We start from the raw sequence: 72,089 nt of genomic DNA on the forward strand, positions 1-72,089 counted from the left end.
GCCAATCAATAATTTAGTGCACAAAGTATGAAAAAATAATTAGAGATTATTACATGTAATCTGTGATGCAATAATTTCTCAGTAATGTGACTGATAGTCAAAACAAACTAAACATCTTAGACGCTGTGAAAAACAAAGTGTCAACACTGGAGTAGTTCATTTGATTCTTAAAAGATAATACAAAGCAAAGGATGTACAGGGGCTGTACTACATGGCTAAAAGTATGTGGACGATCCGTTGAACACAGTCATGAACGTTTCAGATTCTCCACCAGACTTTGGAGTCTGGCTGCAGAGATTTGTTCAGCCACCCGAGCATCAGAGTGGTCGGCCACTGATGTCAGGTGATGAAGACCTTTTGCAGGTAGAGTTCCAGCTTCATCCCTGAGGTGCTGGATGGTGGTTGAGGTCAGGACTCCAAAACTGGGAGAGCTGTTTCTTTATGGAAATAGCAATGCTTTACATCTAGCGCACATCCACACACCACTTAACATTAAAATAGTGCAGTTAGTTTACCAGACAGGAAATAGAAAAAAACATTAGTGGCCCTGTCTGTACAGTCTGCACAGAGGATTTGGAAATACACAAACAGAGCAGAGCAGCAATAAGAAAGTTCCCACAGACCGAACTACATCTGCAGATTAAAGATGTCATTACATGACGAGGTGCTGGGTTCAGGTTAATGACCATAATTGCAAAATATCTCCAAGTTGTACTCGTTGGTGTAATTTGGACATTTGAGATAAAGACGGCACAGAATTGTGCTTCAGATGCAGTATAATACTTCACCTTTTCATGTAATGATTTAATGATTTAAGTGTAATGAGAGCAGTGGAAAACATTGGCATGTACGTCAGCAAATTCCACTGCACCCGCCAGCAAACAAAAAGTGTCCTCTGAGAGACTGGGTAGGTGTGTCATTAGTGACACATGTTGATGTGCCACGATAAGTGGAAGGCTGCTACTAATTGAGCAGAGGATGTGAAGCTGAGGTCGATGTTATTTTTTCATCGTGGTCAGTCACTGTAGAAACAAACCTTTGAGCTGTGTTTGCCGTTCAACCTTCTCAACATTATTCTACATAGAGTCACAGCAAGTCCTGTAGGTAGCAGACAGAGACTTTTGCTCCAGTCCTGACATACTTGTACTTTGCGTAAATATTTTCATTTTATTCTACTTTATACCTCCAGAAAGTTTTTACTCCAGTTCATTTATTCAACTTTTGAAGATTGTTTTTCCAACCACATTTACAAAGTAGTTCAAATTAGCTCCTCTACACTTTGCTGAAATGCCTCCAACTTTTAATTACAGCTGCGTTAATTGATTTTTGGCCACCTGGGGGAAGCAGAGTGATGTTTGTGTCACCTGATGAATCAAAATTCAGTCAAAGATCCTCTCTAACAAAAGATAACGCATTACAAGAAGCGCCAATGGTAAGAAATGGTAAACACTTCCTGTCTCCTTAGTGGGCGTGGTCGTGATTGCTCGTTCATGTCAAAACATAACAATACAGCTCAACACTAGATACAGTTTGATTTTACGTCTGATTTTGCTGCTCGTTTTTATATGCTAGTTTAATATCTGATCAACCCAGAACAAGATAATTTCAGTCTAATACTCTCTGTTTTCCCTCCAAAATCAGTTAAGTAATAATTGCAATAATATTATCATTAAGCAAAGAAATACAAGTTTTATTTCAGTGTTAACTTTTAATGCATGGTTACATGTACAGGTCCCTCTAAACTTGTGAGGTTGGAAAGCGATGTTGGCAGCACTACTGCAACTGTAAAACCAGAACCAGAACCAACAGAGAGAAGAGATCTGTGTTGTGAGATCTCGCAAGAGTGTGTTGCTGAGACAGAGACAGGACTTGAATAAACTTAATTTTCTCCTGATTTCTCTGAAAAATACCATTTTAATGTCAGAATGTTTGGAAGATCTGTCACTTGTGAAATATGGACCCATTATTGATTTTGGTGACAATGGGGTGAAAGAGTCATAATCTGTGATCATGTTCACTTCTCCAACCAGAGTGAACAGACTCAGACCTGCTGCTGGAGGTGGAGAAACCCATGTGACACAGTTACAAGAAATGGTTGTAAGTGCGCCATCTCCTTTCTCAACTGTCTCTGGTCCTCTCTCTTTTAGCTCTGTGTTTGATCTCCACCAGCTGCTGGGCAGCAGCTGCCCAGGTTGAAACCGAGCTCGTTGGTGCTTGTCATCCCCTTTCTCTCCCTGTTTCTGTCTCTACCTAATAAAACAGAAACAAACAAACAGTAGTGATGTTAATATGCAGATCTGTCCACCAGAAGTTTTGCAAAATCATCCTTGTGCTGCTGCTTACTGTGCATGGCAGAGATAATAACATAAAGATTCATCATCAATATAATAAGTTGCTACCAACCTAAGTTCACTGTGTAATGTTATAATCCTGTACAATGTATTTACACTCTTTATTGAACTTCAGTAACCTATATATCCATGAGACCGTTTCGGTAACTCTGTCTGTTGGTTGTATATCTGACAGTTGTGTTTGTGTTGGTTGTGTATCTGTCGGTAGTGTATCTTTTGGGTTTTTTTTTGTGATCAAATTTTTATTATTATTTTGCTCCCAGTTTTGAGGGTTGAAAAAGGAAAAAAAAAAACAGCAGCAAAAAAGGAACATGAGTTCTAGCATACATCTATAATGTTAGACATGGATTCTTTTAACATAACTTACAAACATGCTGCTCTCATTTATTCATTTACATTATGGCAATTATCAGCCGCCTGACAAAGGGTTTTTTATTTCCCCTCCAATACTCAGACTAGGTTATGTACTTTAATTCAACTTCTTCCACTGCTTTGGACAGCACAATTCTATTTCTTTTTGCACCATTGCATCAGGCTACAGAAAGCTGCAGAGAAATAATGTTTAAAAATGAGATTGGGAGTTCTGAAGTTTATGGGGATACCAGCATCTTAATACCAGCATCTTTTTTGATGATGCCATCAGACCCAGAAGTAGAAATCTCCTCTGTGGTTTTGTAATGTTAATTGCTGAGTCATCATTTAGAAGTAGAACATTAGGTGAACTACGAATACAAATTGCGGTTACATCTGATAACACATGTGCCACTCTAGACCAGAAATGCTTCACATCAGGGCAGTCCCACATCGTATGTCAATAAGTTCCCACTTCATTTTTATTATATAGTGTACAAATGGGTGAGGGACAAAGCTGGGATTGGAAGCGTTTCCTGGGAGTCAAATAAAATCTATGGACAAATTTGTATTTGATCATTTGATAATTCAAATTTCAGGATGAAAGGGCAACATTTTCCCAAAGTTCCTTCCAATTAATTGCCAATACTTTAAATCAACATTCCAAACCTTGGTCACACTCATTGACAGACATGTAGACTCCTGGAGCTCCTTATACATTTTAGAAACAAAGCCCTCACTGTTGGGTTTAGTAATCATACAATTAAGGAGTGGATGTGTGGGGAGTGCATTTTTCAATGGAACTCCTTGGGCCTGAATGACTGACTTTAGCTGTAGATAAAAAAAAGGAAGTTGATGGTAAATTGAACTTATTTTTCCTGAGATCTTCAAAAGACCTTAAACCTTCATTATTAGTGATGTGGGAAAGAATATGAATAGCACCTTTAGACCATGTGTGATCGAGGGTTTACTTCCTGAACAAAGTAACTTGTTTAGGAAAATTGGGTATGTCATTTCACATCCCAGCCCCCCAGTTTTTCAGCCCGCTGCCATGTTTGCATGGTGTAATAGGTCCGAATTTTTTCCTGGCAATGCTTGCGTGATAAACCACACAACAGAATTTCATCCAATTTGAAAGGAGTTACCATGCTGCGCTCATTCTGGAGCCATGGTGTGTCTTGTTCCTGGGAGAACCACCTCTAAAGGGGGTAGATCATAAAATGTATATAATATAACTCAAAATTAAGTAAACCAAATCCTCCTCCTTGTTGTTTGTTCTGTTTGAATTGAGCTTTTCAACCTAGGTCGCACCACTCTCCAGATAAATTTAGACACAAGGCTCTGTAACCTATTACAAAGATCGGGGAGGTGTAGATAAAGGGAGCATGCTGGATATAAAATTAATCTTTGATATACGACTGCATAATAACAATTTTTGGTTGGACCATCTACTAATAGAATTACATAACATTTTATAATTGGCACAGCAGTCATAGCAGTCATTATTACGTAATTTGCTAGCCAGTAAAAAGCTTGGTTTACTCCCATCGAGGTAATGGGTTCGCCTTGCTCTGTGAATTAAGAACTCTAACGTTTTTCCTAGGATACTATTTTAATTAGTTTAACCATAGCTATTTCTTTTTCTCGTTGTTTCAAGTTTGTGTTGTTGGCGGATAAGTGATGCCAGAACATATTCCATATTGGTGATTTCTTTTAATCGTGCTCTATTTTGACCAAACACAAATGAATTGGAATTATTTCTTATAAATCCTTTAATGGCATTAATAGTTGTGGATAAGGAGGAGAAAAATAATATGTATTGGGAGCATACACTGAAATAAGTGCCATTTTAACATCGCTAATGACTGTTTTCACATATACCCTTCCCTCTTTGTCCTTTCCTCTTTTTATAATACTAAACTTAAGATTTGAACGAAACGAACACATTATCAACTGAAGAATGTGCTACTACCTTATAGTTCACATTGTCTAGTTTACATATGTCTTGCTGTAATAAGTGAGTTTCTTGTAACAATGCAATATCTACATTTTTCTTCTTTAAAATTTCCAGGCAGCTAAAGAATTTACTTCATTGATGCGTTGTACATGCCATGAAAATACCGACAATTTCACCATGGGTCAATCATATTTGCAGTAAATATATAGTAAATGATGTTGGGTGTGTATGTGTTTGTTGTGTATCTGTTAGTTTTTTATGTGGTGGTTGTGTATGTGGTGGTTGTGTATGTGTCGGTTGTGTATGTGTTAGTTTTTTATGTGGTGGTTGTGTATGTGTCGGTTGTGTATGTGTTGGTAGCGTATCTGTTGGGTTTTTAATTGTGGTTTATAATAAAATGGTTGATCATCTGACAGTTGTGTATCTTTTCATTGTGTGTCTGTCGGTTGTGCGTCTGTCTTTTGTGTATCTGGTAGTTGCTTATCTGCTGGTTGATTATCCGCTGGTTGTCTGTCAGTAGGTTGTGTGTCTATAGGTTGTGTATTTATCTGTCTGTTGTCTATCTATATGTTGTGGGTCTGAAGATTGTTTATCTGTTGGTGGTGTGTCTGTTGGCTCTGTATTGGTTGGTTGTGTATCTGTCGGTCGTGTATCTTTTCATTGTGTGTCTGTCTTGTGTATTTGGTAGTTGATTATCTGCTGGTTGTGTGTCAGTAGGTCGTGTGTCTGTAGGTTGTGTATTTGTCGAGCATGCATCTGTCTGTTGTCTATCTGTCGGTTTTGTGTCTATTGGTTGTATATCTGTTGGTTGTGTATGTGTTGGCTGTGTATTTGTCTGTTGTGTGTCTGTTTGTGTATGTATTAGTTGTGTATGTGTTGGTTGTGTATTTGTTGGTTGTGTATCTGTCAGTTGTGTATGTGTAGGTTGTGTATCTGTCAGTTGTGTATCTGTCAGTTGTGTGTTGTTGGATGTGTATCTGTCATTTGTGTATCTGTTGGTTGTGTATGTGTAGGTTGTGTATCTGTCACTTGTGTATCTGTTGGTTGTGTATCTGTTGGTTATGTATCTGTTGGTTGTGTATCTGTTAGTTGTGTATCTGTCAGTTGTGTATTGTTGGTTGTGTATCTGTCAGTTGTGTATCTGTTGGTTGTGTATCTGTCAGTTGTGCATCTGTCAGTTGTGTGTTGTTGGATGTGTATCTATCGGTTGTGTATCTGTCAGTTGTGTGTTGTTGGTTGTGCATGTGTAGGTTGTGTATCTGTTGGTTGTGTATGTGTAGGTTGTGTATCTGTCAGTTGTGTATCTGTTGGTTGTGTACGTGTAGGTTGTGTATCTGTCAGTTGTGTATCTGTTGGTTGTGTATGTGTAGGTTGTGTATCTGTCAGTTGTGTATCTGTTGGTTGTGTACGTGTAGGTTGTGTATCTGTCGGTTGTGTATCTGTTGGGTGTGTATCTGTNGTCACTTGTGTATCTGTTGGTTGTGTATCTGTCAGTTGTGCATCTGTCAGTTGTGTGTTGTTGGATGTGTATCTATCGGTTGTGTATCTGTCAGTTGTGTGTTGTTGGTTGTGTATGTGTAGGTTGTGTATCTGTCAGTTGTGTATCTGCTGGTTGTGTAACTACTGGTTGTGCATGTGTAGGTTGTGTATCTGTCAGTTGTGTATCTGTTGGTTGTGTATGTGTAGGTTGTGTATCTGTCATTTGTGTATCTGTTGGTTGTGTACGTGTAGGTTGTGAATCTGTCGGTTGTGTATCTGTCAGTTGTGTGTTGTTGGTTGTGTATTTGTCAGTTGTGTGTTGTTGGTTGTGTATTTGTCAGTTGTGTATCTGTTGGTTGTGTAACTACTGGTTGTGCATGTGTAGGTTGTGTATCTGTTGGTTGTGTATCTGTTGCTAGTGTATGTGTAGGTTGTGTGTCTGTTGGTTGTGTATCTGTTGGTTGTGTAACTACTGGTTGTGCATGTGTAGGTTGTGTATCTGTCAGTTGTGTATCTGTTGGTTGTGTACGTGTAGGTTGTGTATCTGTCAGTTGTGTGTTGTTGGTTGTGAATCTGTTGGTTGTGTATCTGTTGGTTGTGTAACTACTGGTTGTGCACGTGTAGGTTGTGTATCTGTCGGTTGTGTATCTGTCAGTTGTGTGTTGTTGGTTGTGTATCTGTCATTTGTGTATCTGTTGGTTGTGCATGTGTAGGTTGTGTATCTGTCAGTTGTGTATCTGTTGGTTGTGTATTGTTGGTTGTGTATCTGTCAGTTGTGTATCTGTTGGTTGTGTATCTGTTGGTAGTGTATGTGTAGGTTGTGTGTCTGTTGGTTGTGTAACTACTGGTTGTGCATGTGTAGGTTGTGTGTCTGTTGGTTGTGTATCTGTTGCTAGTGTATGTGTAGGTTGTGTGTCTGTTGGTTGTGTATCTTTAGGTTGTCTCAGACTCACAGAACCATAACTCCCTCTGCCTACACGGACTCGGGCTGTGTTGAAGCGGCTCATTGTGAGCTCTGCGGCGGTGTCGCTTTAAGAAGGAGGTGGGCAGCGCTCCGATGACGCAGGAGTGATCCTGAGAAGATGCTTCAAAACTCCAGGCCAGAGCCAGCGTGTGTGGTGGCTGCTGGCGGAGCTAGAAGGACCTCCGAGCCTGGCAGGAACGGCAGAGTGAGAATCCAGAGCAGGTTCAGGAGCCGTCGAGGGAACTCTGAGTGCAGAACAACACACGCACATTCAGGCAGAGTCGCTGCTTTAACAACAGACAAATACAGTTAGTGAGCAGTAAGTCGTTGACTCGGCGGCGGGCTTTCTGTGTGCGGTTGTATGAACGCTGCCAAGTGGAGCGAACTTGGGGAAAGAAACACTGAAGAACATCTCTCCAACACTGTCTCTGGTTTATCTGAGGGGGGCGCTCGGGAAGTCGCAACATGCCACATCTCAGCTCACTGTCCGTGTACTTTTTGATGCTCCTGAGCCCAGGTATGACAAACACCATCACCGAGGACGTAGAGGTGTTGGTGCTGCTGCCACAGAATAACTCCTACCTTTTTTCACACGCCAGAGTCGCGCCGGCGATCCTTTACGCACAGCAGAGGTTGCGGACAGACGGGGGGAAGTTCTCCGGGTTCCACTTCAACATCCACTTTGAGAACTCGGACTGTGTCAATGATGCTCTGTTTCTGTTAGTGGACAGGTCGTGCGGGCAGAAGCCGGATCTGATTCTGGGTCCGGTGTGCGAGTACGAGGCGGCGGCGGTAGTGAGGCTGGCGTCGCACTGGAACATCCCGGTGATCTCAGCAGGTGCCCTGGCCGCCGGCTTCGGCAACAAGAACACCGAATACTCCCAGCTGACCCGCATCGCCCCGTCCTACGTGAAGATGGCAGAGACCTTCACGGCGATGTTCGAGCACTTCACCTGGAAGAGCGCGCTGCTCGTCTATGAGGACGACAAGCAGGAGCGGAACTGTTACTTCACTCTGGAGGGGGTCTTTCACCTGATGGCGGACTTTAACATTAAAGTATACCCGTTCTTCCCAGAGGACCGACTGGACACTGACGACATCCTCCAGAGCATCTATGACACTGAAGGTAACACAGCTTTTTAATAAACCCTCCTGTAGCAGAAATTAATTAGGTGGTTTATATATAAACTACTTCAATAAAAAAAGTCATGTGTAACTCAAACTGTAATTTGATGTGACATGGCAGTGTTGGTTCACTACAGCAGAATAGTGACCAGCTCAGTAAATGAGACAGTATGTGCGTTTGGTGTCTCAAACTCAAAGACTCGTGCTTCTGGTTGAGCTCATGTCTTTAGTAATTTAATTCAGGCTGCGACTAACAATTATTTTCATTATCAGTTAATATACCAATTATTTAATCAGTGTTTATCTACAAAAAAAAAAAAATTGTCCATCACAACTGTCTCCAACCAACTCTCCAAACCTGAGAGAAATGATCCCATGAGACAAACTGATCCTCAGGTAAGGCTTCATCTCACAGGTCCTGGAGAGAACTATGTGGTTTGGTCCTTTAATCAGAGGAAATATAGAGACAACATTCAGAATCTGTTGATTGATTATTGATATCCAGATGAATAACCATGATATAAGGAGCTCCACGTTTCATATTCTGCATTTGTAGCTCAGCCTCTGCAACAGTTTGTCTGAGCTTAGCATTTAGAAATATCAGTGTTCATCTGTCTGTATTTTACCAAGATAATATGGATCTTTCCAGGAAAACTTCCTGTTATTCAGGATTAAATTGAAATTCACAAAAGGGTAAAATAAAACGTTTAATTCTGTAGTTAATCACTATTATGCTTCAGCAGTAACAGTAAGAACCTCTGTGTCTCTGTGTGTTCCCGTTCCTCATCATGTAATCACAGAGGAAATTCTGCATTAAACGCATTAACACAGACTGCTGAAGCCTCAGATTAGCTTCAGTTGAATGCATTTTGATGTCCATTACTTACATTGATCAAGATGGACCAGTATGGACAGGAGTGACTACACAGGTTCACAGAGATGAGTCTGTTACGGACAAAATAAGCAAATGGCAAGACGTCAGTTTGGGTAATAATGATAATTGGACATTTGTCACAGCTTTAGGTGATTATTTTGGCAGATATTGTGATATGAGTCATGATTTCAGTGTGAATGGTCATTTTTCATTTTCACTGAAAAAAATCTAAAAATGATGATGTGATTTTAATTAATTTATTTATTTATTTTTTGGGTCTTGTAACAAACAGTCATGTTCCTTTACATCTGGAGAATATGATCTGTGGGTCGGGGCGTCGCTGTAGCAACACAATGATTCATTTATTCGTCTGTTGTTGCGACACATTTTACCTTCATCAAAATGAAATTGCAGCTCATGTGAATTGGGAATTGCACTTGGCCATATTGTGATTTCCATTTTTGATTTCTTGCTCAGACCTACTTTAGACTACATTTATAATTAATAGGTTAATAATGATTATTAGTTGGAGCCCAACTGCAGAGCCCCAGTAAGTCATGTTCTGAATATGCGAAACTGATAGCTGTGCTTTTATTCGTCCTCACTCCACCTGCACCGCTCCTCACTGATCACGTCTCCAGACTTCAGAGTTGCGCCACATGCTTCAGTTGCTTGAAATTGTTTAGAGGACTGAAAGCAAGTGAGCAAAACAGGACGTCTCTCTCAAGACACGCTCACTGTCTTATTACGCTCCATTCTCAGGAGCGATTGCAGTCTCTGGCTGCGGTCTGAAGTCTTTTTTGATTAGGAAGGTTCCTAACTCAGAGAAATGACCCAGAAGTATTTCAGTAGCAGCCATGATAAGAGCTGGTCAAATTCTCTAAATAAGAAGGAGAGGAGCGTCAGTGCTTCCTATCTTATCTCCTTTAGCAGAGGAAACACTGGACCTTCCTTTACAAATGGAAAGGAGCAAATGCCGTCCCACAATTCCTTTGCCACCACAACATTGAGAGAGATGCATCACTGTAGTTTCACCTCGGCAGACACACGTACATGTAGAAACAGCAGAGCAGCTGTTTAATGTTTGTGACAAGATCCAGAACTGATGAAAATCCTTGTCTGATCGACTGAAGCCCAAATCCATTGATTAATTTCTTCTCTTTCAGATCTGTTCAGTCAGGAGTCATCATGAAAAACAAATATATTGAAATTGTAGGTAACAATATCATCATCATAACAAAATACTATAGCCTATACATAAATGTTGTTTCACTAAATCCCCTCCCATTGTGGAATTTGCTAAAAATGAATTTTCTCTACTTAACAAATGTATAGAAATGTCAGAAGCGTCTATGACAGGAAACTATAAACTTATATCTGAATATAATTTATTGTGATCTCTTGCTCAGTTCCTGATTTCTATTTAATTATTATTCACCGGCTCAACTTTTTCTATTTGTATATTCCTTTCATATCATTTTATTTCAACATTTCATTCCTGTTTGATTGTTTTTGTGGTTAGGAACGGAGGATTTATCCTCCATGTAAAGTTAGTTAAAAAAAAAAAAGCTTAGTGTAAGTGCAGCCGGATTCCCTCCACACCTCCGCGATTGTCTTTTCCCAAGTCCTTATGAATTCTCTTTCCTTGACCTCATGATGTTCTTAGGAAAGGAGATTATTTTGACTTTTTCGACCACAGCCTCTCTCTCTCTCTCTCTCTCTCTCTCTCTCTCTCTCTCTCTCTCTCTCTCTCTAAATTACTAAATCTGTTCTTCTTGGGTGGAAATTCAGCCCATTTAAAATGTCTCATGAGTTTTCCTGTGAGAATCCCTGACTTAAAAGTGTGATGTGTTGTTATGACCCTCAGAATAAACAAACAAAATAAAGTGAGACCCAGGATGTGAACATAGAAACTCATTTTAAATATTGAACTTTTTACCTGACATTAGGCAACATGAGTTAGCAGCAGCAGTGTGACTGTTGTTCTTTTCTACATGAGGGATAAAGTATAAACACTACGCTACTCTACCAGTGTGGTTTAATATAAATGTGCACATTTATGTGTTGTATTAGAGCTGAATGTCTGCACATTGATTTATTTTCCCATTTTAAAGTCAAATGAAATGAAAGTAAATCTGTGTTCAGGCTCTCACTAAGCAGCTTGGCTGAAATCCTTTAACAGTTCGTGGTTACATCACTTCATATCACAGGAGTGGCTGGTGTATAAATTAGCATATATTATACATGCTAAATGCTGAAGAGCCACAAAGAGCACCTGATGGTGAGGAATTAGTATTCCCGGCATGTCAGGTGCTTAACTGCTTTTCAGCTCCACTGAGCAGAGAGGAGAGGCAGCCATCATCATTATCCTCTTCATCAGCAGCAGCAGCACTTCGTACAGATACAGATATGTATCATAATCCAATGTGAATGTCTTTAATTCTCCAGCTCCACATCTGGGAAGATTAAATGACAGATTCATACTCCACCGTGCTGCTGCAGAACTAATCATGCAGACAGCCTTCAGCTCCCCAGCCCTCCGATTAGATGTGACTGTGCAGCACACCCCCGTCAACAGTGGCGGTTCTAGCTTGTATGGTGCTCTGGGTGAATACCCACATCAGAATATACATAAATACATACATATATATATATATATATATATATATATACACACACAAATAACATAGACAATCAAATTACTTACTAATCATTTATCTCACAAATACATTAACAAGAGAACCTACTTATTACACTATTACAAACTTCAAACAAGACACACACATTCTAATTTGCGTAACTGTCATCTAAAGCCTGACCATTCTTACATTCCTTCATGCAAAGTCATCAATTAGTACCAAAATTCAATCATAAATACCAAAAGTAGATACCTTAACAAACAAGAATGGAAAGAACACACACACACACACGCACACACACACACACACACACACACACACATGCACACGCACACTTATATAAGACACACACGTGGTGGTGTGCAGACTGGTTTATTATTCTTGACGATTTCACACAACCCAGAAAACTGTGAAACTACAGGTGTGTATTCATAGTGTTCTGAATGAATTGTGGTTTATTTGGCAGCTTTTTAATGGTGTGACTGATTTTACTAATTGCATTAGTAATGTACAGCAATAGAATTGCGCTATTTGATAGATTCCCCCGCTCCAGTGTGGAGACGTCTCAAGCTACCCTCTGCCCCCCTCCCCATCTACCACCACCTCTGAGAGTTAGAGAGGAGACCTTCTCAGCAAGCAGAAGCCTGCACAAACTAGACACGGCGCCCACTCTGACCTCCACGGTGACACGACATCATTGACATGATGTGCAAATGAGAGACAGAAAACCAATGGCACAAACACATACTTTTTTCTTTTTTTTAAAATTTATTTTGGAAAACGCCCGTGCTGCCCCCCAACAAGATGCCACCCTGGGCGACTGCCCATGTCGACCGTATCTAAATCTGCCACTGCGCACCAATCACTGCTCATCACTGCTGTCATATTTCCAGTAGACGATCCACAGAAACACTATGAATGTATACACTATAAAACACTGTATGTATTGTTATTTGTTGCGTCTTGTCATGTGCTTGCGTGCATGAGCGTAATGCAGCTGCCAAAATGATCTTGTACCACAGATAGTGTCCTTCAACAGCACAGTCTTTCTGTTGTACTGTCAGAGCCAGTGAAAATCTGCATTACTTTTTTATTTATTTGATCATTTATTTATTTCTTCTCTCTGGAGGTCTGGTAACAACAGGTCGGTCACGACTGATTTCTGAGTGATCCAATACAAACATAGCAGATTTCAGGAAAACACTCTGCAAGGTTGGATGGTGGGTCCAGGTGGGCAGGGTTTGTGGCATGGCTGACAGCGGTAACTGGTTTGTTGTGACATCACATAGTTACAGAAGTCCCAGCGGCTCATTTTAACGCTCAGTTTCTGAATACAGGCTGTGTGCATTTCTCTATGGGCAGAGCACTTTGATACTTTCACAGTATTTATAGACGACCTCTTATGGCCAGTTTTAGTGTTCATAATTTCATTCTTGGTGTTGACTAAAATAGATTTACTTGCTTTATTGTAATGAAAGGACATTCTTTTTCTTCTTCTGTACATCTTGTACTCTCTTCACCCTCTGTCTGAAACGCTCTGTTAAAGCCCAGGGCTCTTTAAAGCCCTCTCCCCCATCTGAAGCTAACCAATCAGAGCTCACTGGGCTCTGATTGGTCAGCTTGCCGGCAACTACCATGGCAACGACATGTTCTACATGTCTTGTGTAAACAAATGGTTGTGGCTGTTAAGGTTTCAGTTCTGCTTTATCGGTTTGAGCCAGAGTCCTATCCTGAATAAGAAGGTGATAGACCCAATCCACCTTCACAAGCTGGACTGGAGCAGGAAAACAAGCACACCCACTGCCAGGCAGCCAGAAGGGGGAAGCCGCCCACCCCCCGTAAAATTCACATTCTCAACCCCCCCCCATCCCCGCCCACTAAATGCAGGGTGATGTCTTGACACTGCTTTTGATCTCACAACTGACTGATTACGCTGTTCAAAATGTGGCAACAGAATAAGTGGATTTTGCACTCCAAGCTATGGTGTGTGCTCAATTCTGGTGAGGCTATTTTTGTTATTCAAGCCTGCAATCTGTTATTAACTCCCTGTCGACTAATGAGACAGACTAACTTCCAGGCTCAACATTAGTCCCAATCAAGTTGTAACCAAGCTGCCATTAATGGAGAGTGCTGCGAATCAAGACCCTGGACAGTCTGCAAAGACTTGGGATGACAGTATTCATAACTCAGAATACTTTTATAAGAAATCCTTTTGATTTCTGATGTGTGTACACTTCCAGACTAAAGGAATATAAACAGTGGAGGAACAGACAGACAGTCGACAGGTAGAGTCTCCAACAATTCACCATCCTGCTGGTTTACGATGCTGGTAAATCTGAATTAATTAAACTTTAGTGCGCATAGTTATTGTACAACTGAGGTTAAATCATGGATAAAATATCTGAGCTAACAAGGTATAGCATGTCAATATTGACAAACATTTAAGCATTGATATCTTTGCTACGCTGCTGCTTACTAACGTGATCAAGTCGCGTTAACGCAATAAAACATCACAGCTCCACAATTATAATGCAGACTGACAGGCTGTGAGCCTGAGCCCCCCCGTTCGGCCACATTAAAAGTGAACTACAGAAATAACCAATGTGGAAATTAAGCATCTAACGATACGCAGTTTCTGCAGGCCTCCTTAAAGTGCCGAGCTCACACTATAGTGTTTGGAGCAGTTGGAGGGAACTGTGGAAAAAAATAAAATTTCTCCAGGCAATTGAGAACATGGTGTCTTTTGGGCATAGTTACAAAACTAAAGAAAACTCTTCATTATAAAGTAGTTATGTTATGTGCTGTGGCTTGTGTGAGGGCGTGCCAAGCTTGCAGTTGGGCAGCACCAAGCGACATATTGACGTCAATAGGACCAGGAAGTAATGTCTGGACCCCCAATGAAGCGTTTCATACAAAGGAGAAAATTGGGTTTTGCCCTGACAGTTTCTCCCTTTGGTGTAAACTTTGAGCCTTGTGACTCTGGAGACCATTTACATGCAAAAGATATATAACACACTATATAGTATAAGGGAAAACTCAGAAAAGCATAATAGGTCCTCTTTAAAGGAGCTATTTGTAAGTTTTGTAGCTGGTCTGATGAATCTGGATTTCTTCTGCGGCAGAAGTTGGTAGGCTCAGAATTTGGCACCAGCATGAATCCTATTACTCAACATCACCATATTACCAGTGGCGGCTGGTCAATAGGGGGCGCTGGGGCGCCGCCCCCCCCTTCCAATTATCCAGATGAGACAGACTACATAATAATAAACACAAATAAATTAAGCAAAAGTATTTAAGTCAAAATTGTTTACTCATCCTTCTTCACCCTGTAACCATCCAACTATTTTTGACCTGTTTTCAAACTGTATTTAATAAAAATTTTATATATCAATATGTATACTTCTTGTATACCTACATACGAGGCACCGGCCAAATGAGTGTGTATCTAGCTCTTAAAACTTGAAACCAGGTGACCTAATCCCGCGTTTCAATTGGTGGCTTCAAGATGACACTCCTTCTTTTATTAGAAGCCAATTGGAATTGTTTTGACGTTGTTTTGTTTTTTTTTAATCGGGATTGGACAGTTTTGTACGGACTTCCATATTTGAAGCTGTTGCTCACTCCCGCTCGTTAGATTGAAGCTTTCAGAAGATGACAAGTTCAAGTGGACCCGCGGAGAAAGAGAATTTGGTTATTTCTTTACAGAAACATCCTTTTACACGGCTTACACTGGAAGAAAAATAGAGGATAAAAGAGACAAAAAATCAGCATCCTGTCCAAAGTAATCAATGAAATTAAATGATTGATGTGAAATTTAGTGGAGCCTTTGATCTTGCTTTACAAGGCCATGATGAAAGGGAGACCTGCGATAATCCCGGGATATTCTGTGGGCTGGTCGATTTTGTTGCTTCCCTTGATGGAGTATTGAAAGAACACCTTGAGACCTAGGTTCTGGACTGTATGCTGTCGTGAGGGAACACATCCTCAACGAAGCCTAAAACTGATTTTTTTTAATCAATCCAGGCAGATGAGACAATGGATTTTGCCACACAGTCCCAACTTCTGCTTGTGCTGCGCTATATTGATGCCAAAAACAATGTGCAGGAGAGATTTTTTGAGTTAATCCCTCCGCTGTCAGCCACAGCTGAATCCATAGCTACAGCACTTAAAGAGCGTCTGGCTGCCATCCTTCCTGAGGATCAGAAAAGTAAGCTCATCTACCAGGCATATGCTGGAGTCAGTGTGATGAGGGGTGCCACTGCAGGTGTTTAGAGAAAAATACAAGATGTGTACCACTACATCCACTGATATGCACATCAGCTCAACCTGATAATGCAACAGGTCACCTCTAACATATACAAAGTGAGAATTTTTTTTTCTGACCTGGGTGGATTTTCCAGCTTTTCTTCAAGGTCACCAAGGCAGACAGGTGTTCTTGTTAAGTAGTGGCCCATAGACTGCCTACATCCAGCAAAATCAGATGTAACTTTCACAGCCGTGCCATCAACACTGTGTTTGAGCACAGAGAGGACCTCATGCAGTGTTTTGAGAGCATACGAGATTCAGGTGACTTTGAGCCCAGTACTGTCTACGGGAGGAGGGAGCTTTTACTATGTTTCTGGAAAATCAAGATTTTAAGTTTGTTTTGCAAATCAAAAAAGAAAAAAAAATCCAAATCATGCCACATGTGGACCTCCTGTATGCCAAGCTCCAGAAGAAGGACATAGATTCAGTCCACATCAATGGGTGCATCCAGCAGTTCCAGAAGGACATTAAAAAACATCAGGTAGAAGCTGTATTATTATTAATACCATTTAAACTCTTTTATTATCATTCTGCATTTAATTATTTAAACTCAATAATAGTATTAATTATCTTGACAGAGTTTCTGTCTATTCCATGGTTGAGCAAAGCAGTGGCCCCCAGCCAACAAAGAGGCATTGGGGACTCAATCCAGGGGACCATGAAAGGATTGCAGCAGAGGTGAGCTTTGGAAATCAGTCACTCCATATTACACTGAATTGTTATTTTAATTTCTGTTTGCCAATTTACCTATCCTTTGTGTCAGTGAAATATGTTTATTACTACTGGACATTAGAAATCTGAAATTCATCACCCTCAAACCTGAAACGAGAAGTAACGTAGGTTAGGTTAACCTGGTGATACTTTTCCCTGCTCTTTTCTTTTAAGATAAATGTTCCCAGTCAGCATATAGATATGTATTAATATCTCTACATCCGGTGGATTAAGGGCTCTGCCTTTTATTTTCCTGTTGCCATGGTGAATAGTACTATTGGAGTGCCATTGTTGAGGACCTTTTTTTTATTCTGCACCCATCAACTTAGAGTGAACATTTTTAGATTTTATTGAACTAATCCTGATTGGCTTTTCTGGAACCAAAAACTCACTTTTCAAATATTCAGATTTTCACAGAGTTTACCCTCACCGGCCACTTTATTAAGTACACCTTGCTAGTAATGGGTTGGATCACTTTTGCCTTAAGAACTGCCTTAATTCTTCATGGCATAAATTCAACAAGGTGCTGGAAACATTCCTCAGAGGTTTTGGTCAATACTGACATGATAGCATCACGTTGTGAGCTGCACATCCATGATGCGAATCTCCCGTTCCACCACATCCCAAAGGTGCTCTATTGGATTGAGATCCGATGACTGTGGAGGCCATTTGAGTTCAGTGAACTCATTGTCATGTTCAAGAAACCGGTTTGAGATGATTTGAGCTTTGTGAAATGGCGTGTTATCCTGCTGGAAGTAGCCATCAGAAGATGGGTACACTGTGGTCATAAAGGGATGGACATGGTCAGCAACAATACTCAGGTAGGCTGTGGCATTAAAACGATGCTCAGTTGGAACTAAGGGGCCCAAAGTGTGCCAAGAAAATCCCCCGCACCATTACTCCACCACCACCAGCCTGAACTGTTGATACAAGGCAGGATGGATCCATGCTTTCATGTTGTTTAACTCCAAATTCTGACCCTACCATCCATCCGCATGTCGCAGCAGAAATCAAGACTCATCAGACCAGGCAAAGTTTTTCCAAATCTTCTATTGTCCAATTTTGGTGAGCCCATGCTAATTGTAGCCTCAGTTTCTTCTGCTGCTGTAGCCCATCTGCTTCAAGGTTCAATGTGTTGTGTGTTCAGAGATGCTGTTCTGCATACCTCAGTTGTAACGAGTGGTTATTTGAGTTACTGTTGCCTTTTCTATCAGGTCCAACCAGTCTGGCCATTCTCCTCTGACCTCGGGCATCAACAAGGCATTTTGGCCCAGAGAACTGCTGCTCACTGGATATTTTCTCTTTTTTGGAGCATTCTCTGTAAACCCTAGAGATGGTCGTGCCTCAAAATCCCAGTAGATCAGCAGTTTCTGAAATATTCAGACCAGCCCGTCTGACACCAATCACCTTTTTTCCCCTTTCTGACGCTGGGTTTGAACTTCAGCAGACTGTCATGACCATGTCTACATGCCTAAATGCATTAAGTTGCTGCCATGTGATTGGCCTATTAAATATTTGCGTTAATGAGCAGTTGAACAGGTGTACCTAATAAAGTGGCTGGTGAGTGTATATATTTGACTTATGATATTTTCCTAATGTTTTTACAACTTGATTGACTGTAAAAAGTCTAGGATAAATACTTTAGTAGTTCCATATTTAGAAGTGGATCAGTTACCTGTTGGTGACTTTCGGAGAAAGGCATTTTGTAATTTCTACATATTTTTTAAAATTCTTTTCTCTGTAGTTCTGTGATACCAAACTGGGACACACCAAGGAATGCTTCTCCTTCACAAACCACCTTGTCAGTGCCACCTTACTGCGAGGAGACAAGTTTGAACAGTACAAGGTAACATTTCCTGAAGATACACTGAGCAGCACCCTGCAAGCCTACCCAATGCTCAGTGGAAGTCGGCTGAAGACAGGGCTTAGTCTCATCTACAGTAAGGAAGAGTTTAAAGACTGTTGTGGTGCTGTGAACCATTTCCAGTTGTTTATGGACACACCAGACTGTCACTCTCCTAAAGATCCTCATCACCACACCCATGACCACAGCAGAAGCTAAGAGGTGCTTCTCAACCTTGAAAAGAATTAAAACCTTTCTCAGAAACACCATGACCCAGGAGAGGCTGAATGCACTGGCCATGCTATCAATGGAAAAGATACTTGTTACTGAGATGACTGGCTTTAACCAGCAAGTCACTGAGAAATTTTCAGGCCAGAAAGAAAGGAGGGCAGAATTTATGTTCAAGTAGTGCTTGTGGCTAGTGACTGAACATTAGCTGTTGCTCTCCACACTGAAACGCCGTGTTTTTAAACCTAAATATTGGCAGCTATGTACTCGCTCTAATCAGTAATCAGTACTCAAGCAAGAATGCACTTGGACTATGTTGTCATCACTTCACTCTTTATGTTGAATGGTGTAGAATGGGATTCCATACATTCTGTATGCTGCTGTTGCTTCAGGCCAGTGCTTGGGCAACATTAGTGTCTTGTTGTTTTTTGATTGGTTTTAAGTTGTAGAAAATGGCATAGTATGTGATCTTTAATAAACAATGGTTTTGTAGATCATATTTAATATCATGCATTCTTTCATCCTACCTGTTTGGCTTCTTAAAATCAGGGCGTTCTTCATAATGTGAATATCTCTTAGCACAAACTACTACAAGTGAAACTATTTACGCACTCTTAAAAAGAGACTGAAATGAAAAATCAGACCAAAAGACTCAATAAGAAAAACTAATGAAAATTTCAAAACTATAATAACTCTGCCCGCCCCCAATTATGCGTCCCCCAAAAATTTTTTTAGCACCAGCCACCACTGCATATCACACTCATAACCATACTTTAAAGCATACTCCCCCTGAACCAGACAAATGCTGTTAAGTGTCAGAGAACCTCTTTCTGATATGAAAGCCTTAAATTCAGGTATTGCAATTAGTTGTAATTTTACTGTAATATTTCCACTGTGCAACGTACGTCATGTTTGATGTCACTCAATGGCGTAAAAAATGAGGGTTTTGGGAGATGTTGCTAAAGGCATCGACTCCCCAGCTCAGAAGTATAGGAATTGATCTTTCTTAGATTTTCTGTTTGTATATCACTGATACATCAGGACCCTCATTTTGATGCGATGTCAAGTACAATGATTGTAATATAAAGGAGTCATTTCATCCTTTCTGACCTATTCCTGTGTGTTGTTCAGAGTTCAGGATCCCGTGATCAATATGTCTGATAAACTTTGTTCTGGGAGATTTACAGGACATTGATATTTGTTTGAAGTAGTTAATATAATACACAAGCAGGAATATATCATCGTTCCTGTGTAATCATTGTGGGGCTTCATTCAAATTGACAGACTCATTATAACTGTGCAGTTGTCACAGCTCTAATTGCTGAAAGCCAAACTCTGATTAATGGCTGAATTGCAGGTGATTTCTTTTCTGTTTTCTGTCTGTGTTTGATCAGAGTTGATGTCTCATAGATTCACATTATCTGTGCTGTCATCACGGCTCTGTTACTGTGCTGTTTTCTTATCGTGAAACCGATTAAGAAGCTGTGTAACTTCAGTTAAAGCTGGTAGTATTTTGTCTCGCCGTCTTCCAGAACATTACAGACATGGATGCTCAGGCAGCTCACATTTACACTGTGAACAGCTGATTACAGATGATCTGACTTCTGGTTCATGGAAGTGAAGAGAGATAATGGGTTTATTAAGTCCCTGCAGCTGCCTGAAGGCAGAGGGACAGATATGTTGATAAATCTGCAGCCTCTGATTGGAGGCTGAAGCCATCTAACGTGTTTACCTTAATAAAATCACATGCAAATGAAATCAGGCTGCTAAATTTGTAGCATGACAGTTTATGCAGAGATGTCAGATTACCTGAATCGTCCTTTTGAACTTTCTTTTCAGCAAAAGTGTTTTATTCCGGACCGACATCACAGTACAACAATGTTGTGTCACATTAATTGCAGTTTGATGTGACCATTTTCAACATAAGATATATTAAAAGAAAAACTGAAATAATGGAGGATTGCTGCATGAACGTTCTTTATTATTTATTTTTATTGTAATTATACTAATTAACTTACAAACCCGCACCATATCTTAGGATGCACAGTTGTGGTGCTGTATGTTCTTTTCACACTGCCCTGCACAATCCACACAACGAGTCCGTTCATTTGTTGAGCTGCTGTTGTCACGCGTCACTGTGATTGGATCAGAGATTGGCTGACAGTGTGTTTATCAGTCACCTTTAGACTTATTTTCCTCTTCACCCAGCCCTTTTTCACTTTGTGCTGCTGCACAATCCTGAACCAGAACACCAGGTGCACTTGGTGCCACCCACATAGTGTGTGCAACCTAAGACCTACCGCTTTGCACAGGAAGTGAAGCTTGCACGATTAAAACAGGGTCCCCTATATTACCTGTAGTACCTTCTTCCGGGCTTCTGTTCTGGTTCTGGTGTTTGTCCTGATGTGACAGGCTCCCTTGATCTTTCTCCAGCTATCCGATGACCTTCGACCCTTAGCCAGTAGATGCTGTGAGTAATGTTGGTCTTGTGTGCACAGACAGCTGATGTTTATTCCCAGTGTTCTTTCAGTCTTCAGTTCACTGATGTAGCGCTATCACATGTGGTCTCATGCACCAACACAGACCCCAATAATTGCTGTGAGCAGCTATATTTTTTATTCTTATTTTTCTCCGTTTTGTTTTTGATTCATTTCATTTTGTGAAAAAGTTTTCACTTTTAATATGATAAATATCAATTGATGAATAAAACGGAAGGTGCGTGGGAGATGGGGGGCAAATTTAACTCATTTGGGGGAGCATGGCCCGCAAATACCAGAAGGTCGGTCGGTGGTTCGATCCCTGGCTCCTGAAGGCTGAATGTTGAAGTGTCCTTGGGCAAGAGACCGAACCCCACGTTGCCCCTGATGGTGGTTCCACCAGTGTATGCGTATGAGTGTGATGCATGAATGTGTGAGTGAAAGGGTGAATGTGACAAGTATTGTAAACGCTTTGAATGGTCAGTATGACTGGAAAAGCGCTATATAAGTGCAACTATAAAGTTACTGGCTGTGTGTCAGTATGGCTGTTCCTGACATTTTGGGAGGTCTTTGTTGTTGTTGTTTTTTTTTTTTTGTTTTCCAATATTTACAGTTAGTGTAGTTACAAATTTGACCTCTTTGCCCTGCAGAGCCAAACAGGGGCTGTGGATGTTTGCAGATGTTCTACAGATGTTTTTATATGTTAATATATGTTGAAGAGGTTTGGGCTCAGACTGTTTGAAGTTATTGGGTCCATGTACTTGGCTGCCAACAAATTTTTGTTTTGAAATGAGAAAAGCAAAATTGGGCGACCCGTTTCCTAACTCTTGTTTTGATTATAGACAACGGAAAATGACAAAATCATCCGTTGTTAGTTTTTTCTTGATGTTATTATAAATGGAAATCAGCAATTGAAATGCCTGTGTCGAAATCATCATGATTATTTTGGTGCACCCCAGAAGTTGTAAATAGTTTGCCGCTTAGTATGAGTATGAGTATGAGCTGCAGTGATTTTGAGCTATGATTTGGAGACGGACATAAACAAGATGTCTTTGCAGGAATATGTGGGTTTTGTTGAAGAACACAGAATAAATTGGAATGTCTTGTGGCGATATCACAGCTGCGTTATGCACCCAGAGATCAAAAAGTGGCTAATGGTAGCGTGCCGCTAGTGGTGGAGCAGCACATGCCGATCTCTAGTAGTATGCCCCTGGTGTTCCACCGGCGCACGCCGATTCCCAACGGCAGGGTCGTTTTCCATTTTTTCGGATTGGACATATGTGTGATGGTCCGTCATGAATCCAACCTGAACCAACCACTGATGAACTTAACTGTACAGGAGCTGATGATGCTACAGATCACCACACAGTTAGTGACACACACCTCTGTAAGTCTGGGGGTCACATTTGTCACCACCTTTAAATATACTGTAGCTGTAATGAGACCATTATTCCAACTTGGAATTTGTCTGTGCTGTATTTCAGCTAGATTTAGTTTAGTATCAGGTCCAGATGTTTTTTTTGATGGCCAGTTTTGTTTTTCAGCTCGTTTTCAGATCATTTTCTAACCTGTTTTTTTCAGGTTTTGGCATTTTTGTCAAACCAGTGTTTTTTGTCTGTTGATTTTCTTAGTTTCACTTAAGCTTTCTTTGCTGTTCTCTTGAAGACATGCTTTATATTTTGGAAAGCCTAACATATACATTAAATATGTATCCCGTAAACTCTTGTAGTAAAAATTGAATCTCTTCACTGTTGCTTGCCTCATGGTTGTCCATGTTTGTGATTCTATGCGTGCTCTCTCTCTCTGTCTCTCTCTCTCTCTCTCTCTTTTGACACAGTTTGGATGCTCAGTTATGATATGAATCATGATATTATTGACTTTATTTTGTGTAAAATCAATAATGTGGTGAAATAAATATCAGAATAAGGGTAAGAACAACAGTACTTTTATTATTAATAATTACAATAAGCGCTAATATATATACTTACTAATCAGGTCCAGAGGGCAAGGGGTAACTGGCTCAGCCACATCACTGTTCCTGTGAAATGAAAAATTGTTTTTACATTAAACAAATAACATGTTAATGAGGTGAGCATTAGAGCTGCCGTTTCCTCTGGTTTACAGTCTCTGTGCTAAGCTAAGCTAACAGGCTGCTGGACAGGGAAATTTTTCCCGAATTACAAGCTTTTGTTTTAACGATGAGATTCTGATTCTGATTCCTGAAACTGATGCGATGCAGCAGCGTCACATCAGCAGAGATGACTCACTGCTATGTTGGTCTTTTACTACAAAAATGCATCGTCTTGTCTCGACACTACACTGATGTTAGCTTCCTCTGCCTCACAAATGACCTTTGACTGAGCACAGATGCAAAGGTAACATTAACCACATTATAATATACTGCTGGTGATGTCTGTCATGGTCAGTGCTGCTAGAAATGAGACTCCTACTTAACTGAATATTTTACACTCAGGTCGGTGAGGGTTGTTCTAATCTGAGCCTCAGCAACCAGAACACACCCTCATTAGTTAGTTTGGTTTATTATACTTAAATTCTCTTTTTGTGTGTGTGGCAACTGTCAGATAGTTACAACCACAACAGAAAAGACACCACAATTAAAGACAAAGTGCTCCACAGCATCATGTCACCATATCGCCATGTTGGAAATGAGTACAACAAATTCAAGTCTCCTGAAAGCTATAAAGGATCTCAGGGTGCGGGAAGTCCACAGAGACGGTACCCTGTAACTCCGTCCTGATGGTGCCAACTTGTATTCACCACTGAGCAGACAGCCACTGAGAGAGGACGGGTACAGGAAAAATTTTCTGGATTTTTTGCTTTTTCACTGCAATGTCCATGTCAGATATACTCACTTTCAGTGGTTTAGATCAGGATAAGCTGCTGACTACAAAAGTAAGACCCAAGTTGTAATATGTAGAATTATTATTTAAATGCACAGTCTGTAACTTCTGCCTCTAGGCGTCTCTCAATCAAAACAATAAGAAAAGAGGGCATTGGGTGACGTCATGAAATAACATGGGATCATGAGAGTTGTTGTCTTCCCCAACATTACCATAAGCTCCTCCAGGTTTGGATTCCTTCAGAGTAGTGGTTCAGGAAATCAAACAGACTCTGTGATTCCAATTGTTAAAAACACTGGAAAAAAGGTGTAGTGTGTAAGATCTGGCCTGAATTTTAGTCTAAAATGTTCAAAAAATGAACTAACCATCAACAGTATGTGAAGGAGCCACAGTGATAATGTCATGACCAAGACCTCCATCTATTGTATTTCAGAGATATCTACTGAAATTAGCATGCTAACTGACTAGCTGCGTCCCAGGCCGTGTTGTAATACCACTTTTTGACACTAGATGCTGTGTGAGTCAGTGTAGCTAGTCTGCCCTCAGTCCAACGGAGAAGAAGAGCTTCCTCCAGAGCTTGAAGTTACGCTACAGTTCCCGAAAAAAAAAAAAAAAAAAAAGCTCCCGACTAACATCACAGAAACACGGAGATGTCTGAAGCGCCTAGAAAGAGATCTTTATCTCCATCTCGAAGGACAGCTCCAACAAGAAACCACGTTCAACGGCAAAGAAGAGAAGAAAACATGAGTAAATCCTGGTGTTTTTCCTCCCCTGGAGACAGAGATGCGGTTTGATGCCGAGCTGCAACTTTTCTGTTAGACTGGTGAGTAACATCTGATGTTGGTCTGTAGCGAAAAGTATCATTAGTGCAAATGACAAACTGTACCGACAAAAACACTTCAAGTGGCATAAATGTATGATTGATGATGTTGATAGACGTTTAAGTGATTTAGTAGAATTTAGCCTGTTCCTGCAGCTGTTGTCCAGCTAGATGCGTCAGTAACTTTTTTTACAAGTAAAACAAAGAGACTGTTTGATCCAGAACCAGCGGATTCAGGATCCACTGCCTAATACTGTATTTATTTTAGCATATTCATATCTATCCTTACTATTTATTATACACACACAGCAGACCTAACATGTTTGAATATAAAGAACTTGTATGATCTAAACTAATTGTCCTCTCACATGTTTGTCTGTATCAGGACCAGAATTCCAGTCCAGTCCTCCCCAGTGATGGACCAGCACCTGCCTTTTCTTCTGGGTCTGGCCTCATCAACCATCAACAACCACATTACAGTAACACCTCAGAGTATTATCCCTGCACAGAACACATATTGTCTATACTGTGATCTATTGCACATCCTGCTCAGCAGGAGTTTTTTTTTTTCATAGTTTTTTTATAGTTTTATTTTTTTAATATGTGTATCCTGCCCTGTCATTAGCAGCTTATCGACTATCAAACATGGAAAGCGGACAAGATCATGGACCTGTGGATTAAGACTGTGTCACTTAACAGAAAATCAAATGACACCTCTGATACAGTATTACAGCCAAGTGTTTAAGTTTTGAGTTTTAGTTGTAATTTAGCCACCATGACTGAGAGTCTTGGTGTGTTTGGTGACATCCAGCCAGTGTTCTTATGTGTGTGAATATTCTTATGTTACATAAATAGCAACACTTGCTGCCGTGCAGTGTGTGAGCTGCAGAGTTTCCTGATAATCAAAACTCTTTACATGATTGAGGTAACCAGATAGCTGAGTGGTTACTGCGCTTGGGATTGCATACGTTCTGAGAGTCACTAGTTCAATTCCTGACGGGTCAGACTTTTTGCGGCATGTCATTCCCCTACTCTCTGTCCCTACATTTCCTGTCTGCCTTCACTGTCCTATCAAATAAAGCCACAAAAAAAAAAAACTTAGTTGATCTGTGAGTTTAATTTTAGTGGTTAAGTAGTCCTTGGTCTGAAAAAGTTTGAGAAACACTGGTCTAACATTTCCTCGGCTTGTTTCTCTGATAACTTCAGATCCAGACGTCCGACGACTAAAATCCTTCATCTGGTTCAAATACAGAGCTGAAAACCACCAAGGTGTCAAAAGTGTATGTGACTGAAAATTAGATAAAAGTCAATGTTGAGCTTCTGTCAGACAAACACACTGACACATGATCATAGAGGATATGATGTCACTGACAGGCGACCAATGAAATGTTCCCATGATTAAAATCACAGATTTCTCTGGTTTGAGAATTGATGGAAACATTTGTGATGACGTAAGAACTCAACTGAACAACATATAGAACACAGATCTAGTTGTTTTTAGATGTTTGCTTGTGGAAAAGTTACAGAGTGTAACTTTAAGGTTGATACTGACATGATCTCCCTTCTTTACAGTGATAAACATTCAGCCCCATCTGTTCCTCTCCATGTGTCTCTCACTGGAAGGCGACTGTCAGTACACCATCAGGTCTGGCAGAGGTAGAGCCTGAGGCTGTGCATGTGTAACTGCATTACAGGTGTACATGTGGCTGAGATCAGCAGCGTGACGCGATCAGAGCAGAATCAGTTTCAGGTCAACTGTGGTGGGAAAGTTTCTGTGTCCGTGCACAGTGATGTAAATGTTGGCACTGATTTAACCTGTGGAGAATTCCTCAGGTAATTACTTAATGAAAGAAAACTAAATAAAGGCAACATCAAGGCCACATACTGTAAGTAAAACTGCATCATCACCAACTTTAATAAGAAGAGTTCAGACTAGGAGCCACGTATTCATATCAGAACTGCCATATATTCATATGACCACAGCTGTTTCTATACAACTGAACAGCTGGATCAGATTTTCTATTAACACAATGAGGAAATGTTCAATTTTGTATTTGTGAAGTAGAAAACACATAGGTACTGAATGTATCTGTAAAATGTTCACAAACCATGTGTTTGTTTTCCACCTAAATATCTGATCTGGAGATTGTGCTGTCATGGCTCTCAAGTTCACAACCTGTTTAATTACATTTTAACCTAAACATCCATCTTTACTAACCTGAACCAAAGAGCTGTTGTTGTCTGAACCACAGACGGGACTCTGGATGTGAACCTGGTCTCTGGTGGGACAGACCTGCACCTTGTAAACTGCGATCCGCCTCATCCACCTCCCGGTGCCTCCGAACACGACGCCTCCTTGAATCACATTTCATGTGATTGATCATAGTGTATTCCAGCTGCTACCCACAGCCACCTGCATCTGCTCTTATATCAGTAATAAGGTGTTATAATGTACAGAAATACAGACAAGAAGGAGGCAAATAACACGTGTCATCCACAGGTTCATTAGCTTTTAAATCAGGGTGGATCATCACGCTCACAACTTACCACGTGGCCATGGTTACACCCATGCAAGAGTGCAGGGAGTTAATTAATGACAAATGGTATTTTCAGAGACTGATTGTTCCGTGTTGATGGTCTTATAACTCAGACCATGTTGTCAAGCTCATCTGGAATTAACAGTTTTTGAATTCCAGATGTGGCCTCTCCTGCTCAGTCCAGGATCTCTCTGCCTCTGGACTCCCACCCTGATGAGGCAAAGGGATAGATGGAGGAATAGAATAATTTTAATGATAGTCCACTAAACCTTAGGCATACGTATAATAATGTGTACGGATGTATGTGTGAAGTGACACTGGACTTAACTTTTCTCTCTCTCTCTCTCAGTCATTTTCTCGGCACCTCGTGCTTTGCTTGTAAAAAAAAAAATCCCTCATCAGTTTGCTACAGATTTTTGTACCATTAACCACTCAATATTACAACATGTAACAGCCACAGGAGGGAAAATGAAGCACCTCTCTCATGATTGGTCCATTTCTGATGTTAATCCTCCTGAGACATGCACTCCCATCCTGAGTCTGTATGAAGTCTTTGTGTTTGGCGAGAACTCCCCTTGGGCTCCTGCATAGTTGTAAGGCAATGACTTGCTCTTACTGTATGACCACAAATGTCTTCAGGCTCAGACTGAAAGACAGCAACATGTTACCAAGGACAATGCTGTTCATACAAACAGGAACCTCATCAGTCAGCTCATCCAGCAGTCGTTCAGTCACTCAGTAATCAGTCGTATCTGCGTGTGTGCAAGACACATTCATTTTAAACGTACTCCCTCCTCTTTATCCTGTTCACCTCTCTGACAGACGGATCCAACAACCTTTTTTGTAGAGTAATGGCATTACAAATTTTGCACAACAGCCCCCTAGTTGCATGTGCTCTAGCTTTTCAAGTTTATGGCCAACACAGGGCACTTGAAATACACTGTGGGCACTCAGTAAGTGCACCATTTGCTCCTCCATTCCTGAGTTAATTTGTAACTAGCATCAGTGCCCTAGCAAAAAGGAAAATCCAGAAGTTTTAAAATGTTGCTGGCTGCAAGCGCTGCCCCATGGAATGGCTTGCAGAGCATACACAGGGCCAGTAGTGTGTGTAGAGCCCAGTGTAATTAAAGGGTGCTATAGTGCTGGCAGGACTGAGGTGAAGTTTGTCCCACTGACTCGAGGGATATTTCAGGAGGTGTGTTTAAGTGACAGAGTTGTGAGGAATGTTCCAGCAAGACTCTGAATCTTCCTTATTAACAGGGACGCTGGGGTTACTGTGTTTTCAGTTGCAACTCCTGTTTGTGTAGCTGCTTGTTTGTTGGTTTATTTATTTTCAATCACACCGAAGGAAAAATTCTTATCAAGCCAGTGAAAGGAAATTTAAACAGAAAAATGATTACTGATATTTTGTGGCTCACTCACTGTGTGACTCTCAGTGAATGTGTAGTTTATGACAAACAGAGAATAGCTTCAGCCCTGCAGGATTTCCATCACTGTTAACACAGTTAGCTTTGTGTCACTGTGTTGTTCACTCTCCCTGTTTGGAAGCACATGGATAAATAAGGGGGGGGGGATTCTCCCTGTCTGTCACTGATTCATTTCTACAATACCCATGAATAAGATGAGCAGGACACACTTCTCTTGTCTAGTCTTTTTGTTTAAGAGAGATTGCATCAAAGTGAAATGGAGCTGTGTGCGAATTGCAGCAGTGGACAGAGAGCAGTTTTCATGAGTCTGTGATGGATCATATTTATTTTGTTATATTTTATTTTATTATTATTATTATTATTTTAGAGTTTTCTGACCAAGAGCGACTTTATTTCATCCAGTCTTGATATTGCAGTAGCTAATGTGGAAATGCTAAAATCCCCATTGGAGAATATCCAGAGTATTGGAGTGAACTGTGGCTTTCTTTTGTGAACAGTATTAATAATTTGAAGATAATTTGAAGTGAAATCATTATCTAGGCAAAAAGCGTCCAAGACCTCCAGGCGCCCTGGAAGCTCTGGGCTTACTTTGTCAGTGTCAAATGTTGTTAATTGAAATTTTCTTTGGGAATATGCTTCGTTAAAGCACAATATCTAATGACTGTGGTTAATGATTGGATTTACTTTCCTAACAGTAACATACATGGACCTTCAGGTGGGTCCTGCTTTGTTGCTTTATCTTGGGACCCTGTCTTGAAGACAGTCCCTGTGTCAAGATGTAGTTTAATAGCCTTACCTGTATAGCAAATACTACACTCATTTATTTCATTTTATATTTTTGGTAAATATTGCTACACTGATGACACTCAGCTATACCTCCCATTCGAACCTGTAATGATAATGTTATTAATAATTCAGTTAGCTCTCTCCTTCACTGCCTTGACAGGGTGTGAAATATTGGATGGCAAATAACTGTCTTCAGTGAAACGATAGTAACACTGAAGTGGTCTTGTTTGGTCCCCCTGACTCCACCAGGGGTGTAACACATCTCTTAGGCCCCTCACCTCCATGCTCAGGGTAAAAATCTTGGTGTCATCTTCGATTCAGGTCTAAAATTCGACAAACAAATAAACACCATTGTGATAGGTTGCTATTTGCAGCTAAGAAACATCACCAAACTCAAACCATTCCTCTCTTTCAATGATCTGACGGTTGTCATAAACGCCTTCATTTCCTCCCGGCTGGAAGACTGCAATGCCCTCTATTTGGGCGTTACCCAGTCCACCTTGTCTCAACTACAGCACTAACCCATACTTGCATCCCTGCACTGGTTACCAGTCAAATACTGTATTGAGTTTAAGGTTCTTTTATTTGTTTTCAAACGTGTTATGTGTAAGATCGTGCTACTTGCTCCACCTCCATAGGGGGCAGCATTTCACCTCTTCGCCCCTGTTCAGTTAATCATGTTGCTGAAATTGTTGATAGCACTTAAACTAATTATGAATACTTGTAAGTTTTAATTTACCTATAAAAATATGAAGACAAGGGGATACTGCATGACACATGGGTGTCAGGCTACAGCAGCATGAGGAAGGGATGATGACATCATCACAAAGGCAGAATCAGAAAATTAGATTTATTACCAGGTAGGTTTTTACTTACAAGGTATTTGGCTTGGTGTTTCCAATAAACATATTAACATGAAATAACAATAAAAAGGTAAAATACTGAAACATTCAAAAAGATAAATATATGTAGATACACATTAAAAAATTAAAACAATGAAAAAGATACTACACAAAAATACTATAACTATGTATTAAAGTGTTTTAGAAAGACAAAACTCCTGCTGAGCAGGATGTGCAAAAGATCACAGTATAGACAATATGTGTTCTGTGCAGGGATAATACTCTGAGGTGTTACTGTAATGTGGTTGTTGATGGTTGATGAGGCCAGACCCAGAAGAAAAGGCAGGTGCTGGTCCATCACTGGGGAGGACTGGACTGGAATTCTGGTCCTGATACAGACAAACATGTGAGAGGACAATTAGTTTAGATCATACAAGTTCTTTATATTCATGTTAGGTCTGTTGTGTGTGTATGATAAATAGTGAGGATAGATATGAATATGCTAAAATGAATACAGTATGAATATTGACATGAATATGCCGAGATATACACAATGTGAACACTAGTAACAGTATGAATATTATGAAATGTAAATGCAAAGAAACGAAGAGTAAACAACTAGATGTATGATAAGAATTCACTGTTATATAGTGTGTATATAACCAATAAACAATACAGAGTGGTACTGATATGGATATACTGTGAAATACATAACAAATATAGGCAGTTGTATAATATTCATTATTATGAATCAGCAGTATGAACATGTATACACTGTGGCTCTGACATAATCACAGTGGGATAGACAAGTGGTGCAGAGTGGAGCAGGGGGACAGCTGAGGGGAAGAAGCAGAGGATCAGATCAGTCTCTTTGTCTGACTTGTAAAGGTGAATGAGTTTTACCCACCTAGACCCTCCACACTGTGTCTGTTCACTCTCTGCCATTGGTGTTGGTGGAACAGGTGGAGGCGGTGTCTGTACAGGCTCAGGTCCTGATAAAGACTGAGGTATGCTGAAATCTCCTCAGAAATGCTGCCTGATCTCGTAACAGTAATGTAAAGCTGTTAAAACATGGTGAACCAATCGATGTGTATACACTCAGTCTACTGGATCCATACAATCTCAACGTACAGTCATCAGTTATAAAATAAGCCTAAAGTTAGTGACACAACTAGCTGGCCAACAGTCGGCAGAAAAAAGGCCCAATTCTACTGAACCGCTAAAACATCTGTCAACATCATCAATATCATACATTTATGCAACTTGAAAGGTTTGTCAGTACGACTTGTATACTTTTGCTAAAGAGCCAACATTAGATGTTACTCACCAGTCTAAAAGAAAAGTTGCAAGTTCGGCATCAAACCGCATCTCTTTACTCAAGAGCTGTCTCCAGCGATGGGAAGCCAAACCGAGATTTACTCATGTTTTCTTCTTTTCTTTGCCGTTGAACATGGATTCTTGTCGGGAACGGTCCTTTGGGATGGAGATAAAGATCGCTTTCTAGGAGCTTCAATCATCTCTTTGTTTCTGTGATGCTAGTCAGGAGCTGTAACTTCAAGCTAGACGTTATGCTGACTCAAACAGCATCTAGTGTCACAAAGTGGTATTGCAACACGGGACAGGTCGGGGCTAGCTGGTTAGCATGCTAATTTCAGTAGATGTCTCAGAAATTCAATAGATGGAGGTCTCGGTCATGACATCATTACTGTGGCTCCTTCACACACTGTTGATAATGTTAGTTCATTTTTTGAACATTTTAAACTAAAATTCTGGCCAGATCTTACACATGGCCCCTTTGAGGCGTTTCACATTCTAGCACCTGAGTACAGCTCCTCCGCCCCCTTTCCATCCCAGATCCCTCAGATCTTCTGACCATCTGCTCCTGGATGTCCCTTGGGCGAGGCTAGGGGAAAAGGTGATAAGAATTTTGTGGTAGTTCCCACAAAACAGTTCTTTTAATTAAGTGTTCCCCCTCCATGGACATATCTAAGACTAATCTTAAAATCCACGTGTTTTCTTTGGCTTTTGAGTGTCCCGAAGATTTTATCTTTCACTTTTATCGCCTGTGTTTTTATTTCAAACTCTTCCCTGTCAGTCTCAGACTATGGGATAGTTAAGACTTATTATGTTGTGTGGTTTTCGCTGTATATTATTGTATACCATCCGGTCAACTCTGGTTGTTTTAAATGTGCTCTATAAATAAACTTGATTTTTATGGCTTTGAACATGCCCACAAGACAGAATAAAGATTAATGTATAATTAGGCTTGGGTGATATCCAAAATTCAATTTAATATAAAATTTAATATCTTAATACAGTCCAGCCATAATATATAGTATTATCCAGCCCATAATATATAATATTGTCACTATTAATTATCATCAATTACGATATAATTATATTGTTTTGTTGTTGTTGTTTGTTTTTATGTTTCAGACAAAATAAAAATGAATGTATATTTAGGCTTGGGTGATAAACAAAATTTGATTTGATTTCAAAATGTAATATCTTGATACAGTCCAGCCATAATATATAGTATTATCACTAATAATTGTTATCAATCATAGTATAATTATTTTGTTTTAATGTTTGAGTTGTTTAATATGTAATTATATTATTGTATTATATGTTTCAGGTATTTTTTTATAATATATAATTATATTATTGTATTTCTTTATAATATACTGTATATTAAACCCCATTTAAACATAATTAACACTGCAGGTGTGGACTGGAAATGAAATGTTTACTGTGATCTTTGGTAATTTAACTCACCAGTGTTTTAACCACTCAGTCAGACATGAAACATGATATTGTTCAGTGTGACTTACACTACTGATGTCCATTGCAGATAAACATCCATAAATCTGCTTAGAAATTCTATTAAAAAAAAAGAGTGCAGAACATCTTTCAGAATCCTCCTGTTTTACACTTTTCTTCAGTACCACAGTGATACTTGTCTGTACATCCATGGTTACACTGAAAACATGTTACAAAATAAGAACAGAATTTGTTTTTATTAGGTCCCTTCAAGTAATCGACAACATGTCTTATGTTCTGCTAATTTTCTCTTCATGATAAAACCTGTTTGCTGTGGAATTAATGATATCAATAATTACTGTAAGTGTTCAGTGGTCAGATTGTGGTTCTGTTGGATTTATATAAATTTTCCATCATCAATGAGTAGCTTATTGATCATTATCCCACAGTTATTTGAAAGTCTTTTCTCAAAAGTAGCGTAACGTTCTGAAACGTCAGGAATGAACTGATGAACATTATGAAAACTTTCCCTCAATGACCTCATGAACATTGTCTTTATTAAGACTTGTACTCTATGGTATTCATGCACACTCTGACTGTAACATTTATCTCTGTTGTTTGCCTGCAGTGGTGATCATGTGCATGGGAGCAGACAAGATACGAGAGATCATGCTGGCTGCTCACAGACGACGGCTGACCAACGGCAGCTACATGTTCTTTAATGTTGAACTCTTTAACGCCTCTTCTTATGGTAAAGTTAACGTCACATACTAATGATGAAAACAAACATTTTCCGCAGTGTTAATGGATGCATAAGCTTCAAATGATCTACAGTGCAGTCCATAAATATTTGGACACTGACACAGTGACAGTGACAGTACTCTGTGAGAATGTGAAAATGACAAACTGTGACCTGTGCCGTCTGTGACATTAGATTTGAAATGTAATAATGACTGAATCTGAAGTGTTCACTTTCTGATATTGGGTAAAAATATTGGAACTGTAGTCATGTCATTTTGTTTAAGTTAAAAGCTCTTTCTCTCAGGACACAGGTGGAGACAAGACTCCAAGTAAAAATGATAAAAAATAAAGTGAAAATATGGCTCTTCCTCTGCTAGAAGCAGAACTAGGCAAAATGTTCTTGGGCCCACTTACCCCGCAACCTGTGGCTGTGGATACGGCCATCACAGGCCTTGAACATGACACTGAATGTAATTTGTGTGCTAGAGAATCGTAATGAATGTAATTACAAGGTAAACTGGGCAGGAATTTGTCTTCTTTAAACAGCTTCCTCTGGGTTTGTGAAATGTTTTTCTTTTCCTTTGTCATTGTGTTTTATTACATTTTCTTTTCATTTCCTCCCAGAGGCCTCTGTTCTGTGAACACTGCACTACAGCCACTTACTTAGCACAGCACTTTAGTGTCAGTTTGTCTGAAACTGATTCTGATCAAACAATAATCTTTGTCAGTTACATTTACACCCTGCTCTGTCACTCTTCAATTACCCTCCAGGTAACGGCTCCTGGAGGAGAGGAGATAAATATGACAGTGATGCGAGGCAGGCCTATGCTTCTCTGAACACGGTGACGCTGCTCCGGACAGTCAAGCCCGAGTTTGAAAACTTCTCCATGGAAATGAAAAAGTCCACCGAAGAAACCGGACTTCATGACTGCAGAGACTGTGGGAGTGTACGTATGTGTGTGTGTCTGTCTCGCACTGAAACAAACTGATGCTGTTGAGTCAGGTGGTATTGGTCTGTTTTTATAATTGCCAAATCAAAGAGCACATTTATATACGTATACCAGCCACTCTGTGATTTGCCAACGATAAAAAAAAAAAGACTAATAACACTGAAATGTGCAAGCTTCCAAAAGTTGTTATTAATATGATATTTTAATTACAAATAAACAGTTAATCGAAATATTATCAAGATCGCAATACGGCCAACTGCAATATCCAAATCACAGGAGCTTTTTTTGATGAAGGTAAAATGTGTCACAACAACAGACCATAAATAAAGCGTTGTGGTGCTACAGAGACGCCCCGGCCTAAAAATCATATTCTCCAGATGAGAACATGATTGTTTGGTACAAGACCCAACAAAGATCACATCATCATCATTTGTATTTATTTATTTTTTCTGTGAAATTCACACTGAAATCATATCACAGTATCTGTCAAAAATAATCACAGTGTAATTTTTTTTGCACATCAGTCAGCCCTAATTTTAATATATACAGAAAAAAAGTGACAGCTCCACCTCCAATCAGGAATCACAGGATACAAAATAACAGCACTGCCAATTTACTATGTACAGAGGAAACAGTGTTGACTTCCTTGTTTAAACCATGAGGCGACAGCGTTTCATGTGTAAATCCAAAATGTTACAGCACCTCATACACATGTTCCACAGCTGCAGTGTAGGCTTCACTGTAGCTGACCTGCCCCTCCTCAGAGATGTAACTGCATGTTGGAGCTGCAGAGATAAAACATGGGGAGAGCTGTGATTGGTCAGAGTGGGCTGCGTGTGAACATTTGGCCTGATGACAGTGCTGAAGAAAAAGTGTGGTGATTATTAGGATTCATCCTCTGGGGATCATAAATGTCGGATGTAGATGTGTTTCATTTGATAAGTACATTTTCTAATCTGATGAAGGTGCAGGATGAAAGGTCAGTGGATCACCACAATCAGTAGGCCTGATCCTCTGGTTGCCATGAATGTCATGAAGTTGTTGAGATATTTCAGTCTGGCATTGCTATCCATGTAGCCACACTGCTAGCATGGCTAAAAAGGGGGTTAGGGTCATAGAGATGCCATGGGAGGGTGTGAGGGAGGAAATGGTGGGAGGAAATGAATTCCCCAGAGGATACATGTCTGCAGGTCTGGGCAATACACACACCTTTTATATCTCAACAGTGCACTGTGCAGGTCCCTCTTCTAAATCTATGATACCCAGAAAATAAATGCTGTTTTCTGGCTTTAGGGCAAGACAAAGATTCCCTGAACTGTTCCTCTCTCCAAAGCAGCCGGTCCTTTTCCCCAGTAACTACATCAGTGTCTCTGTATTAAAGGTGTCCTTCCTCTGTGACCTCTTTAGGTTTGTGTTGACAATATTCCCTTCGCCGTGGCAGTTGTGAGTCACCTCAGTCAGCTCAGTCGACACTGTTCTGGTTTGGAGGGGCTCAACAAACCTCTGTCAAGAACTGTTAAGAACAGATGATTTCTGGTTGTTTTTTTTTTTTGTTTTTTTTAAATATGACAAACCTTTGTTGCCTCTAGCTTTTAAAAAGTCACTATGGCTGATCTCATAGCAGAGCTGCTGTCATTAAGCTGTGTTTGTGTTCATTTTATCGGATAATGTCATCATCGTTTAAATGTATTAATGAAACCATCAGGTTTGTTCATTTGGCTGCATTAAGACACAGTTTGGGTGATTCACAAAGAGCTTTTCTCCTTCTCCATCCATTCATCCATCCATATGCACTCATGGTCACATGGTGGCTGGAGGCAGCTGACATTGGGCGAGAGGCAGCGTACATCCTGGGCAGGCCACCAATCACAGGCCTGCTGTTCTCCTGCTCTCTCCCTCTCATTAATTACATACAAGAGAAACACGTTCTGCTGCGTCAGAAACAAATAAAATGCATCAACAACTAACAATTCAGTTGCCAATAAAGACCGTCATCGATCAACATTCACAAGTGAACGTTTAAGAGATGTGAGCTTTAATATGAGCTCTAATAATTCAAATAATAACATTGAAATAATCATAGCCTGGCAAAGTCCAAACCTTCCCAGGTGACTGTTCCAGGCAGCTCCGTGCTGATTGCGACACAGGACTCGGACATACTGGATGGTGATGATGCTTTGACATTGAGCCAGTCTTCACATCAAGGTGCACGACTGCCAAACTCTGAAATGTTGTGTGTGTTACCTTCTGTTATCCCACTTGTCCGCTGAGCAAAGAATGACATAACTGAGTCGATAGATTGTTTCCCATGTCTTTTCGGTGGCGTTCATACTCATACTCGTACTTGTCCCACGGTCCTTGAGCATGACATTGATGTTGAAAAGGCCAAGATCGTTTCATAACTGACTTTCACAAAGTAAATGCTGTTACAGTCCCCGATCCCTATCCTCTGCTGCGGTTGGATGACTGCATCGATAACTTGGGTGCAGCCAGATACGTCAGCAAGTTGTACCGCCGCTAACTGACCGCACCTGCAAAATTTCTGCCTTCTTTACAACAGACCAACAGCCCTTTGAGCAGCACACAGGCGTTCTCGAGTCACTGTGAGTGACATGTTTTTAGGAGACGTGTGTCTGAGCTGGTGGAGCGTACTACATCAGTGGCAATTTCCACAGCAACCTCCGCCTTATCATCCACCTCAGCTTCCTCTGCAAAACCTTGCATCAACACAGTATCAGACAAAAAACTAATTTAGTCTTGGAGGGGCCAAGAAAATTAGGTGGGTAAGCCCTGCCCTGTTGACCCCCACCAACAATGCCAGGCCAGGTGTGTGTTCCTGTATTTAAGTCATCACTTTTCCAGAGCAACCTCTGAAGACATTGTTACTGTGCATCAGTGTCAGCTGCAGTACAATCACCTTCTCCTTATAACTTCATTCTCCATTTCAGGTCAACATGTTTGTTGAGGGGTTCCACGATGCCATGATGCTGTACTCCATCGCCTTGCATGAAGCCATGAAGAGCGGGTACAGTAAGAAGAATGGAACGGCGATCACCTCACGCATGTGGAACAGAACATTTGAAGGTAAAAACGATGCAGGCCAAAGCTTATAAGAGTTACTCCTAAGAAGACAGCGGCATGTTTGCTGCATCAAGCTTCCGGTTTTCCTTTAAAGCCGTCTTTAGCCGTTTATTCTGCTGATGTGTATTCGTAGGATAAAACATCGATGCAGCCAGTGTCGTGATTGAAAAGTTTAATACCTACTGAGATATGGATCAGATATGAAGAACCATACTGCTGTCACTCAGTTTAAAATAGAAGTTCCTGTTGCGCATGCGCCTTTAAAACAAGAACTCACTGTTGTGCTGTTCTGCTTCCTGTTGATCGAAATATATAAGACTTTATTTTTAATTAACAAGTTACTGATGAACATGAATATAACATTTCCCTAATTACACTAAAAGCAACGGAGAAGAAACAGACAAGACTGGACTCACTGGAGAAGCTTTCCATGTGTTTGAATGTTCAGTGAAGTTAAATAAAAAGCAGCAAAATAAAAGAAACAGTATAGACTATAAAGCTTTATACTGTAAAAGATAGAGCTCTTGGTTGCACTTTAAGGTTAATAAGTTGACCGTCATTGGAGGGGGGTTAAGTCACCAGCAGCATGAGTCAAACTGAGACAGGCTAGTTTACACTGCTGCACGTTTTCCCTGCAACGTACTAAAATGGTTTCATCTCGTCGTGAATCTTTAGTGTAAACTGGCTTTAACAGCTACAGTCATTCTGAGCAACCACAACGCATTTGGCTAACAGTCCTATAACTGTGGCAGTGTTGAGGCTGCTAACTTTAACCTTCCTCTCCTCTCCTCTGCTTTTGACTAACCCCCTCTCTATGGCAGCTTTTATGCCTTTAGGTTTATAGAAGTGAAATAAATGGCGGAGCTTTCCTGCACTGTGTTTGTTGAACTGTTACAGGCAGAACTGCCCTGTCCAGTAATTGCGGCAATGTGGCCAGTGCCCTGCGTTTATGCGATTAAAACTGACGTCAAAAGCGAAACAAGAATCAAACTATGAAAATGCACATGGACCTACATATTATCATAAATATAAAACTGAAAGGCAACTACTTGCATCACATCCCAGATAATCCAGGCATGGAGCACCTCCGTGAAAATCCCAACCATCGCTCTGACCCCCGACCCCCGACCCAACCGGTCCGATTCTAACTGGATCCTTTTGAAAATAGCGGGTATCGTCCCTTGTCTTAAAAGCGCATGCGCAAATTCAGACACGCTATACTTTAAGATTAAAATTTACTTTGTTATTTTAGGTTTATGTGCAATGACTATAAAACATTTAAATGTAATGAGTAAATCCATAATAAAACGTACTCTTCCCACAGAGTTCATTTATTATATAAATAAAATGTATTAAAATTTTTACTTAATAAATTCTCGTTCTCACTGAATCTTAATATTACGTTGTAAAAACTATGATGGTTAATCTCGTACATTTTACTCGTTTGTCAGTGTCTGAACGAGACATAGCACTGGCGTAAGAGTAAGACCAGGGATTTCATTGTTTGCTGCTAGTGAAGACAACAAGGTCATCAACACTAATTAATTACAATTACAATTCATTATCCGTGTTCCATTCACCACTGGTAGTCAAGTCTGAAAAGGGTCACATGACAGAAGCATGATGAATCAGGGAAGGATCCATCTTAACTGATCATGAGGCAATCAGGAAGTGAACATGGGTGTCTATGTCATCAGCCATTTCTCAATACAGAGTTTGCCAAATTTGGACCCCTGTACTTGGGAGTTTGAACTTCACAGGTTCAACTCAGAAGTCCAGGCTGCCGAGGACAGGGAGACGCAATTGGAACAGCAGTGTTCTTCCTAATATTAGCAGCTTAGCTCGGCACAGGTTACACTTCAACACACCTGTACCTGACTGTACTGTGACACATTAATCTAAACACAAATCACCACAAACAGATGGAAAAACGCAGAGTGTTGTAAAATAGACATTTCATATCCCATCTGTAATGTATATTAAAAATCTAATGAAATTTGATATGAAGCACACTGCATCTGTTCATTTCTTTAATTTATTTTCATTGAGATGTGGTGGTATATTTGTACACAGAAGCTCACAGAGGCAGCGCTGTTGTTAAACTGTTAAAACAAATCACATATTTTCAGCTTCATCTGCATCGAGGGCTGCAGAGATAACGCTTTTTCTACCAGGACGAGATGCCGGTATTGTTTGTTGATCTCACCCGGTAGGACGGTCCTCACATCTCCGAAAACGCCTGAGCAAATTCCCAAACAGGCGTTACTTGGATAAACTGACACATATTTGAAGTTAAAACTTAATGAATGATACAATAACAGACTTAGGGTGAAAACTGTTTCGCCTTTGAGCCTGACTCAGAATCTCTGCCTCTGTCGCTATTTGGTGCGAAATGCATTCTGGGATACTTAGCTGTCCCAAGTCCACACAAGTCCCGTACTGATGCATCCTTGATAAAAATGGGCGGAGGGGGAGAACACGTCCTGATATTTGATCTGTGCTTGGGTAGATGTTGACTTTGAATTGGAGCAGTACTTGGGCTGAGACTGATGACGTTTCACAAGAACACAAATACAGAGAAGAACGCAGATTGAGAAACGGCAAAAGTCTAATCTGTTTCTGTTCATCCAAACTAAAACACAACCCTGGAGTTTTCCAACTAAAACTGGGTCAAGAGTGTTTCCAAAAGTCTCGCTGTATAATAATAAAGACTGTGGCCTTTGTAAAGGTTGGTTTCATGGCTGGACAGATGCATTAGATTTTACAGGCATACTCGGTAAACCACTACTTCTTTATGTGTGAAACTAATTACAACAAAGCTCAATTTTAAACTCAGCCTGTAATCTGACAGTTGTTTCACTTTTGAGACAATAAGTTAGAAGAATAAGGAAGAAAAATCAACGTAATTAAAAAAGAAAAATTTTATTTAAAATGTAAAAAAATAAGATTAGTAACTCCCATATTTATATCAACATAACAAAACGCTCCATTCAGTTAAAAATACAAATATTCTTGCCGCTCTCGGTTTAAAATAAGAGCCTCCACTGAATGAATATAGACATAAAGCACACCTGCAGGGCTATACTGTGTGAAAAGTGTCTCCTTCAGTTCATTAAATCCCTGCAGCACCTGAAGGCAGCAGGACTGATGTAGTTAAATCCACAGCCTCTGTTCACTGTTTACCTTCATTAAATCACCTGACAACGACACCAGGCTGTGGTGCAACCACACACACCTCTGCACCCATGAGACGAGTCAGCAGCAAAGCTCAGGTCAGGGTTTTTGATACCCACACCCAGCTGACCCACAAACCGCTGACTTTTAGCTCTGTCTCTCTTTCTCTCTCCCTCTCTGGTTCGTGGTCAGAATCAGCTGTTACAAAATTTATATAGCACATGATTCACCTTTTATTTATTATTATTCCTATTAATAAAAATATAAATCATAAGAATAAGAAAAAAGAAGAAAAGAAGCTGCTGTGCATCTTTCAGCACCACAGAGCTAGAGAGAGAGAGAGAGAGAAAGAGAGAGAGAGAGAGTAGGAAGAGTGGACTAGTAATAACAGTTTAGCCTATAGAAGGCAAAGTTTCCTTAAATTATTTTGAACTTTGCTTATAACTAATCTAGCTTACCTGAATGTACTGACCCTCAGGTCGACCCATGAATCACTACTGGTTATAGCTGGATATCCTCTACGTTATTGGGAGTGTAGCTGAATGATGTTCTAATTGTTTTCATGATGGCGGACAGGAATCGCAGGCCAGGTGTCCATGGATGATAACGGGGACAGGAACGGAGATTTCTCTTTGATGTCCATGACCAATGTTGAGGAGGGAACCTATGAGGTAAGAGGAATCAAAAGTCCATGTACCGCCCCCGAGGTGCTGACATCCTCATCTGAATGATAACATGTTACATTAATCCACAGGTGGTGGCCAACTACTTTGGAGTAAATGGAACTTTCCAGCTGCTGCCAGCCTTTAACACCGACCACTTCACTCTCAAAGGAAGACATAAAGCACACGCTGAGACGCCAGACAAATCATGTAAGTGTTCACTACTGTTCAGCTATCTACACCTACAGTACGTTAAGTGGGATGACTCCATGTTTTAACCAGTAACTGTTCTAAACAGGTGGGCTGGGAGTGTCAGCTCTGACTGGAGTCATAGTGGGAGCTGTTCTGGGAACTGCGATGCTTATAGCGTTCTACTTTTTCAGGTAACTATAGGGGATGTTTATCATCTCTTTTATACTTATACTGTCATGTTCAAGTACTGTCACTGAAACACATCCACCTCCCCTCCAACTCACTGGCTGAGAGACTGTGTATTATGTCTCCAGTCAGGCATCATGTTTTCAGGTTGTCCATCTCATTCTCATGAACATGAAATCTCAGTAACACCTTGAGGGAACTTCTTCAGATTTGGCACAAACATTCACTGGGACTCAAGGATGAACTGATTAGAATTTGGTGGTCAAAGGTCAAGGTCACTGTGACCTCGCAAAACAAGTTTTTGGCCGTAACTCACAAATCTATACGCAAATAATGACACAATTTAACTCAAATGTCTATAAGGATAAAATATAGTGATGACATTTTATATCCAAAAGGTCAAAGGTCATATCACTGTGATATCATAATATTCTGCAAAAACAAACACAGATTGTGACCATATTTCCTCAAGCTTGTCTGATTGGTGGAGGCATCCAACCACGAAGAGGCGATTCTAGTCAAGGCCTTGACTCAGGTCTTTTGGTTTTAATCACCAACCTCACAGCTGAGAAAGTCAGACAGTCACACAGGCTGGAAACAGGCCTTCAGTTGAACCAAACTGCCTGAACCTTTCATTTCAAAATGATAGAAAAAGTGAGCACGACCAAATGTCATATAGTTTTGTATTGCATTGAAAAAACTGTGCACACAGTAATTTTCATGTAAGTGCAGAACATGTACTGTCGGTTGAAGCTGAAAAAGAGAAGCACAGTTTAGATAATACTTTAAATTTTCCCACCAAATCAATAATAACACTCACCAACAGCTGTCTCCAGAGGTGGAAAGAAACACCAATGTTTACTCTTGTCTCTATCACGTATTTTCTTCTACTGAGTTTAGCATGGTAACCAGCTAGCCTCGGTCTGTCTCATCACTTTCTGAAAGCAACTCACTGTAGCCTCCAATCAAGTGGCGTAGTCTTCTGGAATTAATTGGTTGCTTTTGGTGCAGTTCTCACCTGGGAAGTGATTCACCTGGCAGCCTAAAGATGCTCTTTAATTTAATAGTTATATCATATATCATCACCAATTAACATTTTACCTTTCCCCATTTTAACTGACTTACTTTGTAATGACTTTTCAGTAACAGATATTAGTGACCGTTCACCTGCTGATATGCTGCAGTCAGTGTAGTGTCTCATCTCCATTTCTGTTACTGCTAGAGTTTATTGCTGCTCTGTCTAAACACAGTTAATGTTGTTTTCTTCATCACAGTGTCTAACTACCTGCTGTACATTTAAATTCACACTAGTTCTGCTCCAGCTGCTTCATCAATTCATCAGTTGTTTACATGCTATTCAGATCTGCTAGTTACTTTAGCTTAGCAGTTAGCACTGGCTTCTCTCTCTCTCTCTCTCTCTCTCTCTCTCTCTCTCTCTCTCTCTCTCTCTCTCAGTGTGTGTTGAATCAACAGATGAACTTGATCATCAGAGTGTGGTGTTGTAACTTCAGTGTAGAGGATTGTGATGTCTGCTGTCTTACCTTTGACACACGGCTCTGCTCGTTAAAGGGATAGTTCAGGTTATTTGAGGTGGGGTTGTGTGAGGTACTCATGAATATTCATCACATCAACCACAGTAGATTCTGTTCAGTGCGCTCCCTGTTAGGAAAGCCGACTGTGAGCACCTGGCAGAGCTATGTGTTGCTGTGCAGGGGACCACGAGAAAAAATGTGTTTTAGAGCCGTTTAAAAACACCCACTGAAACAATCCAATATCCGTTTACATGGAGCTTCATGTAGAATAATTTCAGCGGTTTACCCTCCTGTGAAAACAGCACTTTCCTTTGGAACTACATTTTTCAACCGCTGAACTACCGTATTCCTACGCACAAGTGCACCTACAGAGTACACTGTATTAGTTTTAAAAAAAGCCCTTTAATGACTAAGATTATATGATAACCGGTGAACACTACAAAAAAAGACGAGGTTGAAAAACAAGATCCAAGAGGAGTTGAATCAAGGGCAACTGTTTCATCTTCAGTTCAACCTCTGTTGGATAAGCACGACCTAGATGACGGAGAATCCTCACTGACATCTTTCATGTTGTTCATCCCTCTGCAGAAAAAACTACAGGATCACCATCGAGCGTCGTGCACATAGTGAAGAGGGCGACACCCGGAAGCACCGTCAGTTACGAGAGGACTCCATCAGATCAAACTTCTCGGCAGCGTAACCAGCAGCAAGCCCCCCCTCCCTCCCTCCCTCCCTCCCTCCCCCCCCTCACAGAGAATCACACATCTGAATGTGACCAAAGACTGATTTTGTGTTTGTATCCTTCAGTGTTTTGATTTATTGTAACTCAGGACAGTTGTAACAGTCACAAAGCACCACTTGTGTTCCTTGATGTTCCTCCATACAAACGTATATGATTGTATTGGTGTATAGAAAGCTTTGGCCATAATATTCTTGAAGGAGTTTTAAAGAATTTATTTTAAATATTCAGACAGGGGTTACATGACTGTGAATGATTCAGAACAGTGTATGTAACACTACATTATCATGCACTAGCAGGGTGGGCAAGGTCTGCTGTACTTTTGCCTTTCAGGTTGACAAATAGAGGCCTCGTGTTTGAGGGTAGTGAACGATAATGGCAGAGCAAAACTTGACACATCTGGAGTTAACTGACTAAAAAGGGATATAGGCTAGATCTATATCTATATGTATAGGCTATAAGCTACTGATATTAAGCTACTGATATGTTTTCAGATCACCAAAACCTTGTTGAGATCCAGCAGCCTCCATACAAATCAAATCCCTTATGAAGTAGTGTGAGAAACACTGGGTCACATAGCATCTCCTCTACACCTTCACACTGGCTCATTTACAGGGTTTCCCTTTTAAAGTTGGCATACTTTATAAAGTTTGCTTTATAACGGTTAATAGATTCTTCACTAATAATTCATAGATCAGTAATAAGAACAACCTGAGATGTGTTTTGGTTATTTTTGCTTAATGGCAAATCATCCTCCAAATGAACTAAAGGAAATCTACGATTTATAACAATCTTTTTTTTAATCTTCTTTTTTTTTTTGTACCCGTGGCCTTTAGTTCTGTCAGTTATGATCATCCCACCTGTCTGATCTGTACGTAGCAAAATAACTGTGTCCTGAGGTATTACCGATTACTGTGGTGAGTACAATCAAACACCTTGTATTTGCTACTTTAAGTTGTTTGACTCCTCCTTTATAACATCTCCGGTACAGAGTCGTCATAACTGATTGAACCAACGGCCAGACCTACAAGAATAGTAGTAACAATACACACAGATGATGTCTTGAAAAACATACACCACTGGTCAAAGGTTTTCAAACACCTCAATTTTTCCAGCTGTGAATTTTATATAATTCAGTGTCTATGGTTTAATTCTGAAATTAAACCATAGAAAAAATAAACAAGTAGAGATTTTAAAACAAGGAATCATAGAAATTTCTTGTGAAACTAAAAGTTCTTTCTACAATGGAAATCAAGTATTGCTCAGAAAGGTGATCAAACACTGCCGCAGAAGTTCCCACTAATGTGTCACTTGCAGGTGGCTTTGCTTTTACCTTCCGTCACGTTCATCCCAAACCAGCTCCATGGAGATCAGGTCTGGAGACTGTGCTGGTCTTCATCATGTGAAGCCTCCACCTGGTTCTGTTCTCCTAATGTTCTGTTTGTTTCAGCACTGCCTTTGTACAGACAGAGGGCCCTTCAGTCATCAACCTGTAGGAATTGTTTCATTAACTTTCAAGGCATTTACTTCCATTTCCTGTTTTCTATTTGTTTTCTTTTTTCTTTTTTTTTAAACCATGGTCAGTTTACCACTGACCTTTGTACCATTTAAGGTTTTCCTTTGGAAGTGAGCTGCTGAAATTTGAATAAAAACTGGAAAAATTGAGGTGTTCTCAAACTTTTGACCAGTACCATATTTTCCTCATAGAGCTATCTAAAATTCAAAGCCAGTTTCCTGCTGGAGGAAAAACAGTAGTTGTTTTTATTAATGGTTTATTATTGATGCATTCATTATTGAATTATTTAACATTACCAAAGAAATATGTCCCAAATGATGAACTCTTTCTAAATATTCCTGCTCAGAAAGTGGAACAGAACTCATCATTAACTGATATTCATGACAAATAATATTTCTGTGTTATAAAGCCAGACGTGAGATGGTTCTATAAACAGTAGAGACTGCATTAAAAAGAGAATTTAACTCCACATTAGTGATTTTTTATGTAAGTCTCTGTCAGTTGAGTTGCATTATTTATGCAGGATTTAAAGTCAAGGTTTTTATAGAAATTAAATAAAGACAATGAACTTGGTAAAAAAAAAAAAACCTTCTGCTGCTTCAATTTGTGAGTCTGGGAAAATATTCTGATGGTGAACTGATTTATTCTGGACAAACTCACTCAAGTGAGTTCATTAATATGCTCCATCACCTTTGGTTTTTAACTGGGAGAGAGCAGTGATTGGTCAGCAGGTCTGAGGGGTCTGGAGGTGGAGGGGACGAGCAGTTCAGTGTAACCTGGAGCCAGTCCACACAAAGCTTTAGAGACAAATGAAAAGTCTAGGAGGAAAAAGTCCAAAGAGGTGAAAACTCCAGCTACACTTTTGTTTGATTTTTTTTTGCCTATGTGTGTGTAGAGTACAAAGTGTACAATGACAAATCGAGTATGGGGGTCGGGGGTCGACTTTTTTCCCATGGCAAAAGGGAACCTTGTGCAGCACAGCCTTCAGTGAACTGAAGTGTTACGGTCCTCACGGTATCTTGCTTGTTTAACTTAAGCTGTCAACAAACGTAGGAGTGGAAGTATAAAGTAGCATAAAATGGAAATACTCAAATGAAGTATAAATACCTCAAAACTGTACTTTAGTACAGTACTTAGAGTAAATGTACTTAATTGCTTTCCACCACTGCTGATATAATTACTTGAATTGTTATATTTCATAGCTCTTCACTCTGTAGAGCTTATAGATCAAGCCACAGACCAAACAGGATATCGATTAAGAATCTCATATCTATACCTGTAACGAGAAGTAGTTCAGTTGGATTAGCTGACATGAAACCCTCTCCTCCTCTATAATCTGCTTTAGTTTTGAAATCTAGAAAAGAGCTTGGGTTGCTATATATGAATGCAAGGAGTCTGGTCTCTAAATTGGACTGTTAATATTCTGATCCAACAGGCAGATCCAGATATTTTAATCATCTCTGAGTCATGGCTAAAAAAAACTATTCCAGATGCTAATATACAGTAAGTGTTAATGGTTTTAACCTTTTTAGAGCAGACAGAAAAGGGAGAGGTGGTGTAGTAGCTATCTATGTTAAACATGTTTCATTGTATCAGTTGCTACTCCCCTCATCTGTCCCTTGAGAGTTTGAATGTCTGGCTCTGTCAGTAAATCTGGGGAAAAAACAACAGTGACAGTGATTAAGGCACATAGACCCCCCCCCCGGTGCTGATGATATTTTAGTAGATATATTTTCATTGATAGACATTATTCTCACTAATATGCCTCATAGATATTCATCCAGTGGATTTTTGCCCCAAGATTTTAGTGACCACTGCCCTATTGCCTGTGAAAATATGCAGAACAAAGACACAAATCATATCCAAAAGGAATTTCAGAAACTTAGACATTCAAGGGTTCCTGCATGAATTAAATATGTGTGACTTAGATAGAGTGACTCTCATATCTGACCCAGACCTGGCCCTAACTTATTTCTCCAGCACTTTTAATTCTATTGCAGACAAACATGCTCCCTTTAGGAGACTAAGGATTAAGGACAGACATATTCCCTGGTTCTCACCCGAACTATCTGTAGCAATTACTAAGAGGAACTTGGCATGGGCCAAAGCTAGAAGAACTGAGGCTGCTTCAGACTGCGTATTGATCAGGCAGTTACAAAATAAATCCACTGCTATGATCAGGAGAGCTACATCTACATATTATCTCAATTCCTTATACCTGAGTGCCGATAATCCAGCTAAATTCTGGAAAACAATTAAATCAGTGAAGAATAATTCTGCCACTGCACTTCCCCCTCAGTTACAGTGTGACTGTGGTTCCATAACTGATAAAATATAAATTCGTAATGCTTTTAATTCTCATTTTATTAAATATCTGTCAACAGAGTAATGAGCCCCCAAGTCGCAGGAATCCTCATAGTTTCTGTTTTAGTCCACTGTCTGAAACAGAGGTGAGAAATGCTCTTCTGAAGATAGACCCAAAAACGTCTACTGGTGCTGGTCAGCTTGACCACAGTCTTCTGAAGATAGCTGCTCCAGTCTTAGCTGGGCACCTAACATATATTTTTAACCTGTCTCTTAGCTCAGGAATTGTTCCTAAGATCTGGAAATCTGCACACATGTTTCCTCTTCATAAGGGAGGAGACTGTACTGATTTAAATAATTATTGTCCAATCTCCAAGCTCTCTTGTTTAGCCAAGACCCTTGAATCTTAAGTTAATTGTCGGCTTAATTCATTCTTAAAGAGAAATAGCATTTTAAATACTTTTCAGTCTGGTTTTAGATCTGGTCATAGTACCATTTCAGCTGCATCTCTTGTTCTCAATGATATTATATGTTGTCTTGGCAATGGACAGTACTGTGCTGCCTTGTTCATTGATCTGTCCAAAGCCATTGATACAGTTGACCATTTACTTTTAATAGATAAACTAGCCTCTGCTGGCCTGGATCAGATTGCCTGCCAATGGTTCACAAGTTATCCTGCAGAGAGAACACAACGTATTGCTGCAGACTCTACACGTTCCACTACTTGGAAAGTCACTAAAGGCGTACCACAGGGTTAAATTTTAGAGCCCTTACTTTTAACCTTATATATTAATGATATTGCCTCATTCTATAATGGCTGTAAGGTGCATTTTTATGCTCACATCATTGTGCTTTATTCATTTGCACCCACATTGAGGGGAGCCAGATATACTTTGCAGACAGCTTTTGAATCAATCCAACATTCACTCTTACAGCTTAAACTTTTTCTTTAAATGTTTCAAAAACAAAATATAATTAAATTTACAAGATTGCACTCCTGGAAGGAAATTTGTTTCAATATTTGCAAGTTGGATGGTTATAAAATTGAAAAAGTGTCCTCCTATAAGTACATTGGGGTATTTATTGATGAAATGCTCTCCTTTAAACCTCATGCTGAGGCGCTAGCTAAGAAGTTAAGGATGATCCTTGGGTTCCTTTTTAGAAACATCATGTTTTTCGTCTGAAACTAGAAAGCGGTTAGCACAATCTACTTTTTTGCCTGTACTTGCTTATGGTGATACTATTTATATGCATGCTGCTGCTACCTCTTTGAAACAGCTTGATAGTGCTTATCACACAGCACTTTGTTTCATTACTGGTGATCACTTCAGAACACATCACTGTAATCTTTACCAGGCAGTGGGTTGGTCATCCCTGGCTGCTTGGAGAAGACAGCACTTGCTGATATATATTCTTATAAAGCTATTTTACAAAAACTGCCCAATTATCTAACATCCCTCATTGTGTGGCGGTCTAATCCACACCAGACAAGCACTGGTTAATCCTTGAAGTGCCACAAGTCAAAACCAAACTGGGTAAAATTGCTTTCAGCTATTGCATGCCTAGAGCCTGGAATAACCTTCAAGAGACAATTAAATTAAATAACATAGTCTCTTTGGGCACTTTTAAAGATTTGTTATTTGAGTCTGATCTTGAGGGCTGTAAAAGTTTTGTATAATTTTTAACATAAATTTTAACTTTTTTATTTTTATTTTATGCTATTAAATGATAAGGTACTATTGAGGTTGGATGTTTTGTATTGATTGTTTTACATTTTATGAACAAACGAATGTTTGACTGTTTTATATTGTTTTTATGATTCAAATTCTCTGTATGTAACCAGGGCGCCACTGAAAATGAGACCTCTGTCTCAATAGACTCCCCTGTCTAAATAAAGGTTAATAATAGTAGTGATAATGATAATAACTTTTACATGTTTTATACTGTTCAGTGACCCAACCAGGTAACACTGAATTCCTCAGTGAAAACAAAGGGGGTAACTATTATACAAGCTAATTCAAAAAACCAAACCACCAACAACAACTTATCCACCACTGTATCACTGTTCATGACTGAGCACCAGTGTTTGCTAACATTAGCTCACATTTTATATTGGTAATGAAATAACTAACATTAGTTAGCTAAACTGTAACTTAAGGTTAAAGTTTGAAACTACCAAACATTAGTTAACTAAATTGTAACTTGAGGCTAAAGTTAGAAAACTATGTCAACATTAGTTAGCTGTAATTTAAAGTTTAAGTAACTAGGCAACATTATTTAGCTGAACTGTAACTTGAGACTTAAGTTAGAAACTAGCCAGTATTAGTTGTGTTAATAATCCATTCGGTTGACAGCATTAATAAGTCCTCTCTGTTTTGGAGGCATTGACATTTGATTGATGTGGTTCATGAAAACATCCATCCTATTTTATGTGGTTAGTTGACTGTCCAAGTGTTGGTGATTCTGAGAAAAAAAGAAAAAACTAAAAGTAAAATTTTCTGGAATATCAACATGACATCCGCACCACTAGCAAGGTAGTTAGCTTATATCAGCTAGAGCGCCCACTGAGATAACTTTTAACTGTTTAAATCCAAGTTTTAAGGTAAAGTCATTTAAGCGTACCTTTGAAATTTAAAACGATGTATTTCACTTGACAATTGACCAGGTTTGTTTGCTACCTTGTGAGCTTTCTTGCTAACCAGCCTAGCGTGCTAGCAAGTTAGCATAGAAAGCTAGCGTGCTAATGTTAGCAACTAATGGTGACTGAAGGATTGAATAAAACAAGTAGTCTTTCCACTTTTACAGAACTTTCGGTACATAATTTATAATAAATGGTTTGCAATTAAGTTTTGTTAAATGCATAATTTGTCACATTACATTTTAGAAATTGCACAAATAAAGCTCTGAAGAAATGCAAGATTTGTGACTGAAATACTCATAGTCAAAAATATAGCATTAGCATCATTTAAATCTGTCCTGTGGGTAAACTTCTGTGGTAAAATACATGTTTCATTTGCCGAATGTGCCTACAGCTTCAGGACATTCATTCTATTCCAGACACAAATCCAGCTGAGCCAAGAGCAAAGGCTTTTTGTGGTGCTGTTGCCTCCTCTTACATTGTCTCTGGTTGAGAGGAAAGAAAGAGGGAGAAAAGACCCAAGTGTGGCAATTCAAGTCAATGTGGTATGTGAGTTTGGCTTTTCTCAGTATCTCAGCTGCCTGGTACATGCCTTTTTTCCGGGGCTTTCCTCTGCCCAGGCATCTGCTGCTTCACTTTCAGCCCCTCAGCCCTGCAGTCCTGTGTTTGACCCATAGGGCTCAGGCATTAGTCTATCATGTTTTGTACATTTGTTTTTCTGCCGGTCTCCATGTTTTCTGTTTACTCTAACTGGACCCAGCCACTCCCTCCTGCCCTGTTTCCTGCCTTCCTTCCCCCACCTCATCACACACCTGGCCGGCCCATTTCACTCACCATTTTCCAGATTGTCTTTGTGCATTCAATCAAGCTTTCCAGCCTTGTTTTTACCTGTTCCTTTTGTTGCTTGCCTGGTTTGTTACCTGCCTCCAACATTACAGTGGACTTTTGAACTGATTTTTCTGAGTTGTGATAGAGTCAAAATTAATCTTCTTTCCTTTATTGCCCCAGGCTTCTACTGCCTCCGTGTTGTATTCATTCACTCACCATCAACCTTTAATTCAATGTAAACTGTTCCTGCTTATGTAGTTTCTTAACAAGGGTCAAAGTTGGTATGCATGCATACATTAAAAGTTAATAACAAACCTTCAGTGTTTTGAATTGCAGGGAAACAGCAAAAACAACATATTACACAACAGCTGTGCTGACAGGAACAGGAGCAAGGCGTCTATCAGTATCTGTATTGATGGATGTTTCCTGAGAGCGGTGAGCATGTCCCACAATGTTCTTGTTTATTCATGCCCACCCCTAACAATCCACAGCTGATACGGTGCTTAATGTGGACTACTCTGTAGTTAAGTGTTAGTGGGGAAGGAAAGGACCCAACTGTGGAAATCTTCTTTAAAGCAGGAAGCTTAACATTGCAGATTTGCAGATGCTAAACATCTGCAAATCTGCTCAGTGTTACCACAACTACTTGCTCTCCAACGAAACCACTTACAGCCTCTTACAGCTTGGAGTCAATGTCACTGGGAATTAAGGAGGGAACAGATTCACTCAAGTTTAATTGATGATTAGTGTTATCTCATCATCACTGTTGAATCTCATGTCTTGACTTTCAAATCTTAAACTCAATCCTAAACTGAATTCCAACCCCTAAACAAGTCTTCTTTACCAAATATGATGCCATTGCAGAATGAAAACAACCACAGAGTCAGTGTAATATTTAAAGTAATATACAGTGTAATTGTGACAAAATATATTTGTCAACCCGAGCACTGTTCAGTGCTCAGGCCCTAATAAACATTACGATTTCAATTAAAGCTACAAGCAGCTTTAATGGGTGTGGCCAAATGGCATTGAAATTCGGGGTCCTCCGACGAAATCTGATGAGCTTCACAATTTAGCGTCACAAAGGTGTTTTGATGAGGTTGACTGAAGATGGTGTCAATCTGATCAAATCTCTAGGAGGAGTTTGTTAAATTCCAATGCCTGTAAATCGCAAAATTCAATGTTCTATGTGCATACCAATTTTTGTGCATGTAGATGAAACCAATGGGGTATGAAGGGCCCCTTTGAAATTTTCTAGGTGGCGCTATAGAGCCAATTTGCATCACCCATGTGGGAGACCCATAAAATACACTGTTGCTCATAAGGTTGGAAAAAAATATTTTTTACCTCTTTCCATGAAATGATTGCGACAATGTGATTTATTTAATTTCACCTGGGTAATTGGGACACATAATCTAATCATTGCACCTGGTCAAAAGTGATTACTGATGCATTTAAATTGGAATAAACAGAGGATTGTGTCTGAAAATAAAATTATTCCAACTTTATGAGCAACAGTGTATGTAAATTTTCACCAGACCTGACACATGTGCAAAGTTTCGTGACTGTGAGAACAGAAAAGGCCTCAAAAAGGCAATTCATTTGGAAGAAAAACAATAATAACAAACAGAAAGGTTTCAATAGGGTCCTCACACCTGAGCAAGGTTTCACCATTCAGTGCTCAGGCCCTAAATATCCAGACTTAATAAAATTCTTACTATGTAAACCGTGATGCAACTCTCCCTAGAAATCACCTTTATATTCTGCTAATTTACTGTCCAGATCAGTTTTTTTTAATCAACATTTTGTTGAAATGTTTTCATTTACAGTTTATTTAATTTATCTCATACCAACTAAAGTATGGTAACACTTTTCCATGTTGCTTCGTTCTCTTAATCTTTCTAATCTTTTTAATATGGATCATTTTACATTTTTAAATAGCTATTTAAAATTCTTTATGGGATGGAACTGCTACCAGCTTAAAGCCAAAAAGACCGAATCTTTAACAATGTGTTGTATTTAGATGATGATCTGATGATGATGATGATGATCTGATGATGATGATCTTGATCTGAAAAGAAACTAACAACTATAGCTGTAAGATAATGTAGTGGGGTAGAAGTAAAAGGTTAAATTGACTGTAAATATTCATCATCAAAAATGGTCTTGGTTTCTTTCTACCACTGGTTTTGAAACCCTATCATTCACCATGACTTGCGTGTGGTACATATGGTACATGTTTGACTGGAGAACATAATCCTGATATCATCTTCATTCATGATGTTACTAATCAAATTGTAGTTTGAGCTGTTTTAGTTTTAGAACCATCAGATTATTTGTATATTATTCTTGTGTTTTTAAATTTTTTATTGAAGACTACATACAGTTAATGAAGTTTAGAATTTGCAGAGGAAGATAAAACATTGTGTTGACATTACGCAGTTGCATGTGAGGTTGGCAAACAGTGGCATCCAGGCGGGATGTTTGGAGTGATGCCTGAGGTTTGATTGGCATCAATGTTGTAAACATCAGAAAAAGGAGCCACTCAGCATTAGCCTCAACAAAGAAATCTCATTTTGGCCATTTCCCTATTACCCTACCAGAAAGTCTATGATGTCGATTTGGACATTATCCATCTGCATCTGTTGACTTAGGTGACGTCAAAAACCTGTTATCAGATCGAATTCACACACTCTTCATGGCCAAGTTGACAATTTGCAGAGGAATGTTGTTCCCTCTCAGCTTTGGAAGAAATGTCTTCCTTCCTTCTTTACTTTATACTTCCTCTCTCATTAGTCCCGTACATGCCTTATGGTTGTTTTACTTTCCTTCTGCATACCATTCTGTTTTTTCATATTTTTGACTGAACCCAATAAATCAAATGTCTTTAGTAAATTGTGACAAATTATTTAAAAAATATTTACCTTTCACAAAATAATCAGTAAAGTACTAGGATTTCTGGGATCATTTCTTTTTGTCTAGGTCTTCATTGTGCACATCAATATGTCGGATATTTAGTAGTCTGATAACCAACTTTGCTGCATTGTACATCAAGGTCACTTCATAGATTTGAAATGGAGCTGCAACCTCCATTTAAAATTTTGAACAAGGTGAAATGGATTGCTGAGCCATGCCTTTGGTCTGTCACTCAGCTGCAGTGTTTCCCTTGTATACATATTGCCACTGCTGCAATGTCATGAAGTTGCAATTACACACCTCTCCAGAGGGCTTTTATTTTGAAAAGACAGATAAAGAAACACCTGGCTGATGAGAGAGGAAGATGGATTTAACGAGCTGATATTAAGTTTGATACATTTTTATTACATAGTAATGTTCACTCCGACCGATGGTGTACTACTACCCAGGTACAAAATGCCTTGACTGGTCATCAGGTGTACTGGGACAAAGCCCAGTGGGGTGTCACATCAATGTGCTGGTGGACCGTCAAAAAATCCCAAACTTTTTAGTGGCCCTGTTTTGTCACTTTCTGTACAAGTCCTCTGTATGCCTGTCATTCAGGGTGCGCATGAGAGAATGCAGCGTGTGTGAGGAAAGTGAGGAAATAGAATATTAAACTTATTTTTGTCTGGAGTATTTTTTCCTTTGTTGTGAGAGCGTAGTGGAGAGAGAGAGGGGATGACATGCAGCAAAGGGTCTGGAACAGATTCGAAGTTCGCATTTGAAGTTGACATTTTTCAAAGCACTTGAAGAAAACAACTGGTGGATGAGAGAGGTCAGAGGAGAATAGACAGACTGGCTGGAGCTGAGAGAAAGGCTATGGTCACTCAGATAACCACTCTTTACAAATGTGGTGAGCAGAAAGCTTCAGAGTGAACAACACGTCCAACCTACAACAGCATGAGGACCACATCAGGTTCCACTTCTGTCACCAAGAACAGAAAACTGAGGCTGCAGTAGACACAGACTCACCAACACCAGACAGGTGAAGACCTGGTCTGATGGATCTGGATTTGTGCTGAGGCAGCAGATGGTAGAGTCAGAGTCTGAATCCATGGACCCAACCTGCCTTGTGTCAACGTTCCAGGCTGGTGGTGGTGGTGTAATGGTGTGGGGAATGTTTTCTTCTTAATACCAATCAATAATGGTCTGAATGTCACAGTCTATCTGAGTATTGTTGCTGACCAAGTTCATCCCATTGTGGATGGGTTCACAATCTTCTAATGGCTACTTCCAGCAGGATAATGCTCCATGTCACAAGTTTAAGTCTTCTCAAACTGGTTTCATCAACATGACAGTGAGTTCAGTCAACTTCAGTGTCAGAATCAGATGCCCGAACTAACTCAACTGGCTACTTCCAAGTTCCACACCCTAAACTTGTTGCATTTTTTTGTTATTATTTCATATAACTTATTATTATTATTATTAGTACTAGTAGTAGTAGTAGAAATAGTAGTATTAGTATTATTAGTATTATTAGTATTATTATTATTATTGTAGCTGTTGTTAATGAGTGATGTTCTTAAAGGCTGTTAAGATGAATTCACTCAATTTATGGTGCCTCATCAGGCTGTGCTGCAACAGTGTGCTGGATACGACAACACAACAACTACAACTTGTTTGGAAAACTGAAAAAGAAATATTTATCCAGATTCTTTTGCATACAATCAGGACTGGCTTATTCTTGAACATAAAATATTTCTGAATATAAAATTATGTATGAGAAGTATGTAAAGATACAAACCACTTCCAACTGTATGAGTTTTAGTGATTTTGAACCACTGTATCAGACTTCTGTCAGAAGTACATTGTTCCCTTTTGCCAGATTAGAGTTAGTACAATTTGTGTATGTGTCATCTCATTAATTCATCAAAGTCAAATGAAGTGTGTTAATCTCACAGTGCATCAAGGATAAATTCTGAACATCAACACAACAGCGCTGGCTGCTCATTTCCCTGCACTTAACATCTCATGGGAGGAGTGAGGAAAGGGAAAACAAGCAGTGCTCTGAAGCCTTATCAGTGATTGCCTGACTAAAGCAGGCAGCAAATAAGAAGAGTGTGACACTGAAAACACTAAAGAGCTGGAGAGTTGAGCAGTGGTGCAGACTTTCTCAGCCTTTACTTTTTCATTTATACATGCTGTTTTTAAATGAAATAAGAACTGTTACACTAAAGAAATAGGCTCCATGTTGACATGCATGCCCTGTGTATACTGATACCTCATACAAGTAAACTAAAGAGGGATCAATAGTCCTTCCAAACTAAAATCAAATGGTCAGATAGCAGCAACCCACCCCCCGTCCCCCCACTCCCTGCATCAACCATTTTCTGTAACTTTCCAAAAACCCACGATGCAACATTCACTCCAACGTTGCACCATGATTTTCTAGCTGTGGAGTCTGCAATTGTACTTTTCTCTCTAGCTACATTTTTTAATTTGTTACTCAACTGTTTGTGACACTTTTCATGTGAACGACTGAGCACAACACTATGAAAGTCTTCCTGGAGACACCATTTGAACATATGCGTCATTATCACCATTTATAAACATTAACACGTCTGATGTATGAAGCTTTCCACTTCCTGTGTGGCCGTTCCAGACATGATAAACACTTGATTTCCGATGTGTTTGGACAGCATATCTAACAAACCAGTTCTGAGACCCCATGAAACCACTTTAACCCCAGTTCATTGGGATGTACCAGAAGTTCTGTTAATTTCCAACCAAATACTGTGCAGTATATTGAACTTATCTAAAGCATGCATCAAATTTAATCAGCTTTATTTTGCTGAAAAAGGATGCAGACACAAACTTCTGTGCCAAATTACATCAAGGCAGATAAATGAAAATCCTGGCCTATTTTAAGTCTGGTAAGTTCCATTCCATTGCTGATTCCTTGCTCAGTTACCATGGTAATTTATACTGCTGAGCTAGCCTGTTCCACAGCAGCCTAACTGTCAAGCTTAACTTAGCAGTTTGAATGAATTTGTCACGGCCCCACTGTATCTCTAGGTGGTTTTCTCTCTCCCTTGTGTTTCTGTGTTTTTCCCCCTCCCCTGTCATGTCTCTCTGTATGTGTGTGGCGATGGCTTCCCTCTCCTTTCTCCTGGCTCATCTCAGCCAGTCTCCGCCCGCCACACCACCTCACCAGAAGATCTTCAAGACACACCACCAGCCACTGCCTTCAACCCCCCTCTGCCAGTCTCCAGCCCTGAGCAGCCACCAGCATCCCCTTCCCTTATCGTTGTTTCCATTAAAACCACTTGTCACCCTTCACCTCTATCTGTTTTTGGGTTCAAGAAACTTACAAAGGCATCACAGAATTTCCTACGGCAGGAAACAGAATCTCAAAAGACAGTTCCATCAAGTGTCTTTTTGCACTCACATCACTTTAGTCATGACCCTAGGAAACTAGGGTCAACCTCCCACCCCTCTGTTTCATGTGCTTATAAGCCAAAACAACAAACATTTCAAGGTACCAAGAAAATGTCAATGCCTTATACTGATTCATAATAATTCTTTTGGTTATAACTTGTGCTTCACAGTGTAAATGATATACATGTGTCAACCCTACAGCTCTTACCAGCAAAATAAAGTCATAGTCATTAGATCTAGATTAGATTTGGCTCTTATATACAAAAGGATACTTTGATACTTTATTCCTCAGCTAAAAAAAACATTTTTTCTTTAAATATATAGCTGTATGTTGATGAATTACACAGGACAGATTGATATGGTTATAGAAGGGATATGTTATGTTTACTACTGTAGGCATTGTATGATTAAAAAGGCAAATCAGCCTTAAACTGATGATTATGATTGTTTATGAACATTGTGACATGTGAACATTGAACATTGTGACCCTGAATGCCGTTTGAGATTGCAGAATGATGTACAGGGACAGACAAGAAAGTACAAGTATGACATGTTTAGATAACAGGTTCAGGTCAGAGTGGTGTGAGGAGAGAAGAGGCGGAGTGACCCTGTTACACAGAGAATGTGTGTATAAGAATGAATGACTGAAACAAGGAAGTACTGCACTCTGCTTAGACAGGAGAGAGGAGAGCAGGGTGATTCCAGAGCTCTGTAAGCAATCTCAAACTTCTATGCTTGGCTATACTTTTAATAAATTAGATGTGTTGAACTTTAAATCTGTGTCCTGCATATGTAGAGGTTTTACATTGTGCATTGTCATATTAATAATGGAGGCTATCAATCATATTTATGAATTATAAAATAAATACCTATGTTAACCTTCAGCCCCAAATCTAAGAGACTATAATATAGGCTACAGTTGGCAATATACATTTAATTAAACATTAATTGCTTTTATTCTGATAGCCAGTGAGAGAGAGGATGGATTGCAGGAAGGGCCAGATGTCGGACTCAAACCTGTGTCGTTGCATTCATGAGGAACTATGATAACATGAGCTCTGCCAGGTGAGCTATAGCAGTGCTGTACTACTGACTTTACCTGGCGAAGGTGAGGTGTGTTTTCTCACAGCACACAGAGCTCGTCAGTTACTGCTCATTGATAAACTTCTCCAGTCCACCTGTAGCTGTAACTGGTTGGTTTTACTTGACGTCACATTATTCACGTATTATACAGGTGAGGTGGTTTCCCTAATCAGCAGGGTTTTCCTTTCTTTCTGTGACATGATCTTGTTTTCAACAATTGACTGTTGTGGGCTGCTTGTATTGTCTGTGTGCGCACATAATGCAGCTTCTTCACGCCTGGTTTGAGTTAATGTTGACTAGGCATGGACAAATTGTGTTCATGGAACGGCTTGAGCCTGAAGTGAACATCGACATTAGTTCTAATCGGGTTTTTTCAAGTAGGCGCAGATTTCCTTAGAGACATTAATGGAATACCCCCCCCCCCGCTCGTAGCTGCATGTGTTTGTGACCACAGGTATTGGGCTGTCCATCAGCAGCCAGACACTAGTCTAACTAGAATTACTGCCAAGCGTTTACAAGCTTCTGACACTCTAGTTTCAGATTACATCCAGGGCCGCAGGAAGATAGCTCCTGCTTATTTCACCTCTCTGAGAGAGACTGTAGCTACTCAATAAAATAAAAAATAAAATATTCAAGAAACTACTGAGTATAAAACTATTTAGACTTGCTCTGCAGGTATATGTTGGTGTTGCTCAAGCAGAGAAAAAAAATACTTATGAATCAATAATAAAGTTTTAGTGCACTTAACAACAGCAACATCTCCTTGTTTCTGAGAGTCACAGAAATTTATAAACTTAAATAATTGAATTAAAAAAATTAGGTCCCAGTGAACATTTATTAAACACTAATGTATTATACACTTGAACACAGAGAAATAATTGAAATAAAAATTGTACAAAAATGTCAATTTTATGTGTTTACTAAAGTAAAAGTGCAGGGATCGGCCAATTCCAACTGTCTCAAAATGTTGGATATTGACCTGATTAATCGGCTGACCCACTAGGATTAAGCAAATAACTGCTGTAATTTTATATGTTATGTGTGTTTTTTACTACAGCCATTACAGCTGCATTGAACCTCAGCATGAAAGCAGTCCTGTACCATGTGTGCCAGAAACAGTGTAAGTATAATTTTGATTATGAATCTACCATTGACCTTCTTACTTGTTAAAGCATTTGTTTGTTTATTTTATTATTTTTGTGTACACTTAGCCAGTTGTATAAAACATGGTTATTGGAACATGTACATATACTTACATTGTAGCTGTGATGTATAGATGCATGTTTTTGGTTTTGAGAGGTCAGCATATATTGTGATTGGACCCTATGATTGCTTTATGCCCTCTCAGGAATTGTGCTGGGGGGCCACCACCAATTACTGAACAGGTGTTATCCATTGTGCTATCATAAATTACTGGCAGCTACAGTTAAAAAATATTATGACAGCAACACACTTTGTGTTGGCTTCATTCTCCTGTGACTTTAGATCTGAAACAAAACAATAGATAAGTTTACATACACAGCAATAATGCGATTAAGGCAGTAATGAAAGTCGAGTGGAATCCATGTAAACACCATCTGCCTATGCAAATGCCGTTATGCTCAAAGTCAGAGTCTGCAAAATTGCAGTAAAACATGAGGACTCCTCCGATCTTACTCACATTATTTGGGGCCAGTGACAGCATGTCAACACCTTAGCTGAATTTATTAATCTCTGATCAAGGCGCGCATATGCAACTTATGATGTAGTACTTCATGTGAAAAGATGGAAGGAAGATGCACAACACAACATGTTGGCTTTTTGATAATAGATAAAACTAAAACAAATACCTATTGAGGGCAAGACTCAATAGACTGCATTAGTCCATATTTATAGCCCAGCTATTTCATTGAGAGTAATGTATAGTTCTGATGCTGACTCCAAGTCCTGTGGCTGCTATAATCCATTTTGTTCCACAGCCTGTTGTAGATATGGATGGATGTCCGTATCACCACATGAATAAATAGTTTGCCTTGGGCCAGGAAACATATTTAGTTCCCTGTCTTCAACAGCCAATCCACAGTCCCTTGAACCAAACCTGCACAGTGAGACAATTATATAATTCAACATGAAAGGAAAAACCTGTAAACAAAGGCAGGGACAACTAGCCTATAAATTAAATTAAAGGCTATAAATTACCTACACATGCAATAATCCAAATCTATTTACCATAACACGTGTGGTGCAATTTATGCTGTAATACAACACTTTGCATTTTCATAATAATGTATATGATCATTTCATTCTGAGTTTATATGCATTACCTGTGAGGCAAGAAGAAGAGTTCGTTTGGCATCCCCCCAGGACATGATGCAAGTCTGGATGGTTGAATCCTGTTCTTGTTCCAGAGGTTGGTATATTCATCCAAGTCTTTCTGCATAACATTACTGAAGCAGAATCTTAGTAAGCACTGGTGTTCATGGCTACCGTTGAAGTGTCCAGAGTCTCTCAGGTCTCCAAACAGGTCCATCCAAAACTGAGCCCTAGGAATACATTAAATGCAAAGTTGCCTATTTTACACAAGAGGAGAAAATTTTAATCATTGAATAACTTAAAACTATAGTCTGATAGCCAAAGAGTTGCCCGGTACCAAGCAGTTCTGTCATAATGGCATGTCTAACCTCAGCTAGTTAGGAATAGTTTTTTCTTCTATACAACCCTGCTTCTTTTAAACGTCTTCAGAGTGCACATACTCATTGTGACATTGTGAAAGGTTGACAGCATATCAAGTATCACCTCATATGTATGCCCTGCATCAAGAAAATCTCTAATAATCACAAACATTGAATCAGAGGTAGTGCTCATGTTTACATGTGAAAACATTTGCTTCCTGTTTCCTTTCTGTTAAAAAGACAGTGACAGTGCGTCTGTCCAATCAGCGACGATCGTTGTTGATAGCAGGTACCTACCTTTTCTTTTAGAAGCTAATGTTGTGTTTTGTGATTTGTCGTTGTGTTTTTGATTTGCCGTTGTGGTTTTTGATTTGTTCTTGTGTTTTTTCATTTGTTGCTGTGTTTTGTGATTTGTCATTGTGTTTTTTGACCTCACAATGATGGTTTCGAACCTAAATTTGTACCCACAACCGTAGCAATGTAGACATGTCTACACACATGTACATGCCCGAACAGAAGTTGATCTGCAATAAAGCTACTGTGATTTCTTCTGCTAGAACATGGACAACAGTAGAAAATGCCCTGAGTTGATCAGTCTAATTAGCGAATCAAAGTCAGTTGTGTAAAAGTTTGGGCAGCAACTGCACTTGTGCATTTGTGTGTGTCTGGCAATGTGTGTGTGTGTCAGTAGAGCTGTCTATCATAGAGCCTCCAAAAAGCTTGTGTTACCAGGTTGAGACACGTATACAGTTAATATTTACAAGGTGGTGATGGTGTTTGTTTGTCTGTCAATGTAAGTGTGTGCGTGGTGTTAGAAACTGCCAAAGCTTAACCTTCAAACAGCACTTTGAAGTTGTCAGGAGTGGCCAAAATGACCTCACAATAATGGTTTTTACCCAAATTTGTCCTCACAATTACAGAAAGACATGTACACACAGTCAAAGAGCCACACAAGAACATGCACATACAAGTACACGCAAATACACTGTGTTGATTTACCTTGGAGTTGCTCTCATACCTACAACATTTTTCAGTTCTCAGCTTTTGCAAGTAATGGACTTCAGCTCCTCCAGTTTAACAGTTTGGCATCTAATTTTTCAAAGCACTGTACTTCAGTTAATATGAATTGCTTTTTCAACTATTTTAGCATTGTGTCCACCAGGTCTCCATCAGGTTTGAAATTACACGTTTTGCTTGTATGTTTCTTCTTTCTTAGGTGTTTTGTTAGCAAATTTAGTTAATTTAGCTTTCAACTTACATGTTTTTTTGTTTTGTACATTTTGTACAATTCTGTACACTTTTTTGCTGTTTGTTGCACTTTCCATCAACAACTTTCAACCTTTTTCAACCGTTTCAAGCCATTCAACCTCCAGCTCACAAGTTCTGCTTTTAGTCTTCAGCCATTGCTTGAGCTACTTCAGCATTGCTTCAGCAGTTGCTTCAGCTTCTTCAGCATTACTTCAGCAATCTCATTCAGCGCTCAGCATTCACATGTATTTTCAGCAGGAAATGCATTTTCTAGTTATTATTCTTAATTCTTCTACCTTTTTCTGGTCTCTAACTACTCCTTCATACTTCGTCCTACAAAAATCATTCAACTATCAAAATGTTCAGCTTTTTCTGGAGATTAATGGATGTATTCAACTTTTTTATATCAATCAACAATTTTTGAAATATTAAGGTTTTTATGAATTCTTTTACTGTTCAAATTACTTGAGACAATGTTCAAATCCTTGAAAACTTCAGCCTCTTTGAACTTCAACTACTTCAGCATACTTTCAGCTACATACTTTATTCAAACTTTAAACTGTAGACATAAGACACAAGACATTCAGCTATTAAACTTGTATTCAACTTTTAGAATTTTTGATCTTCAACACTTTATGATTTATCACAGTTTTAGTTTTATGCTTTTTTCTTACAATTATTTAGTTTATAATGGGTGTGTATTGCACTTAATGAGCAAAGGCTAGAGTGGATGACATCACAGCTAGAGTGGGACAGGTTCTAGAACTCTGTGTAACTCGTCCTCATGGCCACATATTTCAGTCTTCATACATCATTGCTTCCTAGGTAGTAGACAAATTTGTGCTGTTTCATGGAATGTGTCTACCTTAGCACAGAGACTTACAGTATTTGACCGGTCATCCCTATGTGATGGGAGTACCCTCCAACTCTCCGAAAGACTGCACTACAAATTCAGGAGTTGATTTCCGAAGAAAAGCAGAACTGACCCTTTTTTGTAACTTGCTCCTGTTTCCACATTTTAGGTACTATAAACACCGAAGCCACATATTCTGTGTATGAAGGTCTTTTGCCACTCATGGTCCCCTCAGGGTCCTGCATGGAGGTATTGTTTTTTTAGAAATAGCAGTTTGAGTGGCTCGCCAAGCCAAAATCTCACTCATCTGTATGTCAGCTCTGTGTCTTCCAGTTATAAACAGTTGTTCAAAACAGCTCGTTAAGAGACTGTTTGATCTCTTTGATGTTTACAAACACACACACAGACATACACACAGACACACACACACACACACACACACACACACATATACTACTAACACAATATCCGGGCAGAAATGATTAGACTCATTACCTCTACCCTTATTACTCTCAAGTATGAGAGCATGTATAAGGCAAATCAGCATTGTGTAGGTATGTGTGTGCATGTCTTTCTATGATTGTGAGGACAATTTTGTTTAGAACCCTATTTTTGTGAGTTCATATTAGCCAGTCCAGACAACTTCGAAGGGCTTTTGAGGGTTAAGCTTGAGCAGTTCCTAACACCACACACACACATATATTGACAGACACACAAACCATCTCCATCTGGATATTCACCTTATAAGTAAGTCAACCAGGCAAGACAAGCTTTTTGGAGGCTTTATGGTAGGCAGCTCTAATGCCACACACACACACTGATATATACACACACACACACACACGCACACAAACACACACACACACACACACACACACACACACACACACACACACACACACACACACACACACACACACACACACACACACAGACAGGCAGATAGAGACAAAGACAGACAGACAGAAAGACAGAAAGGTGTTTCAATCTTTTCAGAGGATGATAATTTGAGTTTCACATTGAGAATTATCCTAAATCTGACCTCAGTCACTGCAGGTATTCCTAAAAAAGCTCTTTGAAACTCTGAGGACTGGCCAAAGTGACCTCACAATGATGGTTTCGAACCTACATAGCAATACTATGTGTATGTGTACATACACATGTACATGCCCTAACAGAATTTGATCTGCAATAAAGCTACTGTGATTTCTCCCACTAGAACAGAACAACATGGACAACAGTGAAAAGTGCCGTTGTTACTGTTGTCAGAGTTAATCAGTCTGATTAGCCAATCACAGTCCATTGTGTGAAAGTTTCGGCAACAACTGCACTTTTGCACTTGTGTAGAGTGGTCACTGTGAGTAACTGCAACACCTGTGACTGATATTTTTTAGAAATGAAAACACTGCAATAAGATTGTTTAAACAACAGATAAATTAATTAAAATAGAATGATAATATAATATTTAGTTGTTGGAAACGAAATGATCTAGGCTACATCGTGCATTATATACACTAAATCTGTTACAGGTACTTCGTGCAGAAAGGGTAATGTTTTAACCCCACTCTGCTGCTGTTTGAATGTTTTCATTATTATTGATTTTTGATCAATTGAGCTCTAATGGAACTAATATCTCCATTAACTGTGAAGACCTTTGACTCCTCCTTGATACTGTGGCGCCCTCTGGTGGTGAAAAGATAAACTGCACAATGTCAGTTTAATTAACACAGATGACATCAAGTGTTTTGAAATGATAAAGACTTAAATGTTGTTATTAGAGTTGTACTTACGACTGCTGTTCATCAAACTGATACCAACAGTGATTTCTTCAATAGAAACAGTCATTCTTCATGTTCATGTGGATGGAACTGGACTGTTAAAGTGACAGAGACTCACAGAGAAACTATCATGATCATTGTCCTCCAGTGGCCACTGTCAGTAACTACAACTCTCCACATACACCACTGACAATAATACTAATGTTCACACTGACCTTATCACACATTAACTGCATTATTTTAACTCTAATTTTCACCACATTGATAATGACAGTCTATATATGAACACAGATGTTACTAAACTGAGTATTTACTGCCCTCCACTGGTCAAACTGAGTCACTACAATACTACATTACACTGATATGTGTTAGTTATAGTACCTTTCCACATTAAAATGTCTAAAATCAACTAGACCTATGTTATATGTGTTGTTGAATTGTGTTCTTACATTAACCCAAATTCTCAAATCAGAAAAATCTGTGATTTTAATTATGGTAACAGTACGTGCCATTTGGTAGACTGTCTATGACATCATATTCTCTATGATCATGGGTCAGTGTTGTGTTTGTCTGACAGGAGTTTAAAATGGACTTTTACGTAGTTTTAAGCTACATACACTTTTTACACCTCGGTCATTTTCAATTATATATTTTAATCAGATAAAGGATTTTAGTCATTGGACGTTTTAAGTTATCAGAGAAAAAAGCTGAGTAAATGCTATACAGCTAACCTCCCATCTGCTATAGATGTCCTGTGTCCACTGAAGACCGTCAGTGAATTACTCATTTTAAAGTCAAACTGCTTCATTTATTTACCGGTCTAAACCCCATGGTCCGTTTGTTATGGAGAGAAGGAGACCTCTGTGGGTAATTCAACTGCTTGTAAAAACCTGCTGAACATCTGGTTCATAAGTTATTACAGAAACAAAGGTAAGAGAGGTCTCAGTTTCCAGCTACTCCGAGACATCTCGTGTTCGCCAAAAAGCATTGGCGAATCATTGACTTTCACTATGAAACTGCTTTATTCAGTGTTTTTAATGGTTATAATCAGTGGGCCTTATTTATATCCTGAACCACTAACACTGAAGGAATCAAAACCGAGAGAAGCTTACGGTAATGGTGGAGAAGACAACAACTCCCATTTCCACGTTATTGCTATTGTTTGGATTGAGAGACCCCTAGTGGCAGAAGTTACATACTGTGCATTTAAAGTGTTTTAAAAGTCGTGAATGGTTCTTTTTGTTGGTGAACCACAGGAAGACGGTAAAGTGTTGGCAAATGTGCAATTAACTTACTTAGATGCATAATTTGTGGTTTTTAGTTTAGTTTGTAGTTTTTAATTCTTTACTATTACTGTTACAACTTGCCCCGGTAGGAGGGCAGGTTGAACAGTTCAACAATTGAACTCCTTGTATTTAACATTGTTTCAGTCAGGATAGGCTTAATTCTGAGGTAATGAATAAACTTTTATTGCCAAACGAGAGAAAAAGTGAGAAGTGTTAGAGTGTTTGGCAATTAGACCCCATTGTGATGTCATCATATGCGAAAAGGGGGTGAGGCTGTGCGAAATATAAGAAACACCCCTGGGGTCTAAACATTGACAAATGACAGCTGACAGCAGGAGAGAGGAGAACAGATTTTAAAGTTTGATTGGGAGAACACGATTGGCTGGTTGAGATCGTGGCAAAATGTCAGCTGATTACAAGAAGTGGGTGAGAAAGAGAGAGAGAGAGAGAGAGAGAGAGAGAGAGAGAGAGAGAGAGAAAGACAGAGAATTGTGAATGGAAGAGGCATATAGATAGTCTTCCTGATTGAACTTATGCTTAGCTTAGCTATAGTTGACATTACCATTTGTAGTGGACAAATAAAGAGACTTTGTGTCAAATTTGGGAGCTCTATCACAAAAATGTATTAAAAAGTTACAGGTGAAAGTGTTATGTTTTACATCAGTCAAACTGAATTTGGAAGTCAATTAATTAACTTGTAACTTACTTTTCAAACCAGTTAGACTTAGGCTACTCTATAATCTGCAATGAAAAAAATACTTCACCACAGAGAGGAAGGGAAGTAACAACTGCTGATATAAGCTTTTTTTCTAATTATGTCCCAGCAGTAAATCAAGATTACATGTTATTGTCCTGCTGTAGCTGCTTTGTTGTACATCAGCACATGTTCAGTCATTCTCACACACAGACAATTGCCAGCTAACCTTTCCATAACAAGACTTCCCTGAAACATCAGGGAGCCCCCGACTCTCTGTAAAGTTCACATAATCTTAACGCCTGCTGAGAAGTAAAGTGTGACGGTAACTGTTTGAACAGAATTTACAGTTTACTGGTGGCCTGTTAAGTGAGGACACAGGAGCAAAGTATTTGTTGACATTTCCCAGGCACTTGCTGCTGTGTGGACACATGTCTCCAACAAGGAGTGACACTTCACAAAGCCAGCCTAGGAAACATGTTCTTCAAACAGTTGTATCTCCTCACCACTGTTTACTCACACATGCCTGCACTATCCTCTCCTTCCTCCTCTGGAAACAAATGACTGACTGAATGAAGCACTGACGAGCCACAGCTTCACAATCAAGTGAAATAACATTCTGTAGATTCTTTATATTTCCATGTCACCTGGATACAGTTAATAATAATAATGATAATAATAATAATAATAATAATAATGATAATCTTTATTCATAGAGCATTTTTATAAACCCACGTTACAAAGTGGTTTACACAAGGCAGTGCTGGTATTAGTGGAAATAGACCAAAGGAAGTGTCACCAGCAAGAGAGTGATCAGTTAAATAAAAAAAAATAAAAAGTTGTCAATAAAAGCAAAAGTAGTCAATAAAATTATGTAAAATTATGTCAAATCGGGGGAAAGCTCTCTGATAAGAGTAGGTCTTAAGATGATATCACTTCTGGGCCTGTATTCACAAAGCATTTTATCTTAACACTAAGAGTACTCCTAAGTCAAAATGCATGTGTATGATAAGGCTTGTGTCGTCCTGAGAATTTAATTTTACTATAAAAACTTCCATTCAATTCTCTCTGTACCTGTTGTAATGTAGCTGTGGTACAGCTGTGGGTTGAGGTGTGAGAAGATTTCCCCTGTCCCCCACCAGTGACATCCAGCTGGAACATGATCCTTTCAAACAGTGGCCTCAGGTCACTCTCTATTAAGATCCATATGAATTGTGTGTAGATCCTGGACACTGTACAACAATGTCTAGAACTGTATAGCATCAAATACAACCTGTGTGTTGATGGTGTGATTTTGTTCTCCTTGTCTTGTGGTGGTGCAATAATTTTTACATGAGTTCCATCTATGGCACCGATCACCTTTGTTCTGTGTAGTTGTTGAACATCTAAAAGAAATCATATGAATTGTCCTATGATGTCAGATCAGAGCACATTTATTGTTTGGTGAATAGATCGCCTTTTCTCTGTTAGAAGCGTTACCAAACATTATATTTACACACTGATTGGGTTGTTTCATTTGGCTGAAGATGTTATTGCATCCTTCACAAACTCCACAACGATCATTATTCCCTCGTGATTGAGTTGTATCGTTTAAGTAATTCAGCATCGTGTAAGGTTTCCAGAACACTGTGATGTGGAATGACAGCAGCCCTTTATGATTCTTTGTGATTTGGTCTTAGTGAGTTAGGAGTCCTCTCCACTACTTCTAACTTCTCTCAGACTTTGTGAATCACTCTTAGTCAGAAGAATTAGGAGTCAACAACAATACAACAATGTGATATGATGTGTGATGTAAAAGAGAATTTAGTCATTTAGAATACTTCAGTATTTTTATAATCAAGTACTGCAGTACTTTAACTCAAATAATATTTCTGACTGAACAACTTTCAGTTGTATTGGAGTAATATTTGACCAGGAGGATTCATACAAGTAAGGGAGCTGTGTACTTAGACCTCATCTGGTGGAACCACAGAGGTCTTACTGTTGTCTTACTGTTCTTTATTAAATTCAACTTAGTGGATCTTTCAGATTTTTACTCAGACTATACCAATCAACACCTCCCTCCTTATCCCCCGCCTCAAACTGTCTGCTCTCTGTGGCTGTGTCTGACCTACACATCCCACTAATGCTGCATAGACACTGCTAACACAGCTCTGCGTGTGTCCATAGTCTAATGAGCTTCAGTCAACCTTTATTTAACCAGGAAAAGTCTCATTGAGATTGAAAATATCTTTTATAAGAGCGTGTGGGCTGAGACAGGCAGCAGCACAATAGGGGTGCAATAGGAGCAGTCTTGCGGAGCCAAATGTGCCTCTTCAAGGAAGCAGGAAGAATGTTTTGGAAAGTTTGCACAATACAACTCTGGTCCATATGTTATCTGAAGCCATATGTACAGTACAGCCCAGCAGCTGGAGCAGCTGGTTTCTTATGAGCTGCAATGACAACAGTAAACAGGATTTTAATTTCATTTGCTCTTGTTAATGAGATTTTAAATGACTTATATATTTTCTCTATAAATACCTCCTCTATTTGCAGCAGTTTCCTTCATGTTCCAGTTTGTTTCCATTTTGCCTATTTTACATCATTGTTTTTATTCTTGTTTATATTGTTAGTTTCATATCATGTTATTTAGAATAAACTGACAAGAATTTATACACATAAAAATATATTTTAAAGTTAAATAATTGTGGTGTTTTTTATTAATATCATATCATGATGAACATACGTAAATTACAATTACATAATAAGCAAAGTCATCAGAGTGGCTGAGCGGCTGACGTCACCATCAGCTGTCAGTCATGGTTCATCAGTATTCATGTCTGAACATGAACGTGATCACAGGCTCTTAGTATTTCGTCTCACAAGCGGAGATGTGCACATGTGGATGGATTACTGTGCATCATGTCTTCCAGATGTTTACAGAGGAAGTTCTTCACAGAGGGGCAGATTGTTAAACATAGTGAGAGATGTAAAAACCTTCTTGTATAAATACAGGAAATGGCTCAGGATGTCCCAAACATGTTTATTTACAAACAGCTCCTCATTTATTTATTTATGAGGTCGTTTGCTTCTCCTGTGTGATTCAACCACAGCCAGCTCCGCTCATTGACAGCTTTCATCTACATGTGGTTTGAATGGGTCAAAGCAAGCACAGTCAACTAAAATGACTTTTATATATTTGCATATTCAGCTGAACTGTGCTCTGAGTGAAAGACTCTAGGTTATGCTAGTAATTAACCGCAATTAACTGTCAACGTAGTAAATGAACACTTCACCTGTGATGAGACCAAATTACAGGATTATTTCCATAAATTATAGGAAATTATTAATAGTCAATTATGGACCAGAGAAAAAAAGTGTTTCTAATCTATATAATATAATCCAGATGTTAAAGTTACAGCAGAAGCTGTCTATACTGCTGATGATGACATGGTACTAAAAGAGTAGTATGTCATTTTCATCAGTACTTTGTGCTGTAATGGCTACATGCATATAAACATCTTGGGTCATCATTATTATCATTCCATGACAAACAAACTGTGCTTGCCGTGGTTTCAATGACATTAACTCCTGTGCTGTTTTTTTTGCCAGTGTAATAAACTGGTGTTGATGTTTACACACTGTAAATAGTTTAACTTGTGCTTGCTTCTTTGAATTGCGTATCTTATATTGTATGTTGACTTTAAAGGACCAGCATGTGCTCTTCTTACACACTTTAACTAAATATGTAGACTCTTCACATTCCTCTGCAGAGTCTCCAGGGGGCGTCGTATTTGGATTTCATCAAACATCAGACGTCGAGTGGACTTCATTTCCAAAACACAAGAGAGGCCCTGAATTGTGTTTTTCCTCAACAAAAGAACCAGCTCATAAAAAAGGCTTGTCACTGTGTCTCATGGAGGAAGAAGAAAAACAGAGCTCACATTCCTCATCCTCACATTTCAAACATTCCTGTGGTGATTTGCCTGACGTTCACAAAGATCTAAAAACCCATATTAATCTCATCTTTGTGTGTGTGTCCACCACACCACACCACACCAGACTACACTAAACTACACTATACTACACTACACTACACTACACTACACTACACTACACTACACTACACTATACTATACCTCACTATACTATACTATACTATACTACGCTACACTAAACTATACTACACTATACTATACTACACTACACTATACTACACTACACTACACTACACTACACTACACTACACTATACCTCACTATACTATACTATACTACACTACACTAAACTATACTACACTA

The 72,089-nt window shown here is 39.4% G+C and overlaps 1 protein-coding gene across 1 annotated transcript; it reads left to right on the forward strand.

Annotated features, from left to right (window-relative positions):
* The first annotated feature begins 7,281 nt into the window (after positions 1-7,281).
* Positions 7,282-44,555, forward strand: npr3 (natriuretic peptide receptor 3). Its single transcript, XM_022757198.1, has 8 exons — positions 7,282-8,228; positions 33,966-34,088; positions 34,850-35,025; positions 37,977-38,112; positions 41,860-41,954; positions 42,038-42,155; positions 42,244-42,328; positions 44,444-44,555. Exons 1-8 carry the CDS (start codon positions 7,568-7,570, stop codon positions 44,553-44,555), a joined length of 1,506 nt encoding a protein of 501 aa, XP_022612919.1. The 5' UTR covers positions 7,282-7,567.
* The last annotated feature ends 27,534 nt before the right edge of the window (positions 44,556-72,089 follow it).

The sequence above is a fragment of the Seriola dumerili genome, unplaced genomic scaffold (genome assembly GCF_002260705.1).
Source record: "Seriola dumerili isolate Sdu_G_001 unplaced genomic scaffold, Sdu_1.0 BDQW01000017.1, whole genome shotgun sequence".
NCBI lineage: Eukaryota > Metazoa > Chordata > Actinopteri > Carangiformes > Carangidae > Seriola > Seriola dumerili.

Excerpts from the sequence above, each read along its gene's own strand:
- npr3 (XM_022757198.1), top strand. The coding sequence starts at position 7,568 with ATGCCACATCTCAGCTCACTGTCCGTGTACTTTTTGATGCTCCTGAGC. Across the intron at positions 34,089-34,849 it reads CTTTAACGCCTCTTCTTATG|GTAACGGCTCCTGGAGGAGA; the intron begins GTAAAGTTAACG and ends ATTACCCTCCAG. Across the intron at positions 42,156-42,243 it reads TGAGACGCCAGACAAATCAT|GTGGGCTGGGAGTGTCAGCT; the intron begins GTAAGTGTTCAC and ends TGTTCTAAACAG.